Source organism: Mustelus asterias, chromosome 13 (assembly GCF_964213995.1).
Source record: "Mustelus asterias chromosome 13, sMusAst1.hap1.1, whole genome shotgun sequence".
Classification (NCBI taxonomy): Eukaryota; Metazoa; Chordata; class Chondrichthyes; order Carcharhiniformes; family Triakidae; genus Mustelus; species Mustelus asterias.
In genome coordinates, this window is record NC_135813.1 from 478,618 (window position 1) to 539,565 (window position 60,948).

The 60,948-nt window shown below is 45.6% G+C and overlaps 1 protein-coding gene across 1 annotated transcript; it reads right to left on the minus strand.

Annotated features, from left to right (window-relative positions):
- Nucleotides 1-5,651: 5,651 nt before the first annotated feature.
- Nucleotides 5,652-55,689, minus strand: mymk (myomaker, myoblast fusion factor). Its single transcript, XM_078226150.1, has 6 exons — nt 55,625-55,689; nt 55,401-55,535; nt 55,009-55,123; nt 29,321-29,469; nt 24,490-24,606; nt 5,652-6,341 (listed from the first exon to the last, which is right to left on the minus strand). Exons 2-6 carry the CDS (start codon nt 55,533-55,535, stop codon nt 6,198-6,200), a joined length of 660 nt encoding a protein of 219 aa, XP_078082276.1. The 5' UTR covers nt 55,625-55,689; the 3' UTR covers nt 5,652-6,197.
- Between the last annotated feature and the right edge of the window lie 5,259 nt (nt 55,690-60,948).

Genomic DNA, 60,948 nt, shown 5'->3' on the forward strand with positions numbered 1-60,948 from the left:
CGGCCCTTCCAGCCTGCTCCCCCATTCAGTATGATCTTGGCTGATCCTCGGTCTCAATGCCATATTCCCTTTCTCCCCATTGCCCATGATGTCATTAAAATCTTTTTTAAAAATCTCTTTCATGAGTACATTCAGTGACCCAGCCTCCACAGTTTCTGTGGTAGAGAATTCCTTGGAGGTGATTCTCTGACCTCACCACGCCTGATTGAGTTATAAGGAGAGGCTGAATAGACTGGGACTTTTCTCTCTGGAGCGTAGGAGGCTGAGGGGTGACCTTATAGAGGTCCATAAAATAATGAGGGGCATAGACAAGGTAGATAGTCAATATCGTTTTCCAAAGGTAGGGAAGTCTAAAACTAGAAGGCATAGGTTTAAGGTGAGAGGGGAGAGATACAAAAGTGTCCAGAGGGGCAATTTTTTCACACAGAGGGTGGTGAGTGTCTGAAACAAGCTGCCAGAGGTAGTAGTAGAGGCGGGTACAATTTTATCTTTTGAAAAGCATTTAGATAGCTCCATGGGTACGATGGGTATAGAGGGATATGGGCCAAATGCGGGCAATTGGGATTAGCTTAGGGGTTTTAAAAAAGGGCGGTATGGACAAGTTGGGCCGAAGGGCCTGTTTCCATGCTGTAAACCTCTATGACTCTATGAGATTGTGCCAATCCCAGTTTTGCACCTAGCTTCAAACAGTTTGCAATCGTCCCAGTCCCTTTCTAATGGCAGAAATGGAATCACACCCAGAAAGGGCACAAGGCTGATTGACAAATTTAAAGTAGTGTTTAAATATGTATAGTCCATTTGACGTTGGATTCTCCCAGCTCCTGGAATCTTCCAACCTTCAGGCACAGCATGGGAACGGCGCGAATCACTACTGGGCCGGAACTGTCTGGCTATTCACGACCCACCACCACTGCCAGTGAGGAAGGTTACTTGAATGCCTCAGACCTGGACTTCAGCAAGCAATGGATGTCCGGTTTCATCCATGGTTTCTGGTTGAGAAACACATGGATTTGCTTCTTTGGCACACAGTCTTCTACACAGTTACTAATGGAGCCTGTTACTGTAGTGGGGTACTCATTTAAGTTGGTTCCTGCATTTTTAAATATTGACCAGTCCACCAACTCAAAGCAGTCCTGTAGGAGATCATCTGGTTCCTCAGATTAATATTGCACAATTTTCTTTATCGGATTCTCCCACTTCAGTTTTTGCTGGTAAACTGGGAGCAGGAGCACAGCCTTCTGGTCTGATTTGCCAAAGTGTGGGCGAGTGATAGGCATCAAAAACAGAAAATGCTGGAAAATCTCAGCAGGTCTGACAGCATCTGTGAAGAAAGAATAGTCAACGTTTCGAGTCTAGATGACCCTTTGTCAGAGTCGAAACGTTGGCTCTATTCTCTCCTCACAGATGCTGTCAGACCTGCTGAGATTTTCCAGCATTTTCTGTTTTTCAGATTCCAGCATCTGGAGAATCTGGAGTATCAAGTTGCCACTCAAGTGGATAGAGCCGTGAAGAAGGCCTATAGTGTGTTAGCGTTTATTAACAGGGGGTTTGAGCTTAAGAGCCGTGGGGTTATGCTGCAACTGTAACGGACCTTGGTGAGACCACATTTGGAGTATTGTGTGCAGTTCTGGTCACCTCACTATAAGAAGGATGTGGAAGCACTGGAAAGAGTGCAGAGGAGATTTACCAGGATGCTGCCTGGTTTGGAGAGTAGGTCTTATGAGGAAAGGTTGAGGGAGCTAGGGCTGTTCTCTCTGGAGCGGAGGAGGTTGAGAGGCGACTTAATAGAGGTTTATAAGATGATGAGGGGAATAGATAGAGTGGACGTTCAGAGACTATTTCCTCGGGTGGATGTAGCTGTAACTAGGGGGCATAACTATAAGGTTCGTGGTGGAAGATATAGGAGGGATGTACAAGGTAGGTTCTTTATTCAGAGAGTGGTTGGGGTGTGGAACGGACTGCCTGCTGTGATAGTGGAGTTGGACACTTTAGGAACTTTCAAGCGGTTATTGGATAGGCACATGGAGCACACCAGAATGATAGGGAGTGGGATAGCTTGATCTTGGTTTCGGAAAAGGTTCGGCACAACATTGTGGGCCGAAGGGCCTGTACTGTGCTGTACTGTTCTATGTTCTATGCTTTTATCTTAGTGGTAGGCATTTTTGATGTTTGTATAGCAGTGGTTGAGGATGTTTGAGCTTCTGATGGGATAGAGACATGTTGGTGATATCTTGGTAGGACACTTGAGCTGTCGTAAATGTAGTAAAGAGTGAGCTGGACAATATCAAACCTAAGGAGCACATGGGCAGACCGGTGAAATGTTAAATGAAATGCACAAGTTAGCTGAAATTTGATAAAGGAAAATGTGAAGAGACGCATTTTGGAGGGAGAAATGTGGGAGTGAATATAAACAGAATGAAACAATTTTAGAAGTGGGTGTTGGAACAGAAAGACTTGGGGGATTGGTGGATAAAACTTCGAAGGTGGCAGGACAAGTTGAGAAGTTGTTAAAAAAGCATTAAAAATACATTTAAAAATGTATGAGTTATAAGGAGAGACTGGGTAGGCTGGGATTGTTTTCTCTAGAGCAGAGAAGGCAGGGGGGGACATGATTGAGGTGGATAAGATTCTGAGGGGTATGGACAGGGCGAATAGGAAGCAGCTGTTTCCCTTGGTTGAGGGGTCAATCACAAGGGGGTATAGCTTTAGGGGAAGGGGCAGAAGATTCAGAGGGGATTTGAGAAAAAAAGATTCACTCAGAAGGTGGTGGGAATCTGGAATGCACTGCCTGGGAAGGTAGTGGAGGCTGGAAACCTTACAACCTTTAAAAAGTATTTGGATGAGAACTTGAAATATAACATTCAAGGATATGGGACAAGTGCTGGAAAGGATATATAAATGATGTAGCATAGGAAGAGACTTGTGTGGAGCATAAATACCAGTATAAATTAACTGGGTCAATGGCTTGTTTCTGTGCTGTAAGTTCTGTGGAAAATTGCAACTTTCCCAAATGCCTTTTCTCCAAGTGGTTATCTGTGAGCTTTGAGAATGAGAGTCTGATTTTAACTCTGTGTAGGTGAATAGGTGAAATCACTGCACTGAAGTCCAATCATGTCTTCATAGTCATAGAATCCCTACAGTGCAGTGGCGGTCATTCGGCCCAATCAAGTCTGCACCGACCCACGTTTTTATCTTATCCAGGCCCTGTATAGGTTAGGGGGATTAGTGGGATAAATACGTGGATAGCTCCAGGTATTTATCCCACCAATCCCCCTAACCTACATATCTTGGGACACTAAGGGGCAACTTAGCATGGCCAATCCACTTAACCTGCACATCTGTGGGAGGAAACTGGAACACCTGAAGGAAACCTACTCAGACATGGGGAGAACGTGCAAACTCAAAACAGACAGTCACTCAAGGCCGGAACTGAACGCAGGTCCCTGGTGCTGTGAGGTAGCAGCGCTAACCACAGTGCCACCTTCATCCAATGTCTGCACCAAAGGGGTTCTGGCTCATTTTCCCCTCCCTAACATCAGAGCTCTGAAGTTAATTGTCTCACTCTTAACAGCCACACACAAATTAACTTTCCAGCAGTGAGTTAGAAAACTGTTGAGTGTGAACCCTGGCTGACTTCTCCTTCTCTAAATCAGGTGAATCTATTGTATTTTGTGTCGGTCTTCACAGTGGAAGACACAAATAACATGCCAAAAATTGATGACTAGAAGGTTATGGTGGGTGAGGGCCTAGAAACTATTATCACGAAATAAGTGTTGGGCAAGCTAATGGAACTAAAGGTAGACAAGTTTCCTGGCCCAGATGGAATGCATCCCAGGGGACGAAAAAAAGATGGGAGGGGAAATAGCAAATGCATTAGTGGTAATTTACCAAAATTCGCTGGAAGCTGGGGTGGTTCCCGCAGATTGGAAATCAGCAAATGTGACACCACAGTTTAAAAAAAGAGGTAGACAAAAGGCGGGTAACTATAGGCTGGTTAGCTTAACTTCTGTAGTAGGGAAAATGCTTGAATCTATCATCAAGAAATTGCGAGACATCTGGACATAATTTGTCCCATTGGTAAGACACAGTATGGGTTCATGAAAGGCAGGTCATGTTTAACTAATATGATGGGATTCTTTGAGGACATTACGAGCGTGGTGGACAACGGGGAACCTGTGGATGTAGTGCATCTGGATTTCCAGAAGGCATTTGACAAGGTGCCGCACCAAAGACTGCTACTTAAGATAAAGGTGCACGGTATTACGGGTAATGTATTAGCATGGATAGAGGGTTGGTTGACTAACAGAAGGCAAAGAGTGGGGGTAAATGGGTGTTTTCCTGGTTGGCGATCAGTGACTAGTGGTGTGCCTCAGGGATCAGTGTTGGGACCGCAATTGTTTACAATTTACACAGATGATTTGGAGTTGGGGACCAAGTGCAGTGTGTCAAAATTTGCAGATGACACTAAGATGAGTGGTAGAGCAAAGTGTGCAGAGGACATTGAAAGTCTGCAAAGGGAAATACATAGTTTAAGTGAGTGGGCAAGGGTCTGGCAGATGGAGTACAATGTTGGTAAATGGACTTTTATTTAAATGATAAAAAATTGCAGCATGCTGTTGTGCAGAGGAACCTGGGTGTCCTTGTGCATGAATCACAAAAGGTTGGTTTGCAGGTGCAGCAGGTAATTAAGAAGGCAAATGGAATTTTGTCCTTCATTGCTAGAGGGATGGAGTTTAAAAACAGAAGGTTATGGTGCAGCTGTATAAGGTGCTGGTGAGGCCACACCTGGAGTACTGTGTACAGTTTTGGTCTCCTTAATTGAGAAAGGATATACTGGCACTGGAGGGGGTGCAGAGGAGATTCACTAGGTTGATTCCGGAGTTGAGAGGATTGGCTTATGAGGAGAGACTGAGTAGACTGGGACTATACTCAATGGAATTCAGAAGAATGAGGGGAGATATTATAGAAATATATAAAATTATGAAGGGAATAAATAAGATAGAAGCAGAAAGGTTGTTTCCACTGGCAGGTGAAACTGGAACTAGGGGGCATGGCCTCAAAATAAGGGGAGCAGATTTAGGACTGAGTTGAGGAGTAACTTCTTCACCCAAAGGGTTATGAATCTGTGGAATTCCCAGCCCATTGAAGCAGTTGAGGCTACTTCGTTGAATGTTTTTAAGGCAAAGATAGATAGATATTTTAACAATAGGCAGCACAGTGGCACAGTGGTTAGCACTACTGCCTCACAGTGCCAGGGACCTGGGTTCGATTCCCAGTTTAGGTCACTGTCTGTGTGAAGTTTGCACATTCTCCCCATGTCTTTGTGGATTTCCTCCGGGTGCTCCAGTTTCCTACCATTGTCCAAAGATGTGCAGGTTACGTGGATTGGCCATGCTAAATTGCCCCTTAGTGTCAGGGGAACTAGCTAGGGTAAATGCATGGGGTTATGGGGATAGGGCCTGGTGGGATTGTAGTTGGTGCAGACCCGATGGGGACTGAATGGCCTCCTTCTGCACTGTAGGATTCTATGAATAAAGTAATTAAGGGTTATGGTGAGCAGGCGGTCCATGAAGTGGTCCATGAAAAGATCAGCCATGATTTTATTGAATGGCGGATCAGGCTCGAGGGGCCAGATGGCCTACTCCCGCTCCTAGTTCTTATGAATCACTCTCTCTGCTTTACAGAGACCAGGGTTTTAACTTGTTTGTGTAGCTGAGCTTGGCCAAATGGTGTATCTGTTTATCAGGTCAGTGGAGAGCTTTTTAATCTGCTTTAAGGTCTGCTCATAGTAACACAGCACTGTACTGGACACAGAAGACCAATGGTGTATCTAGCTTCCCTTTTTAAACATCCATCAGCTTCCTTGCCATGATTTCGGAAAGAGTGGCCTTGTATCCCCTTTCCCAATAAAGGTCACACAGTCTATTTTTAAAACGCGCCATAGTTTTTCTGTTTGTCTCTGTATTTTTATAATCTTTCATTTGAACCACACATTCAGCCACCAGCTGCGTTTTCGTTTCATGCAATTTATATTATCATCCAACAGCCAACATTTCAGGGGATATTTCTTAACATACCAAACTGGTTGGAGATATGATACACACCCCTTCTTTTTCATGTCATGGCAAAAGGAATGATCATTTCATTGATGCAATGCAGGATTATACTTCTAGGATTAAAGACAGACTCTGTCTCTTTCAGACGCAGCAGAGTGTGCAGCAACTTAGTTTTATTGGAGAACCTCCATTTCCTGCTTGCGAATTGATCTTTGGAAGAAGTAAGATAAAGGCAGCTGCCAGGCTGCAGTGGTAGAAGCTGTGTACATAACTGTAATCCCATTCCTACAAAGAGAGAAAAGTGAGCCTGTATCAATTGGCCCAATACTTATTTCTGAATATTACACACAATTTATAAATTAATAATTCATTTGCTCAGCATATGAACAACAGCTTGCATTTATATAGTGCGTTTCATGCAATTTATATTACAAGATCAAGATGTGAAATATTTTAAAAAATCATCAACTGCATTACTTTATGAAGTCTTTTTTGTGCATTTCAAAATGGATAATGGATAAGCAAAAACAAAACGGCTCCAGTTGCTCACCTGATGCCTTGCAGAATTTTTAAAGTTACAATGGCCACATGGACAGTGAGTCTGCTCCAGCCACATTCAACAAGCCTCTGCAGGTCTTAATCTCCCATAACAGCCTAAGTATTAGCTGTTCTAACACAATAGTTTCAATAAGAGGGCTTTGTTTAGTTACACCGAAAGCAGTGTCTTCTGAAAACTACAGGAACCTTGACTCCAATTAAATGCCTCAAGATTCCAACTATGGAAATATGCATCCAAAGGAGAAAACGCTGGAAAATCGCAGCAGGTCTGGCAGCATCTGTAAGGAGAGAGAAGAGCTGACGTTTCAAGTCAAAGCTTTTGACAAAGGGTCATTTGGACTCGAAACGTCAGCTCTTTTCTCTCCTTACAGATGCTGCCAGACTTGCTGAGATTCTCCAGCATTTTCTTTTTTGGTTTCAGATTCCAACATCCGCAGTAATTTGCTTTTATTTATGTGGGAATATGCATCCTTTGTCCAACATTGAGGAGGTATGTCACATGACTTCCTCTAAGCTGCATTGTAATATTATCTGGTGGAACTGAATTAACACAGTTACTGTTTGACCTCCAAATTGAGCAGAATTCTAGGCAACAGCCTGTGCTGTCTACATTCAACCTGGTGGCAGCAGAAAGAACTCTGGCCCTCATGAAGCCTACCAACTGCTGGAACCTTGTGCGCCCAGACTAACTCCCTCAATGTGCTTCTCCTTACGTGGAAGTCTTGCTCTGGAAAGACAGAGCATTCCACAATCAGTCAGCCTCCTCTTGGAAGGCACATTGCAGTTGACTTCTGCTTTTGGACTCTGGATGCATGTAAAACCCTTACTTGTATTTTATCGTGGTTGTGCCTTGAACCTTTTTTCTTATCCTCCATTTATTGTGTGAGCATAAGAGGGGTGGACACTGTGAAAGCCCTCTCGCACATGTGCGTGTGTAAAAATAAACCAACCCTTTTTATTTCATCTGACCTCGAGTTTGCTGTGCGAATTATTACTAGGTGATTGGAACATTCCAAATTTAAGGGTTGGGGAAAAAATGGCACCATTTATAAATGGGGAAATGGGAATAAAAAACCACCTTTCTGTTTATGGACGGGTAGAGAGGAAGGAAACCACAAAACCCCCCTCCTATCCATGATAAGGATCATGATACAACACAGGAGGCCTTTTGGTCTGTTGTGCCTGTCCAGTTCTTCAAAAGCGTAATCAAATTTAGTTTCATTTCCTGCTCTTTCTTCATTATTCTGTAACTATTTTTCATTCAAAATCAAAAATGGTTTTTGCAAAGTTAAAAAGGAGAAATAGTTTCCAGTGCCAGAAAAGTCTTTAACCAGAAGACACAGCCTTGGACTCAGATGACTGGCAAAATAAACAGTTTCTGTGGCATCTCTAAGTAACTGAAGTTCCTCAACACTGGTACCTTTCTCGCAAACCACTACCGCACCCTCTGTAAAACATTAAAATTGTTCTTAAGATGAGGTGACGCCAAAGCAGTGTTTTATAAAGATTGAGCATAACTTCCTTGCTGTTGAAGATGTGGCCATGATGATGCCGAGGAGGAGGAGGAAGAGCGCTGGGCAGTGGACAGGGCCAGAATTGACCATCAAACAAGGGATGCCCTGATCAGCTCTCGTTTCAGGGAGGAATGGGAGTAGCAGGTGGTGAGATCTCCCACAATGGGTGTAAGGTTAAGCTAATGATGTAGTCCCACCAAGATCTAACTGTTTGGTTGCACATGTTCAATGGCAGGAGGCTGAGGCCATTGACCTGACTGCAAGAGAATGATGATGATTTACAGCGAGGGCAAAGCGATGCTTCTCTCAGCCTCAGCGATATGTCTGACTCCTGCCTAACAGAGAGCTGCCATGCTAATAAATGGGCACATCATGGGTTTATCAAAGCTGGAGTAATAGTCTCAGGCACTACAGGCCCCTTTAAGTATGTGGCCAGGTTTTCGCTTTTTAGGGCAGCACGGTGGCACCGTGATTAGCACTGCTGCCTCACAGCGCCAGCGACCCAGGCTTGATTTCCGGCTTGGGTGACTGTGTGGAGTTTGAACATTCTCCCCATGTCTGCATGGGTTTCCTCCGGGCGCTCCGGTTTCCTCCCACAGTTCGAAAGAGGTGCTGATTAGGTGCAATGGCCATGCTAAATTCTCCCTCAATGTACCCGAACAGGCATTGGAGTGTGGCGACGAGGGGATTTTCACAGTAACTTTGTTGCAGTGTTAATGTAAGCCTACTTGTGACACTAATAAATAAACTTTAAAACTTTCATGTTACACCCGAGGTGGGCAGCCAATCAGCATCTCAACAGCACCTTGGCCTCTGCTGCTCAAGTGAAGAGATGTAAAATTGAACTGCTCTGGTCTGGATGGATGGGTGGAATGGGTTTGTTCCTTCCATGAACGGGGTCTTGGGAAGGGTGGCAGGGATTGGGGGAGATGGCGTTGCCTGCAGCAGGGCTTCTTTACTCTGTCCTCAGTGTGGGAGAGACACAGCACAGCCATCTCACAGTCCACAGGAATGAAGTGTTGGGTATGTGCCAGGTTCTGCCAAGCTTGGTAGCATGAAATGCCAGGGTGGAGGCTCTGTGAGTGATTTATCGCATTCTAGGTTCTTCCGCAGGATCCACAGCTGAGGTTGAGGAGGCCTGCTGACTTCCACGCCCTGTTGCCTGAGATGATCTTGGCTGGGGAGCCCTGAACCATGAGGGCTTTCAGGCAACATGGGTATTGCAGTTGGTGCGTGGGGCAGGAGGTGCTCCTCTCACAAGAAGGGGGGACTCAGATAGGCTGGACAGCCCCAGAGTCACTTGGGTGGATGGCCTTGCGCTGTGCACCAGACAATCCTCATCCCTTCTGGTGCCTGATGGACCTCCCTGGGAATAGAGGGGCACCTGGAGTGAGGTCCAGAAGCTCCACTGGCTCAGACACCCGTGTGTCATTCCCACCTGTGCCTGCATCATGCAGTTGAAGTCCTCAGGCATGGAGGCTATGAGCTGAACCAAGGTGTGCACATCTCCTGACATGGAGTGCACGTCCTACGCCAAGGTCTCCACTGAGGATGCCAATCTCACACCTTGGCCTCAGTGTGCTGCACTGACGGCACCATCTCTTTGGAAATAAGGCAATGGGACTCCTCCAGTCCAAGGAGGGATGTTGTCATCCCCTCCTGACGCTTGTGACTCTGTCTCTGCAGCTCTAGCAGCACTGGGATGACTGGAGCCAGGGAAACATCATCGTGCAGGAGCCCAGAGTCCTAGCCTCCAGCATCCTTCCGAGTGCCGGTTCCCTAAGGCATCCCTGCCTACACCTGCTGCAGATCTTCAGCTGTGAGGCGCTCAGCGATTGACCCAGAAGACTGTCTACTTAGTGATGCCACCGAGGTATGAGTATCTGCGCTGGGGTTCCCCCACTCCACTCACTGCTATTCTCCTCACAATCCAGCTCCACTCAAAATCCATGCATGCCACACTTCATCACCATCATAAGTGTCAATACTGTCATCTACACTCTATCTGCGCCATTGCAGGACAAACTCAACCACAAGCGTGTGCAAGTGTGCCCAGCCAGAGTAATGCTGGTGCTCAGAACTCTCACACCATTTGAGGAGAGGGCACTCGAGCTAGCTGGGGAGGAGGGGGACCGTGCGTGCGTTGATGGTGAAGTGGGGCAGCAGACAATCGTGAGAATCCTCAAGATATCTGTCATTCTTAAGTCTCAAGTGAGTAATCAATGTCTCTTCCTTTATCACCTGTAACGCATTAATGTCATCTCCCTTCTCTTGCAGGCAAAGCAGCCAAACAGGCCGGACCACCCTCATGCCCCCTGGACCCACCGGGTTCAAGCAGCTCCAAGGGAGACTTATCGGACCCCACCTTCTGAAGAGGTGTCGCAGCTGTCACCTACACCCGACACCAGCGCACTTCACCATCAACGCACGCACGGCCCCCTCCTCCCCGGCCAGCTCAAGTGCCCTCTCCTCAACTGGTGTGAGGGTTCTGAGCACCAGCATTACTCTGGCTGGGCACACTTGCTCATGCTTGTTGTGGTTGAGTTTGTCCTGCAAAGACACAGATAGAGTGTAGATGGGAGTGTGGACATTTAAGATGGTGATGAAGTGTGCATGTGTGGATTTTCAGTGGGAGCTGGACTGTGAGAAGGATGGCAGTGAGTGGGGCAAGGGGAGTATAAAACTGCATGAGGTAGTGGTCATTTGCCCCAATGCCACTGCCAGGCTACAGAAGGAGAGTCCATAGAGGGTTTTGAGGATTGGGTGGGCTTGAGCTAAGGGCTGGGGGCAAGAGTCTGGACTGCCCCTTTTAGCCCTGGCAGTCCTGAAGACCTTTTGCAAACCACTTTAAAACACAAACCGTCAATCAGGCTTAGACTCTGTCAACATTGCGCTCATTAGGGTACTTGAGGTGCATCCAACTGTGGAGGGAAATAAAAATAAATACAGGTGGCTGGAGATTGATAGAAATCCATTGTGCTGGCAGCTGTATGTGTTGTGAGGCACTGCATGTTGAATTTCATAGAATCCCTACACTGCAGAAGGAGGCCACTCAGCCCACTGAGTCTGCACCAGCTCTCTGAAAGAGCATTTTACCCAGGCCTCCCTCACGCCCCATCCCCATAACTCCTCACATCTACTCCACTAATCCTCGTAATCCCACACACTTACTCCACCAATCCACCTAACCATAAGACTATAAAACATAGGAGCAGAATTAGGCCACTTGGTTTATCGAGTCTGCTCCGTCATTCAATCATGGCTGATATTTTTCTCATCCCCATTCTCCTGCTTTTTCCCCGTAACCCGTGATCCCCTTACTAATCAAGAACCGATCTATCTCTGTCTTAAAGGCACTCAATGACCTGGCCTCCACAGCCTTCTGCGGCAAAGAGTTTCACAGATTCACCACTTTCTAGAAACATAGAACCATAGAAAAACTACAGCACAAAACAGGCCCTTCGGCCCCACAAGTTGTGCCGAACATATGCCTACCTTTTAGGCCTACCTATAACCCTCCATCCTATTAAGTCCCATATACTCATCCAGGAGTCTCTTAAAAGACCCTATTGAGTTTGCCTCCACCACCACTGACGGCAGCCGAGTCCACTCGCCCACCACCTTCTGTGTGAAAAACTTCCCCCCAACATTTCCCCTGTACCTACCCCCCAGCACCTTAAACCTGTGTCCTCTCGTAGCAGCCATTTCCACCCTGGGAAAAAGCCTCTGAGAGTCCACCCGATCTATGCCTCTCAACATCTTATACACCTCTATTAGGTCTCCTCTCATCCTACGTCTTTCCAAGGAGAAAAGACCGAGCTCCCTCAGCCTATCCTCATAAGGCATGCCACTCAATCCAGGCAACATCCTTGTAAATCGCCTCTGCACCCTTTCAATCAGTTCCACATCCTTCCTGTAATGAGGCGACCAGAACTGAGCACAATACTCCAAGTGGGGTCTGACGAGGGTCTTATATAGCTGCATCATTATACCCGGGCTCCGAAACTCAATCCCTCGATTGATAAAGGCCAGCACACCATACGTCTTCTTAACCACCTCCTCCACCTGCGGGGCCGATTTTAGAGTTCTATGGACCCGGACCCCAAGGTCCTTCTGATCCTCTACAGTACTAAGAGTCTTTCCTTTTATATTGTACTCCTTCATCCCATTTGACCTGCCTAAATGGACCACTACGCATTTATCTGGGTTGAAGTCCATCTGCCACTTCTCCGCCCAGTCTTGCATCCTACCTATGTTCCTCTGTAACTTTTGACATCCCTCCAGACTATCCACAACCGCACCAACCTTCGTGTCGTCGGCAAACTTACCAACCCATCCCTCCACTTCCTCATCCAGGTCATTTATGAAAATGATAAACAGCAAGGGTCCCAGAACAGATCCCTGGGGCACACCACTGGTGACCGACCTCCATTTAGAAAAAGACCCATCTATACTCACTCTCTACCTCCTTTGGGCAAGCCAGTTCTGGATCCACAGGGCCGCAGCCCCTTGGATCCCATGCCCTCTCACTTTTTCTAGAAACCTTGCATGGGGGACCTTATCGAACGCCTTGCTAAAATCCATATAAACCACATCTACCGCTTTCCCTTCGTCAATGTGTTTAGTCACATTTTCGAAGAACTCCACCAGGCTCGTAAGGCACGATCTGCCTTTGACAAAGCCATGCTGAGTATTCTTGAGCATACTAAACCTCTCTAAATGCTCATAAATCTTGTCCCTTAGGATCTACTCCATCAGCTTACCAACCACAGAGGTTAGACTCACCGGTCGGTAATTTTCTGGGCTATCCCTATTCCCCTTCTTGAAAATAGGAACCACATCCGCAATCCTCTGGCACCTCTCCCGTCTCCATCGACGACGCAAAGATCATCGCCAGAGGCTCTGCAATCTCTTCCCTCGCCTCCCACAGTAACCTGGGGTACATCCCATCCGGACCCGGCGACTTATCTATCTTGATGCCATTCAAAGATTCCAGCACAACCTCTTTCTTAAAGTCCACATACTCAATCTTTTCAGTCCACCGCAAGCCTGCAGTACATCCACCCAGGTCCTTCTCCTCTGTGAAGACCGAGGCAAAATACTCATTAAGCACCTCTGCCATTTCTACTGGTTCTATACAGACTTTCCCGCCTTCACCTTTTATAGGCCCTATTCCTTCACGTCTCATATTTTTACTCTTCACATATTTATAGATCGCCTTAGGGTTTTCCTTAATCCTACCTGCCAAGGCCTTCTCGTGACCCCTTCTGGCTCTCCTAATTTCCTTCTTTAGTCCCTTCCTACAAGCCGTATACTCATCTAGATCCCTATCTTCGCCAAGCTCTCTGAACCTTTTGTACGCTTTCCTTTTCTTCTCGACTAGGTCCCGCACAGCTTTCGTGCACCATCTTAGAATCTTAGAAACCCTACAGTACAGAAAGAGGCCATTTGGCCCATCGAGTCTGCACCAACCACAATCCCAGCCAGGCCCTACCCCCATATCCCTACATATTTACCCACTAATCCCTCTAACCTACGCATCCCAGGACACTAAGGGCAATTTTAGCATGGCCAATCAACCTAACCCGCACATCTTTGGACTGTGGGAGGAAACCAGAGCACCCAGAGGAAACCCACGCAGACACGAGGAGAATGTGCAAACTCCACACAGACAGTGACCCAAGCCGGGAATCGTACCCAGGTCCCTGGAGCTGTGAAGCAGCAGTGCTAACCACTGTGCTACCGTGCCGCCCTATGGTTCCTTTAACCTACCAACTCCTCCCTGTCTGCTCGGAACGTTGTCCTGTAGAACCCTAGACAGACATTCCTTGAAAAACTGCCACCTCTCTTCAGTAGATTTCCCCGAGAATACCTCCTTCCAATTTACTCCTCTAATTTGCTGCCTTACGTCTTCATATTTCCCCTTACTCCATATAAACGCTTTCGTAGTTTGCCTGATCCTCTCTTTTTCCAATGCAAGCATAAAGGAGATAGAGTTATGATCGCTATCCCCAAGATGCTCTCCCACTGAGAGATCTGACACCTGTCCAGGCTCATTGGTCAGTATCAGATCAAGTACAGCCTCTCCTCTTGTAGGCTTGTCCACATGCTGTGTTAGGAAACCCTCCTGAACACACCTAACAAACTCCTCCCCATCCAACCCCTTACCATAGGGATATTCCAATCTATGTTTGGGAAATTAAAGTCTCCCATCACAACAACTCTGCTATTATTGCATCTCTCCAGGACCTGTTTCCCTATCTGCTCCTCCACCTCCCTGTTACTATTGGGTGGCCTATAGAAAACTCCCAGCAAAGTGATCGACCCCTTCCCACTCCGAACTTCCACCCACAGAGACTCTGTAGATAATCCCTCCACAGCATACACCTTCTCTACAGCTGTGACACTATCCCTGATCAGCAGTGCCACTCCACCCCCTCTCTTGCCTCCCTTCCTGTCCTTCCTGAAACATCTGAATCCCGGCACCTGGAGTATCCAGTCCTGTCCCTGAGACATCCAAGTCTCCGTAATGGCCACCACATCACACTTCCAGGCATTGATCCACGCTCTGAGCTCATCCCCGTTATTCACTATACTCCTATATATTAGGGCTAGTCAGCATGGTTTTGTGAAGGGTAGGTCATGCCTCACAAACCTTATTGAGTTCTTTGAGAAGGTGACCAAAGAGGTGGATGAGGGTAAAGCGGTTGATGTGGTGTATATGGATTTCAGCAAATCATTTGATAAGGTTCCCCATGGTAAGGTTTTGCAGAAAATACGGACACATGGGATTGAGGGTGATTTCGTGGTTTGGATCAGGAATTGGCTAGCTGTAAGAAAACAGAGTGGTTGGTGGGAAATATTCATCCTGGAGTTCAGTTACTAGTGGTGTACCGCAAGGATCTGTTTTGGGGCCACTGCTGTTTGTCATTTTTATAAATGACCTGGATGAGGGCGTAGAAGGATGGATTAGTAAATTTGCAGATGACACTAATGTCGGTGGAGTTGTAGACAGTGCGGAGGGAAGTGGCAGGTTACAGAGGGACATAGATAAGCTGCAGAGCTGGGCTGAGAGGTGGCAAATGGAGTTTAATGCGGAAAAGTGTGAAGTGATTCACTTTGGAAGGAGTAACAGGAATACAGAGTACTGGGCTAATGGTAAGATACTTGGTAGTGTGGATGAACAGAGGGATCTGGGTGTCCATGTGCATAGATCCCTGAAAGTCGGCACCCAGGTTGATAGAGTTGTTAAGAAGGCGTACGGTGTGTTAGCTTTCATTGGTAGAGGGATTGAGTTTCGGAGCCAGGAGGTCATGCTGCAACTGTACAAAACTCTGGTGCGGCTGCACTTGGAGTATTGCGTACAGTTCTGGTCGCCGTATTATAGGAAAGATGTGGAAGTATTGGAAAGGGTGCAGAGGAGATTTACCAGGATGTTGCCTGGTATGGTGGGAAAATTGTATGAGGAAAGGCTGAGGGGCTTGAGGTTGTTTTTGTTAGAGAGAAGAAGGTTAAGAGGTGACTTAATAGAGGCATACAAGATGATCAGAGGATTAAATAGGGTGGATAGTGAGAGCCTTTTTCCTCGGATGGTGATGGCTAGCACGAGGGGACATAGCTTTAAATTGAGGGGTGAGAAATATAGGACAGATGTTAGAGGTAGGTTCTTTACTCAGAGAGTAGTAAGGGCGTGGAATGCCCTGCCTGCAGCAGTAGTGGACTCGCCAACATTAAGGACATTTAAAGGGTCATGGATAAACAGATGGATGATATTGGAATAGTGTAGGTTAGATGGGCTTTAGATTGGTTTCACAGGTCGGCGCAACATCGAGGGCCGAAGGGCCTGTACTGCGCTGTAATGTTCTATGTTCTATAAACACAGGCATGGACTAGTTGTGCCGAATGACCTGTTTCTGTGCTGTGTATCCTGTGTAATCTCACTCTCAATCCCTTCAGAATTCACTCAGAAGCATGGTGCTGAGCTTTTACATGTCAGCCATCTACCAGAAGTTTTTGGAAAGTGTTAAGAGCTTAGGGATTGTGAAACAAGAAAGATGAAACGTCAAAGATTATGGATTCTGAGCAGTTTGGTTACAGCATTTATTGACCCAGTGTAGGACTCCACCTTCGCTGGCCTGGCACCAGTTTAGTTTCTCGCTCAGCTGAGGAATGGTGCATGGTGACGAGAAAGGACATCTGCAAATAGTTGACTATTTTAATACCATTACTAGTGAGTTTGCGTACAACCAGTGGGAGAGAGACTTCATCCGGACTGAGACTCAGCCAGAGTGAGGGTATCGGAAATTTGCAGCTGATTAGGAATCTGGTGCTGAGAGGGAAAAGGTGCTTTCTGCCTTTTTCTTGCTTTCTAACTTCTACACCCGAGCTGTGGCCTTGCGCTGCTGCAGTAGCAGAGGACACAAGGGAAAGAGCTGATTGGTAAGTAGTAAGGTCGTGTAAATATTTAATTCTTCTATCACTTATAGTTTCAGAGATAATCTTTGTGTTTATAGTTTGTAAGGGTTATATTTGGAAAAGTGACACCTGTGCTAAATTTGAAAAAAACACTGCAAAACTGATTAATACATTGATTAACTAAGCAGAAATGGCTGGGCAGGTGATGGGCTGTAGCTGTATGATGTGGGAGCTGACAGATCCCATTGTGAGCTGCCAAGTGTTGGTTGTTTGAGGAACTTCGGCTCAGAATTGATGAATTTGAGCTTCAGACGCTGCGGCACATCCGGGAGGGGGAAAGTTACCTGGATGCTTTGTTTCAGGAGGTGGTCACCCCCCCCCCCCCCCCCCCCCCCCATTGATTAAGTACCTCTAATTCAATCAGTGGTCAGGGACAGCAGGGTCTCACTGCAATTGAGGAAGGTAGAGGGATTCTGAATTCAGGAACAGAGGAGCCTCAGCTCTTGACCTTGTCCAAAGGTACGAGGTACTTGCTCCCTGTGTGGATGAGGAAAAGCGTTGTAGGGAGAATGAAACCAAAAGAGAAAATGTTGGAAAATCTCAGCAGGTCTGGCAGCATCTGTAAGGAGAGAAAAGACCTGATGTTTCGAGTCCAGATGACCCTTTGTCAAAGATAAAAGGCATAGAAGGTGGGAGATATTTATACTGCAGAGTGAGGGAATGAAAGATGAGTCATAGCCACAGAAACCAGGGGAAAAGCTGCTAATGGCGGCCCATAGAGAGAAATAAAGGGTGTGAATGGCCAAACGGCAGAGAAGCTGAAATCAGAGGGTAAACTGTGACAGATGAAGATGTGGGGGGAGGGGAGGGGGGAATGGGTGGGAGAGAGGTAAAATTTAGAAAAAGGGGAAGCAAAGGGGGAGAAAAGGTAAGGAGAGGAGGGATAAAGTAGGGGGAAAGAGTGGGGTGGGGTCAAAAAAGAAGAAAGACAATAAGGAAATAAAAGATAGAGAACAGAAAAAAAAATGAAAACAAAGGGGTGGAGGTGGGGTAGAGCAAATCATCTGAAGTTGTTGAATTCGATGTTGAGACCGGAAGGCTGTAAAGTGTCCAGCTGGAAGATGAGATGCTGTTCCTCCAGTTTGTGTTGAGCTTCACTGGAACATTGCAGCAGGCCAAGGACAGACATGTGGGCATGGGAGCAGGATCGTGTGTTAAAATGGCAGCAACCGAAGGTCAGAGTCCCGATTGCGCAGAGACCGAAGGTGCTCAGCAAAGCGATCACCCAGTCTATGCTTAGTCTCTCCGATATAGAGGAGACCACATTGGGAGCAGCGAATGCAATAGACCAAATTGAAAGAGGTGCAAGTGAAACACTGCTTAACCTGGAATGAGTGTTTTGGACCTTGGATGGTGAGCATGGAAGAGGTAAAGGGACAGGTGTTACACCCTCTGCGATTGCATGGGAAGGTGCCGTGAGTGACAGGAGAGGTGTTGGGTATAGTGGAGGAGTGGACTAGCTTATCCTGGAGGGAATGGTCTCTGCAGAATGCTGACAGAGGGAGTGAAGGGAAGATGTGTTTGGTGGTGGCATCGCACTGGAGTTGGCGAAAATGGCGGAGGATTATGCTTTGCATGCGGAGGCCGATGGGGTGAAATGTGAGAACAAGGGGACTCTACCTTGTTCTAGGAGGGAGGGGAGGGGATGAGGGCTGTGGCGCGGGAGATGGACCGCACGCTGTTGAAGGCCCTGTCGACAACTGTAGATGGGAATCCACGGTTGAGGAAAAAGGAGCACATATTAAAAGCACCACTCTGGAAAGTGGCATCATTGGAACAAATGCGGTGGAGACGAAGGAGCTGAGAGAAAGGGATGGAGTCCTTATAGATAGATAGGCTGGACAATTGGGCGGAGAAATGGCAGATGGAATTTAATCCAGATAAATGCGAAGTGATGCATTTTGGTAGAACTAATGCAGGGGGGAGCTATACAATAAATGGCAGAACCATCAGGAGTATAGACACACAGAGGGATCTCGGTGTGCAAGTCCACAGATCCTGAAAGGTGGCAGCACAGGTGAAAAAGGTGGTGAAGAAGGCATATGGCATGCTTGCCTTTATTGGACAGGGCACAGAGTACAAAAGTTGGCATATGATGTTGCAGTTATATAGAACGTTGGTTAGGCCGCATTTGGAATACTGCGTCCAGTTCTGGTCACCACACTACCAGAAGGACGTGGAGGCTTTGGAGAGAGTGCAGAAAAGGTTTACCAGGATGTTGCCTCGTATGGAGGGTCTTAGCTATGAGGAGAGATTGAGTAAACTAGGGTTGTTCTCCCTGGAAAGACGGAGGTTGAGGGGCGACCTAATAGAAGTTTATAAAATTATGAAGGGCATAGATAGGGTGAACAGTTGGAAGCTTTTTCCCAGGTCAGAAATGACAAACACAAGGGGTCACAAGTTCAAGGTATGGGGGGCAAGGTTCAATACAGATATGCGGGGGACGTATTTTACACAGAGAGTGATGGGGGCCTGGAATGCACTACCAAGCAAGGTGGTTGAGGCAGACACGCTAGGATCATTTACAACTTATCTAGATAGCCACATGAACAGACTGGGAATAGAGGGATACAATGGATGGTCTAGTTAGGAACACATGATTGGTGCAGGCTTGGAGGGCTGAAGGGCCTGTTCCTGTGTTGTATTGTTCTTTGTTCTTTACAGGATGTAGGGTGCGAAGAGCTGTATTCCAGATAGCTGTGGGAGTCAGTGGGCTTGTAATGGATATTGGTAGATAGTCTATTGCCAGAAATAGAGACAGAAAGGTCAAGGAAGGGAAGAGAATTATCTGAGATGGAGGGGTGGAAACTGGAAGCAATTTTTCGAGGTCTGGAAGAGAGCATGAAGTGGCACCAAAATAGTCATCGATGTACCGGTAAAGGAGTTGTGGGAGGGGACCTGGGTAGGCCTGGAACAAGGAATGTTCCACATACTCCATAAAAAGACAAGTGTAGCAAGGACCCATGCGGGTACGCATTGCTACTCCTTTGATTTGGAGAAAGTGGTTTAAGTTAAAGGAGAAGTTGTTGAGAGATAGAACGAGTTCAGCCAGACGGAGGAGAGTGGTGATGGATGGGAATTGTTCAGGCCTCTTTTCAAGAAAGAAGCGAAGAGCTCTCAGGCTGACCTGGGGTGGGATGGAGGTGTAGACACCACACAACCCTGCCACAGCAACCTCTGCAAGACATGCCGGATCATCGACACAGATGCCATCATCATGAGAACACCATCCACCAGGTACATGGTACATACTCATGGAACTCGGCCAACGTTGTCTACCTGGTACACTGCAGGAAAGGATGTCCCGAGGAATGGTACATCGGCGAGACCATGCAGACGTTATGACAACGGATGAACAGACACCGCTTGATAAACACCAGGCAGAAGTGTTCCCTTCCTGTCAGGGAACACTTCAGCAGTCAAGGGCATTCAGCCTCTGATCTTCGGGTAAGCATTCTCCAAGGCGGCCTTCAAGACACAGGACAATGCAGAATCGCTGAATAGAAATTGATAGCCAAGTTCTGCACACGTGAGGATAGCCTCAACCGGAATCTTGGGTTCATGTCACACTACGTGTAACCCGCACCATTGCAAAATCCTACTAACTATCCTGTCTTGAGACAATTCACACCTCTTTAACCTGTCATTATCTCTCTCCACTCGCATTGTCTGTATCTGTAAAGACTTGATTACCTGAGAGGACTCGCATTCCAACCATTATCTTGCAATTGAGTCTGTGTCTATACACGCCCTGTTTGTGAACCCAACTCCCCACTCACCTGATGAAGGAACAGTGCTCCGAAAGCTCGTGCTACCAAATAAACCTGTTGGACTTTAACCTGGTGTTGTGAGACTACTTACTATTTTAGATTTAGTATTATGTAACGAAGAAGGGTCGATAGTCTTGTTAGAGATCCTCTTGGAAAGAGTGATCACAGCATGCTAGAATTTCAGGTTCAAATTGAGCGAGAGAAGACAGGGTGCCATACTAGAGTTTTAGCATTGGGCAGAGGTAATTGTACAGGCCTGAGGAAAGAGTTGGCCCAAGTAAACTGGGCACAAATAATTAAGGACAGGGCAGTTGAGGAACAATGGTGGATGTTCAGGGAGATAGTGAATACCTCTCAATTAAAGTATATTCCTGAGAAGAAGAAGAATTGTAAAAGGAAGAAAAGCATTCCATGGCTAGACAAAGAAGTGAAAGAGGACATGGGAAGCACGGTGGCACAGTGGTTAGCATTGTTACCTCACAGCACCAGGGACCCAGGTTCAATTCTGGCCTCGGGAGACTGTCTGTGTGGACAAAGAACAAAGAACAAAGAACAGTACAGCACAGGAAACAGGCCCTTCGGCCCTCCAAGCCTGTGCCGCTCCTTGGTCCAACTAGACCAATCGTTTGTATCCCTCCATTCCCAGGCTGCTCATGTGACTATCCAGGTAAGTCTTAAACGATGTCAGCGTGCCTGCCTCCACCACTCTACTTGGCAGCGCATTCCAGGCCCCCACCACCCTCTGTGTAAAAAACATCCCTCTGATATCTGAGTTATACTTCGCCCCTCTCACCTTGAGCCCGTGACCCCTCGTGATCGTCACCTCCGACCTGAGAAAAAGCTTCCCACTGTTCACACTATCTAACCCCTTCATAATCTTGTACACCTCTATTAGATCTCCCCTCATTCTCCGTCTTTCCAGGGAGAACAACCCCAGTTTACCCAATCTCTCCTCATAGCTAAGACCCTCCATACTAGGCAACATCCTGGTAAACCTTCTCTGCACTCTCTCTAACGCCTCCACGTCCTTCTGGTAGTGCGGCGACCAGAACTGGACGCAGTACTCCAAATGTGGCCTAACCAGCGTTCTATACAGCTACATCATCAGACTCCAGCTTTTATACTCTATACCCCGTCCTATAAAGGCAAGCATACCATATGCCTTCTTCACCACCTTCTCCACCTGTGTTGCCACCTTCAAGGATTTGTGGACTTGCACACCTAGGTCCCTCTGTGTTTCTATACTCCTGATGACTCTGCCATTTATTGTATAACTCCTCCCTACATTATTTCTTCCAAAATGCATCACTTCGCATTTATCCGGATTAAACTCCATCTGCCACCTCTCCGCCCAATTTTCCAGCCTATCTATATCCTGCTGTATTGCCCGACAATGCTCTTCGCTATCCGCAAGTCCAGTTTGCACGTTCTCCCAGTGACTGCGTGGGTTTCCTCTGGGTGCTCCGGTTTCCTCCCACAGTCCAAAGATGTGCGGGTTAAGTGGGTTGGCCATGCTAAATTGCCCCTTAGTGTCAGGGGCACTAGTTAGGGTAAATACATAGGGTTATAGGAATAGAGTCTGGGTGGGATTGTGGTCGGAACAGACTCGATCGGCCAAATGGCCTCCTTCTGCACTGTAGCATTCTATGATTCTATGACAAAGGCAGAAACTAGGACATACCAAACTGAAAAAGCTAGTGGCAAGCTGCAGGATTGGGAGATCTTTAAGGTTCAGCAAAAGGCTACTAAAAAAATCAAGAGCCAAGATGAACTACGTAAGGAAACTAGCAGAAAGCATAAGGACAGATTCTAAAAGTTTCTATAAGTACATAAAAAGGAAGAGAATATCTAAAGTAAATGTTTGCCCTTTAGAGGACAATACTGCTGAGGTATTAATGGGAAACACAGATGGTGGAGGCACTTTTGCCTCTGTCTTCACGGTACAGAATAATGAAGATTTTCCAAAAACTGTCATTAATGCAGAGGAACTTGGTGCAATAACCATCATTAGGGAGAAGGTATTGACTAAACTAATGAGTTTACAGGCAGATAAGTTTCCGGGACCTGATGGCCTGCACCCTAGTGTATTAAAGGAGGTAGCGGCAGAGAGAGTGGATGCATTGGTTGTGATATTTCAAAATTCCTTGAATTCTGGAAAGATCCCGGTGGATTGGAAACTCGTTAATGTGACGCCCCTATTCAAAAAGGGAGAGAGGCAAAAAGTAGAAAACTTTAGGCCGGTTAGCTTGTGGTGGGGAAGTTGCTGGAATTAATCATTAAGGAAGAGATGACTGAGCATTTGGAAAGAGAAGCTCAATCCACCATTGTCAGCATGGTTTTACGAAAGGTAATTCATGCTTGACAAACTTGCTTGAGTTCTTAGAGGACATAACCAGCAAGGTGGATAGTGGAGAACCTGTGGATGTGGTATATCTGGAGTTCCAGAAGGCGTTTGACAAGGTGCCGCATAAAAGACTGATCCAGAAGGTGAGATCACAGGAGATTGGGAGCAGAGTACTGGATTGGATTGAGGATTGGCTAACTGACAGAAAGCAGAGGGTCAGGATAAATGGGTCTTCCTCTGGCTGGTGAAATGTAAGTATCGGAGTGCTGCAGGGGTCAGTCCTCAGATCTCAACTGTTTACAATCTATATAATTGATCTGCAAGCAGGGACAGAGTGTAACATAGTACAATTTGTGGATGATACTAAAATAGGTGGGAAAGCAGGCAGTGAAGAGGATATAAAGATTTTACAGATAGATATAGATAGGCTAGGAGAATGGGCCAACATTTGGCAGATGGAGTTTAATGTGGATAAGTGTGAGAACAAAGAACAAAGAAAATTACAGCACAGGAACAGGCCCTTCGGCCCTCCGACCATGCTACCCAACTTAACTAAAATCCCCTATCCTTCTGGGGACCATATCCCTCTATTCCCATCCTATTCATGTATTTGTCAAGAAGCCCCCTAAAAGTCACTATCGTATCTGCTTCCATTACCTCCCCAGGCAATGAGTTCCAGGTACCCACTACTCTCTGTGTAAAAAATCTGCCTCGTACATCTCCTTTAAACCTTGCCCCTCGCACCTTAAACCTGTGCCCCCTAGTAATTGACTTTTCCACCCTGTGAAAAAGCTTCTGACTATCCAATTGAACATTTCGGCAGAAAAAGTAGAAAGGCAAAATATTACCTAAATGGAAAGCAGATTCAAAATGTTTCTGGGCAGAGGGATCTGGGTGTCTGTGTTCATGAATCGCAGAAAGTCGGTATGCAGGTGCAGCATGTAATAAAAAAGGCCATTGGGATGTAGGCATTTATTCCAAAGGGACTGGAATATAAAAGTAGAGAAGCGTTGTTGCAATTGTATAGGGTGTTGGTGAGACCACATCCGGACTATTGTGTCCAGTTTTGGTCTCCTTATTTGAGGAAGGATGTGGTGGCTTTGGAGGCAGTTCAGAGGAGGTTTACCAGATTGATTCTGGGGATGATGGGGTTGACATATAAGGAGAAATTAAACAGTTTGGGCTTAGATTCGCTGGAGTTTAGAAGGATGAGAGGGGATCTGATTGAGGTATATAAAATTTTAAAAGGGATTGATAAAGTAATTGTAGACCAAATGTTTCCTCTTATGGGGTAATCTCGAACAAGAGGTCACAGGGTATAGGTTGAGAGGCGGTAGATTTAAAACTGAGATGAGGAGGAACTACTTCTCGCAGAGGGTGGTGAATGTGTGGAACTCGCTGCCCCAGAGCGCGGTGGAATCTGAAGCATTGAATGGTTTCAAGAGGGAGTTAGAAATATTTCTAATAAAAAAGGGATAAGGGGATATGGGGAACAGGTGGGGAGGTGGATTTGAGACCAGGGAGCGATCAGCCATGATCTGATTGAATGGCGGAGCAGGCTCGAAGGGCTTGAAGGGAATTTGCTGACTTCTGCTCCTAACTCCTATGTTCCTAGTTTGATAGGAAGCTATGTTACATGAGACTTTGTGATACTCATTCTCTCGGAATGTGTCAATAATAAAAGGCAAAACATTAACCTGTAATATGAGTAAAGGTACATCTGAAATCTGTCAGAACTGTTAATTGTCAGAATGAAAATGATTCCACTATACCTCAAAGAAGAATCGTAGCATCAAGGCAAGTGCCCCGAAGCAGAAGCCTGGGCCAATCTGTTGTGTATAGATGCTCTTATCAGGGTAAAGGCCTTTTTTATCTTTCATCTTTTTTAACTGTGAAATTAAACGTAGCAGTTATTCAGCAATCTTCTCTATACTTATCCTTTACAGCAACAATTTTCTGCTAAAGAATTAAAATGTGTCTCCTTTTCTCGCATCAAAAATGTAATTTGTCCTGCTTAGTTGGGCACCATGAAACTATTGTGTTTATTATTGTAAAATCCCATCTAGTTCACTAATGCCCTTTAGGGAGGGAAATCTGCCGTCCTTGTCTGATCTGGCCTTCATGTGACTCCAGACCCAAAGCAATGTGGATGATTCGTAACTGCCCTCTGAAATGGCCTAGCAAGACATTCATCAATGGCAATTAGGGATGGGCAATAAATGCTGGCTTTGTCAGCAATTCTCACATCCCATGAAAGAATAAATTTAAAAAAAATACACAGTCCAAGTCTCACTGCATAGGAGTGTGGTGACAACAGCTGCTCTGTGCCCTCTGACCTCTGTTGACCTGTGGAGGTCTTTGTTGTAAAACACTTGCTGGTGTAGTTTGTAGAAGACTAAGCTGGCTGAACTGATTGGCTGTTGGATCTCCTTGTCAATGGTGACCTTTTGAGAGAGGGAACTGCCATGGTATGGGAAGCACTTGGAATAGTTTCCAGGGCCACTCCTTTAAGATATATGGGAGATGGGAAATTGAGCTGTTTGGGTGTGGGTTGATAAACACGTTCAGTTTCAGCAACATTTAAGGACAGGATGAATCTCTTGTATGCAGAATTAAAGAGATCAAAAGTGACTTGCAAATCTGGTGCAGAGTGGGCAACGACACTGTAATCATCTCCATACTGTAGATCATGTATGTCTATGGTGGGGAGTTTAGTTTTGGCACGGAGGGGACTGAGATTAAAGTGTTTTCCATACAGACGGTATTTATTACTCATACCAGTGGGCATTTGATCTTTGTGGAGGTGAATAGTCACTGTCAGGCAGACTTTAAAAAGTAAAGGAACTATCTCACTGCCTTTCTTGATGGAAGTATGGGTTTTGAAGGCATCTGTTTCAGATGTTCCAATGAGGACAGTTGCAATCATATCATCATGAAGCAATTGCAGGATTGTGGTGAAGTTCCTTGGACATCCAATTCAATCCATGGAGCCTTGTAATTTATTGAGTCAAATGCCAGGTCAGTAAATAAAATCACAATTTTATTTCTGCCTCACTTTTGATTTTTAAGTGAATCTTAATTGAATTTTACTTTGTAGACATAGATTCAAACCTCGATGTGATTGTGCTTTGATTAATTACTCAATGGGAGAATGCGAGTCTATTATAAAGGATGTGATAACAGGACATTTAGAAAATAACAACAGGATATCAGCATGGATTTATGAAATGGAAAATCATGTTTGACAAACCCACTGGAGTTTTTTGAGGTCCTAACTAGTAGAATAGATAAGGGAGAACCAGTGGATGTGGTGCATTTTGATTTTCAGAAAGCTTTTGATATAATCCCACATAAGAGGTTAGTGTGCAAAATTAAAGCGCATGTGATTGTGGGTATATACTGGCATGGATTGAGATTTGGTTGGCAAACAGGAAAACAGAGAATAGGAATAAATGGGTTTCTTCAGAATAGAAGGCGGTGACAAGTGAGTACTATAGGGATCAGTGCTTGGATCCCAGCTATTCACAATATATATCAATGATTTGGATGAGGGAATCAAATGTAATATTTCCAAGTTCGCTGATAAAACTAGGTGGAATTGAGTGGTGAGGCGAAAGTAAAGTGGCTTCAAGGCGATTTAGACAAGTTGAGTGAATGGGCAAATACATGGCAGCTTCAGTATGACGTTATAAGTGTGAAGTTATCCACTTTGGTAGGAAAAGCAGAATGGCAGATATTACTTAAATGGTGATATATTGGGAAATGTTGCTATCTAAACATATGGATTAAAAGCAGGGGTAGGCCACTCAGCCCCTAGAGCCTGCTTGTAACTTCAACCCCACATTCCTGCCTACCCCTGATAACCTTTCACCCTCTTGTTAATCAAGAATCTATCTAGCTCTGCCTTAAAAATATTGAAAGACTCTGCTTCCACTGCGTTTTGTGGAAGAGAGATCCAGACACTCATGGCCAGTTGAGAGAAAAACATTCTCCTCATCTCTGGACTGGAGAGTGGCGAATGTTGTTCCTCTGTTTAAGAAAGGGAATAGAAATGACCCTGGTAATTATAGACCGGTTAGTCTTACTTTGGTGGTTGGTAAATTGATTGAAAAGGTCCTTAGGGATGGGATTTATGACTATTTAGAAAGATGTGGATTAATCCGGGATAGTCAGCACGGATTCGTGAAGGGCAAGTCGTGCCTCACAAATTTGATTGAATTTTTTGAGGAGGTAACTAAGTGTGTTGATGAAGGTAGGGCAGTTGATGTCATATACATGGATTTTAGTAAGGCGCTTGATAAGGTCCCCCATGGTTGGCTTATGATGAAAGTAAGGAGGTGTGGGATAGAGGGAAAGTTGGCATATTGGATAGGTAACTGGCTATCTGATCGAAGACAAAGGGTGGTGGTGGATGGAAAATTTTATTGGAGAGTTTATTGCCCATCCCGGAGGGATTCTAAGAGTCAATAATGTTGCTTTGGATCTGGAGTCACATGTAGGCCAGACAGGGTAAGGACGGCAGATTTCCTTCCCTAAAGGATATTAGTGAACCAGATGCATTTTTACAACAATCAAAACTGGTTTTACGGTCATCATTAGACTTTTAATTCCAGATTTTTATTGAATTCAAATTTCACCATCTACCATTAAGGGATTCGAACCCAGGTCTCCAGAGAATTACCCTGGATCTTTGGATTACTAGTCTAGTGACAATAACACTAGGCCACCGACTCCCCCATTGCTCTCAGTCTCAGGTTTCTCACTGACCCTCACCCCCCACACACCAAAACATTCTCATAATCACTCACAGTGGGTAAGTGAATGAGCACTGAGACTGGGAGTGAGCCAGACACACACGCTCCGACCCTCTCATACTCTTAATGGTTATTTTTATGAATCCCTTTTTAATATCTTAATGATGTATTACTTTGACTTTGCTTTATTTTTGGTCAGCAACTTGTTTATTTTCTTTGTATCTCAACCTTTTTTTGAAATTTAGTTTAATGTTGTGCCAAACATTAGCTTTCTGAAATTTTCTCAGTGGCTTCTAAGTGAGAAAGAAATGGAGATGTGGTTCCCAAATGAAAAGGTTGGACAAGTCTGCTCTAAGCACAACACACTACTTAAACTAGAGAGAGGGGGGTCATAGCAGTATTCGCAGAGACTCAGGTAACTTTAAATTAATTAATAGTCACAATCCCTTTCAGTAAGTGAATATAAAGTCAGTAAGGCAAAGAAGTAAGGCATGCTTGGTTTCATCGGTCAGAACATTGAATACAGGAGTTGGGACGTCTTGTTGAAGTTGTACAAGACATTGGTAAGGCCACACTTGGAATACTGTGTGCAATTCTGGTCACCGTATTATAGATAGGATATTATTAAACTAGAAAAAGAGTGCAGAAAAGATTTACTAGGATACTACCGGGACTTGATGGTTTGGGTTATAAGGAAAGGCTGAATAGACTGGGACTTTTTTCTCTGGAGTGTAGGATGGCTGAGAGGTGACCTTATAGAGGTCTATAAAATAATGAGGGGCATAGATAAGGTAGATAGTCAATATTGTTTCCCAAAGGTAGCGGAGTCTAAAACTAGAGAGCATAGGTTTAAGGTGAGAGGGGAGAGATACAAAAGTGTCCAGAGGGGCAATTCTTTCACATAGAGGGTGGTGAGTGTCTGAAACAAGCTGCCAGAGGTAGCATTTGAGGCGGGTACAATTTTGTCTTTTAAAAAGCATTTAGATAGTTACATGGGTAAGAAGGGTATAGAGGGATATAGGCCAAATACGGGCAATTGGGATTAGTTTAGGGGTTTAAAAAAAATGGTGGCATGGACAAGTTGGGCTGAAGGGTCTGTTTCCATGCTGTAAACCTCTATGACTCTATGACTCTAAGTAAACCATTCAGCCTATGGAGTCCATGTTAGCTCATTTCCCCAGTCTATCCCCGTAACCCTGCAGCTTTATTTCCCTCAATTTTCATTTGAAATAGGCATATATTAAAATATTTATAAGGAGCAAAATCCTCAGAAGAAGCAGCCAAATTTACACAGAAAACAGCGTGATAGCAAAGTGATAAAAAGACTGGATTAACAGATACTTCTTTATTATGCTGCTTCTAAACTGCTTAGAAAGGGGGAGATGGTGGAGTCGTGGTAATGTTGCTGGATTAGTAATCCAGAGGCCCAGGCTCATGCTCTAATAGAATTTGAATTCAATTAATAATTCTGGAATATAAAATGAATCACCAATGATGGTGACCATGACTATTATTGATTGTTGTAAAAACCCATCTGATTCACTAATGTCCTTCAGGGAGGGAAATCTGTCACCCTTAGCTGGTCTGGCCCAGCTGGTGTGTGACTCTTGACACACAGCAATGTGGTTGACTCTTAACTGACTGAAATGACCAAGCAAGCCAAGCAATTAAGGATGGGCACCAAATCTGGCCTTGCCAGTGAAGCCGACATCCCGTGATGGAATAAAGGTGAAATACAAGAACAGGAGAGAAACAAGGACAGATGGACAGCCATAAAGACCTGTAAATAACAAACTGTAATAGTGATATAACACCAAGACAAGTGTAAATGCTTTAGTATTCTACATACAAATTTGACGGTTATTATGAAGACAGCGGTTCCAATTGGTCCGGAGTAAACACCATAGCCCCATCGATCTTGATAGATCCGCACACTCAGAGTCAGCACTCCAAATATAACCAAAGTAGATCTTTTTGGTTCCTCAAATTCTGCTAATGCTAAATAATAAATAAGCAAAAAAAATGCATTTATAAAGTTACTTATTATTTCATACAAATTGTGAAAGTATTTAGGAAAATGTTGTAGCTAGTTTATTTACAGGAATATCCTTCAAACAGCAATTAGATAAATAATTCACACATTAGACAGCTCACTTTCCTACATTACTCAGTGCCATTTTACGAGACACAATGTGTAAGCTTTGAGATTTTAACACCATATGAGCTGCTACTAGCCATGAAGAATCCAAATCAGAAATTTAATACAAAATATTGCTCAAAAAAAGAGACATGCCAGCTTTTTGCCTTATAGTTATCAATATAGATTCAAACATACAAATTAGGAGCAAGAGTAGGTCTCTCAGTTCCTCCAGCCATTCAATAAGATCATAGTTAGTCTGACTGTAACTTCAACTCTAAATTCCCATCTACTCCAAATAAACTTTCACCACCTTGCTTATCAAGAAATTATCTAGCCCTGCATTAAAAATATTCAAAGGCTCCATTAACACCACATTTTGAGGAAGGGTGTTCCAAAGACTTATGCGCCTCAGTGAAAAAATTAATCTCCTCATCTCTGTCTTGAATGGTTGAAGCTATGGGTGGGATTTTCTGGCCACACCGTAAATTACAGCCCGAGCTCAATGGACCTTTAAATCGTCCGCCAAATGTTTTGTCTAGCCCACTAATATTTTCAGCCTATGTCTGTCTGGCCCTCAAATAACAGAAGCTAATATAACAGTTTCGTAGAAACTGATACTTCGTTATCTCTGAAGAACCCTAACAACTCCCTGTGGGCTGTAGAGACCAATTGAAAGGGAACGATAGAAAGGCCATCTACATTTCATAAGCCAGACCTGGCCAACCAAAGCTGATTCATCTGCTAGGACAAAGGACCCCACAACCTCTCTTTACGACCTAATGGTTACAACATTAACAATCTCAGGGACCTAGACAAAAGGATGCACACTCTATGTCAATGCTAGAATAGAGAGGTGGCAGTCATGTAACATGACCCTCTAGCTAGTGGAACCAGTAATATTGCTTTGTGGTATTAAGAAAGCTTAGTTTGCCTGTATGATAGCTGGGGAGGGAGGCTGAGTCGAAGCTGACTGCAGCAGCAGAGGCCTGACAGGTCTCTCTCTTAGACCTGTTAGGCCTTTGTTGGTTGAGGTTTGTATATGCGCAACTGCGCCTTCTGCTGCTACATTAGGCTTGCTGGTAATTTAAGCCCACTCCCTTCCTTTATAGGCAAGGAATGGTTTAGCCCTTTTATTACTGCACTGGCTGGATAAGATACTGAATTTGAGCTCGCCCAAAAATGGGTGAGAAACTCTCCCGTTTTCACGCCCGTCCTGGACTTAGAATTTTTCGGTAAGATTCCTCCCATTAACTCTGTTCCTCTACCCTCAGATGCTGCCAGACTTGCTGAGATTATCCAGCAGTTTCTGTTTCTGTTTCATAATAGCACAAAAATTGTTTCTGTCCATGTTTAAACAGCCCTGATTTCTCCTCTCATCACCCATCCATAAAAAGACGTGCTTTTGACTTGCTTCCCCCTTTATAAGTGGTACCGTGTTACCCAATCTCTCAAATTCGGTGTGATCCAATTTTATATTATTAACCCCACAGCAGATTGGGCAGCAGAGTGGTACAGTGCTGCTTCATAGTGCCAGGGACCCGGATTCAATTCCGGCCTCAGGTGACTGCCTGTGTGGAGTTTGCACGTTCTCCCAGTGTCTGTGTGGGCTTCGTCTGGGTGCTCCGGTTTCTTCCCACACTCCAAAGTTGTGTTGGCCATGTTAAGTTGACCCTTAGTGTCAGGGGGATTAAACTAGAAAGAGTGCAGAAAAGATTTACTAGGATGCTACCAGGACTTGATAGTTTACGTTATAGGGAAAGGCTGGATAGACTGGGACTTTTTTCCCTGGAGTGTAGGAGGGTGAGGGGTGATCTTATAGAGGTCTATAAAACAATGAGGGGCATAGATCAGCTAGCTAGTCAACATTTTTCCCAAAGGTAGGGGAGTCTAAAACTAGATGGCATAGGTTTAAGGTGAAAGGGAGAGATACAAAAGTGTCCAGAGGGGCAATTTTTTCACACAGAAGATGGCGAGTGTCTGCAATGAGCTACCAACAGCAGTACTCGAGGCGGGTACAATTTCATCTTTTAAAAAGCATTTAAACAGTTACATGGGTAAGATAGGTACGGAGGGATATGGGCCAAATGCAGGCAATTGGGATTAGCTTAGTGGTAAAAACTGGGCGACATGGACAAGTTGGGCCGAAGGGCCTGTTTCTATGTTGTAAACCTCTTTGACTCTATTAGCAAGGTAAGTAGGGGATTGGGCATGTATGGGATTGTTGTCAGTGCAGGCTCAATGGGCCAAATGGCCTCCTTCGGCACTGTGGGGACCCAACTCTCTCAAACACATGATAGGTAAATTCAGGGTGAACGTCTGGCTCTCATCTACACTATTCTGACTGGAACTTCTGTACCATCATCTCCAAGACTGATTCAATTCTGCATACCTATCTCATCAGGGAAGTCAACCCTACTTGAAAAGTGAATTATCCAGCATCAGTTCAGCCTGTCGCCCTTGAGGATGGAATACATCATTGAATTTTGATTCTATACTCTGAACATACATGAAACAATAATTCTTTACTCTGTGGTCTTTGCCATGTAATTCTTTCTTTCTCTTTCGTCTTTTGCTGCATGAATGCACAGGTAGCTAAGGAGCATGCCCCTTCCCGTATTTGAGTATGTGTAAATAAATTAAACCTCTGACTGGAGGGTGAGAGGTGGGATTTTCTAGCCACACTCGCCCCAAAACCAGAAAATCCCACCCGATGTCAATGGATCTTTGCTTGGTCCGCCACCTGCCCACTATGATTCCCGTGGCGGGAGGGACAGGAAAATTCCCCCCAAGGTCTTTTCCTCAGGGAAGGGAGTCCAAAACCTGGGGGCATAGTTATAAAATGAGAGGAGAAAGATTTAAAACGGACCTGAGGGACACCTTTTTCAGAGGATGGTGTGTATATCGAATGAGCTGCCAGGGGTGATAGAGCCGGGTACAATTACAACATATAAAAGACATTTGGACAGATACATCGATAGGAAAGGTTTAGAGGGAAATGGGCCAAAAGCAGGGAAACGAGACTCGTTCAGTTTAGGAAACCTTGCCGGCACGGACACCTTGCCGAAGAGCCTGTTTCCGTGCTGTATATCTCTATGATTTCAGGGAACATTCCTCACATCGACACCCAGACTCTCCTCAGGAAACATTCCTCACATCTACGCTCAGACTCTCTTCAGGAAACATTCCTCACATCTACACACAGACTCTCCTCAGGAAACATTCCTCACATCTACGCTCAGACTCTCTTCAGGAAACAATCCTCACATCTACACACAGACTCTCCTCAGGAAACATTCCTCACATCTACACACAGACTCTCTTCAGGAAACATTCCTCACATCTACACACAGACTCTCTTCAGGAAACATTCCTCACATCTACACACAGACTCTCTTCAGGAAACATTCCTCACATCTACACCCAGGCTCTCTTCAGGAAACATTCCTCACATCTACACCCAGGCTCTCCTCAGGAAAATTTCCTCACATCTACACTTTGACTCTCTTCAGGGAACATTCGTCACATCTACGCTCACTCTCTTCAGGAAACATTCCTCAAATCTACACTCACTCTCTTCAGGAAACATTCCTCACCTCTACACTCACTCTAACATAGAACATAGAACAGTACAGCACAGTACAGGCCCTTCGACCCTCGATGTTGTGCCGAGCTTTGTCCGAAGCCAAGATCAAGCTATCCCACTCCCTATCATTCTGGTGGGCTGCATGTGCCTATCCAATAATCGCTTGAAAGTTCCTCAAGTGTCCGACTCCACTATCACAGTAGGCAGTCCATTCCACATCCCAACCACTCTCTGAGTAAAGAACCTACCTCGGACATCCCTCCTATATCTCCCACCATGAACCTTATAGTTATGCCCCCTAGTAACAGCTACATCCACCCGAGGAAATAGTCTCTGAACGTCCACTCTTTCTATGCCCCTCATCATCTTATAAACCTCTATTAAGTCGCCTCTCATCCTCCTCCGCTCGAAAGAGAAAAGCCCTAGCTCCCTCAACCTATACTCCTGATGGCAGAGCCATCAGGAGTATAGAAACACAGAGGGACCTAGGTGTGCAAGTCCACAAATCCTTGAAGGTAGCAACACAGGTGGAGAAGGTGGTGAAGAAGGCATATGGTATGCTTGCCTTTATAGGATGGGGTATAGAGTATAAAAGCTGGAGTCTGATGATGCAGCTGTATAGAACGCTGGTTATGCCACATTTGGAGAACTGTGTCCAGTTCTGGTCGCCGCACTACCAGAAGGACGTGGAGGCATTGGAGAGAGTGCAGAGAAGGTTTACCAGGATATTGCCTGGTATGGAGGGTCTTAGCTATGAGGAGAGATTGGGTAGACTGGGGTTGTTCTCCTTGGAAAGACGGAGAATGAGGGGAGATCTAATAGAGATATACAAGATTATGAAGGGTATAGATAGGGTGAACAGTGGGAAGCTTTTTCCCAGGTCGGAGGTGACGATCACGAGGGGTCACGGGCTCAAGCTGAGAGGGGCGAAGTATAACTCAGACATCAGAGGGACGTTTTTTACACAGAGGGTGGTGGGGGCCTGGAATGCGCTGCCAAGTAGGGTGGTGGAGGCAGGCACGCTGACATCGTTTAAGACTTACCTGGATAGTCACATGAGCATCCTGGGAATGGAGGGATACAAACGATTGGTCTAGTTGGACCAAGGAGCGGCACAGGCTTGGAGGGCCGAAGGGCCTGTTTCCTGTGCTGTACTGTTCTTTGTTCTTTCCTCATAAGACCTATCCTCCAAACCAGGCAGCATCCTGGTAAATCTCCTCTGCACTCCTTCCAATGCTTCCACATCCTTCTCATAGTGAGGTGACCAGAACTGCACACAATATTTCAAATGTCCAAGTGGTCTCACCAAGGTCCTGTACTGTTGCAGCATAACCCCACGGCTCTTAAAATCAAATCCCCTGTTAATAAACGCTAACACACTATAGGCCTTCTTCACGGCTCTATCACTTGAGTGGCAACCTTCAGAGATCTGTGGATATGAACCCCAAGATCTCTCTGTTCCTCCACATTCCTCAGAACCCTGCTGTTGACCCTGTAATCCGCATTCAAATTTGTCCTACCAAAATGAATCACCTTGCACTTATCAGGGTTAAACACCAACTGCCAATTTTTAGCCCAGCTCTAGAACATAGAACAGTACAGCACAGAACAGGCCCTTCGGCCCACGATGTTGTGCCGAGCTTTATCTGAAACCAAGATCAAGCTATCCCACTCCCTATCATCCTGGTGTGCTCCATGTGCCTATCCAATAACCGCTTAAATGTTCCTAAAGTGTCTGACTCCACTATCACTGCAGGCAGTCCATTCCACACCCCAACCACTCTCTGCGTAAAGAACCTACCTCTGATATCCTTCCTATATCTCCCACCATGAACCCTATAGTTATGCCCCCTTGTAATAGCTCCATCCACCCGAGGAAATAGTCTTTGAACGTTCACTCTATCCATCCCCTTCATCATTTTATAAACCTCTATTAAGTCTCCCCTCAGCCTCCTCCGCTCCAGAGAGAACAGCCCTAGCTCCCTCAACCTTTCCTCATAAGACCTACCCATCAAACCAGGCAGCATCCTGGTAAATCTCCTCTGCACTCTTTCCAGTGCTTCCACATCCTTCTTATAGTGAGGTGACCAGAACTGCACACAATATTCCAAATGTGGTCTCACCAAGGTCCTGTACAGTTGCAGCATAACCCCACGGCTCTTAAACTCCAACCCCCTGTTAATAAAAGCTAACACACTGTAGGCCTTCTGTGCAATGAGACAGGTAGGATTAAGGATCTTCTTGTGAAGGATCCTCTTGGGATGAGTGATCATAATATGGTGGAATTTCTGATACAGATGGAGGGTGAGAAAGTAGGGTCCCAAATCAGTGTCCTCTGCTTGAACAGAGGGGAGTACGATAGGATGAGGGTGGAATTGGCTAATGTAGACTGGGCGAGCAGACTGGTAGGTAGGACAGCTGAGGAACAGTGGAGGATTTTTAAGGAGATTTTTTTAAGTACTCAGCAAAAATATATTCCGGTGATAAAGAAGGACTGTAAGAAAAAGGATAACCGGAAGTGGATAACGAAGGAAATAAAGGAGAGTATTAAACTAAAATCAGATACGTACAGAGTGGCCAAAAATAGTGGAGAATTAGTGGATTGGGAAAGCTTTAAAGAAAAACAAAGAACGACTAAGAAAGCGATTAAGAAAGGAAAGATAGATTATGAAACTAAACTAGCTCAAAATATAAAAAATGATAGTAAAAGTTTTTACAAATATATAAAAAGGAATAGAGTGGCTAGAGTGAATGTTGGACCCTTGGAAGATGAGAGGGGGGATTTAATAGTGGAAAACGAGGAAATGGCTGAGACTTTAAATAAGTTATTTGTGTCGGTCTTCACGGTGGAAGACACAAATAGTTTGCCGAATATTAGAGATCGAGAGTTGGTGGGAGGGGAGGTCCTTAATACAATTACTGTTACTAAGGAGGTGGTGCTTGGTAGACTAATAGGACTGACGGTAGACAAGTCCCCGGGCCCGGATGGAATGCATCCCAGGGTACTGAAAGAAATGGCTGAGGTAATAGCAGATGCGTTAGTAGTAATTTATCAAAATTCGCTGGACTCTGGGGTAGTGCCGGCTGACTGGAAAACAGCTACTGTTACGCCGCTGTTTAAAAAAGGAAATAGACAAAAGGCGGGTAACTACAGGCCGGTTAGCTTAACGTCCGTAGTTGGGAAGATGCTAGAGTCCATTATTAAAGAGGAAATAACAGAGCACCTGAATAAGAATGGTTCAATCAAGCAGACGCAGCATGGATTCATGAAGGGAAAGTCGTGTTTGACGAATCTACTGGACTTTTATGAAGATGTCACTAGTGCGGTTGACAGAGGGGAACCGGTGTTAGATTTCCAGAAGGCGTTCGATAAGGTGCCTCACAAAAGGTTGCTGCAGAAGATTGGGGTACACGGAGTTAGGGGTAAGGTGTTGGCGTGGATTGGGGATTGGCTATCTAACAGGAAGCAGAGAGTTGGGATAAATGGGTGCTTTTCTGGTTGGCAGTTGGTGACCAGTGGCGTGCCGCAGGGATCGGTGCTGGGGCCTCAATTGTTTACCATTTACATAGATGATCTAGAGGAGGGGACTGAATGTAGGGTATTCAAGTTTGCTGATGACACGAAGGTGAGTGGGAAAGCGAATTGCGTGGAGGACGCGGAAAGTCTGCAGAGAGATTTGGATAGGCTGAGCGAGTGGGCGAGGATCTAGCAGATGGAATATAACGTTAGCAAATGTGAGGTTATCCACTTTGGAAGAAATAATAGTAAATTGGAATATTATTTAAATGGAGAAAAATTACATTGTGCGACTGTGCAGAGGGACCTGGGGGTCCTTGTGCACGAATCGCAAAAACTCAGTCTGCAGGTGCAGCAGGTGATCAAGAAGGCGAATGGAATGTTGGCCTTTATCGCGAGGGGGATAGAATATAAAAGCAGGGAGGTCTTGCTGCCACTGTACAAGGCACTGGTGAGGCCGCAACTGGAGTACTGTGTGCAGTTTTGGTCCCCTTATTTGCGAAAGGATATATTGGCCTTGGAGGGAGTGCAGAGAAGGTCCAGCAGGTTGATACCGGAGATGAGGGGTGTAGCTTATGAGGAGAGATTAAACAGATTGGGTCTGTACTCAGTGGAGTTTAGAAGGATGAGGGGTGATCTTATAGAGACATATAAGATAATGAAGGGGCTGGATAGGGTAGAGGTGGAGAGATTCTTTCCACTTAGAAGGGAAACCAGAACTAGAGGGCACAGCCTCAAAATAAGGGGGGGCCGGTTCAGAACAGAGTTGAGGGGGAACTTCTTCTCTCAGAGGGTAGTGAATCTCTGGAATTCTCTGCCCATTGAAGTGGTGGAGGCTTCCTCGTTGAATATGTTTAAATCACGGGTAGATAGTTTTCTGATCGATAAGGGAATTAGGGGATATGGGGAGCAGGCGGGTAAGTGGAACTGATTCGCTTCAGATCAGCCATGATCTTGTTGAATGGCGGGGCAGGCTCGAAGGGCGAGATGGCCTACTCCTGCTCCTATTTCTTATGTTCTTCACAGCTCTATCCACTTGAGTGGCAACCTTTAGAGATCTGTGGATATGGACCCCAAGATCTTTCTGTTCCTCCACAGTCTTCAGAACCCTACCTTTGACCCTGTAATCCACATTTAAATTTGTCCTACCAAAATTAATCACCTCACATTGATCAGGGTTAAACTCCATTTGCCATTTTTCAGCCCAGCTTTGCATCCTATCTATGTCTCTTTGCAGTCTACAACAGCCCTCCACCTCATCCACTACTCCACCAATTTTGGCGTCATCAGCAAATTTACTGATCCACCCTTCAGCCCCCTCCTCTAAGTCATTAATAAAAATCACAAAGAGCAGAGGATCAAGCACTGATCCCTGTGGCACTCCGCGAGCAACCTGCCTCCAGTCTGAAAATTTTCCATCCACCACCACCCTTTGTCTTCGATCAGATAGCCAGTTACCTATCCAATCGGCCAACTTTCCCTCTATCCCACACCTCCTTACTTTCATCATAAGCCGACCATGGGGGACCTTATCAAACACCTTACTAAAATCCATGTATATGACATCAACTGCCCTACCTTCATCAACACACTTAGTTACCTCCTCAAAAAATTCAATCAAATTTGTGAGGCACGACTTGCCCTTCACGAATCCGTGCTGACTATTCCGGATTAATCCGCATCTTTCTAAATGGTCGTAAATCCCATCCCTAAGGACCTTTTCCATTAATTTACCAACCACCGAAGTAAGACTCTGCATCCTATCAATGTCTCTTTGCAGCCCTCCACCTCATCCACTACTCCACCAAGCTTGGTGTCATCAGCAAATTTACTGACCCACCCTTCAGCCTCCTCCTCCAAGTCGTTGATAAAAATCACAAATAGCAGAGGATCCAGCACTGATCCCTGTGGTACACCACTGGTAACTGGTCTCCAGTCTGAAAATTTTCCATCCACCACCACCATAGTGGAGTCTTCTATGAGATATGATGTGGAGATGCCGGTGTTGGGCTGGGGTAAACACAGTAAGGAGTCGACAGTTACAGACATTGTCATTGTCTGTACCTTTAAGACTTGATTAGCTGTAAAGACTCGCATTCCAATCATTATTCATTATTCTGTAAATTGAGTTTGTGTCTTTATATGCCCTGTTTGCTGTTTGTGAGCAGATCTCCCACTCACATAGAACCATAGAACATTACAGCACAGAAACAGGTCTTTTGGCCCTTCTTGGCTGTGCCGAACCATTTTTCTGCCTAGTCCCACTGACCTGCACTTGGACCATATCCCTCCACACCCCTCTCATCCATGTACCTCTCCAAGTTTTTCTTAAATGTTAAAAGTGAGCCCACATTCACCACTTCATCTGGCAGCTCATTCCACACTCTCACCACTCTCTGTGTGAAGAAGCCCCCCCCTAATATTCCCTTTAAACTTTTCCCCCTTCACCCTTAACCCATGTCCTCTAGTTTTTTTCTCCCCTAGCCTCAGTGGGAAAAGCCTGCTTGCATTCACTCTATCTATACCCATCATAATTTTATTCACCTCTATCAAATCTCCCCTCATTCTTCTACGCTCCAGGGAATAAAGTCCTAACCTATTCAACCTTTCTCTGTAACTCAGTTTCTCAAGTCCCAGCAACATCCTTTGTAAACCTTCTCTGCACTCTTTCAACCTTATTAATATCCTTCCTGTAATTAGGTGACCAAAACTGCACACAATACTCTAAATTCGGCCTCACCAATGTCCGATACAACCTCACCATAACATTCCAACTCTTATACTCAATACTTTGATTTATAAAGGCCAATGTACCAAAAGCACTCTTTACGACCCTATCTACCTGTGACGCCACTTTTAGGGAATTATGGGCCCGATTTTACCAAAATTTCACGCCCATTTTCAGGTGCGAAATCGCGGTAAAGTTGGGCGTTGGGCCTAAAACGCGATCTGCACCCGACTCATGGCAGATCGCGTCTTTACCGAGCCCTGATCCGGGCGCGGGTCTGGCGCGCGCCCGAATCAGCCAGCGCGACGATTTAAATGCATTTGCATGCATTTAAATCGACTTAATGAAGCTCGCGCCCAACTTTACCGACGAATCCGACTTTACCAGGTTGCGGCCCATTTCGCGTCCGCGCATTAAACGACCTGCGAAATAAAAGTCCAAATGGGACTCCAAATCAGCAGGGGAACCGCCGAAGCCAATCCCCCCCGACCATGCTTTGCGGACCGCCCCCCCCCCCCCGCGAACCACCCCATCAGCGCCCCCCCCCCCCCCCCCAACCCGATCGGACCCCACTGGGAGGCACACTCCCAACCTAGCTTGATCGCTGGTCTCCCTCCACCATCCTTCCGATCTGCAGTTCGTCGACAGCCTCCTGCACGTTCCTGGCCTTGCTCTGCCTTTCCCTGGGGCGGGGGGATGGAGACGGGGAGTGACGTGTCTGCCCCTGCGGGTGGGGGGGGGGGGGGATGGAGAAGGGGGATGACGTGTCTGCCCTGGGGGGGGCGGGGGGCGCTGCCAGTCTGCGGCCGATCCCTCCTCCCCACCGGAGGAGGGATCGGAGGAGGGTTCCCCCCACCCCCCCCCTCCAGGGGCAGACACGTCACTCCCCTTCTCCATCCCACCCACCCACCCTCCCCCCCCCCCGCCCCCGGCCAGGGAAAGGCAAAGCAGCACAGACAGCAGAGAGGATGAAAGGAATTCCCTTTGGAGGATAATGTCCAAATCACAGGAACTAAAAACCTGACAGTCCAAAATCTGGGATAATATTTCAAAATGTATATCCCCCCCCATCCCTGTCCTGTAATATTATCCCAGATTTTGGACTGTCGGGTTTTTAGTTCCTGTGATTATAACGTGGACATTATCCTCCAAAGGGAATTCCTTTCACCCTCTCTGCTGTCTGAGCTGCTTTGCCTTTCGCGCCCGGGCGCGCTGCCTGCAGTCTGTTCTGAACTGCACATGTGCAGTTGGAGCTCCGGCCGCTCCAACAGCGCTAAGCCCCACCTAATAGACTGGCGCCGAAAAAAGGCGTATGGGCGCGCTGGAGCGCGGCTGCCGGGCGCGGATCCGTTTGACGACCGGACCCGGCACTTAGTCCCAATTTGGTAAAATCGGCCCCTATGTATCTGTATTCCCAGATAACCTCTGTTCTACTGCGCTCTTCAGAGTCCTACCATTTACCTTGTATGTTCTACCTTGGTTTGTCCTTCCAAAGTGCAAAACCTCACATTTGTCTGCATTAAACTCCATCTACCATTTTTCAGCCCATTTTTCTAGCTGGTCCAAATCCATCTGCAAGCTTTGAAAACCTTCCTCACTGTCCACTACACCTCCAATCTTTGTATCATCAGCAAATTTGCTGATCCAATTTACCACATTATCATTCAGATCATTGATATAGATGACAAACAACAATGGACCCAGCACTGATCCCTGTGGCACACCACTAGTCACAGGCCTCCACTCAGAGAAGCAATCCTCCACTACCACTCTCTCGCTTCTTCCTTTGAGCCAATGTCTAATCCAATTTACTACCTCTCCATGTATACCGAGCGACTGAACCTTCCTAACTAACCTCCCATGCGGGACCTCGTCAAAGACCTTACTGAAGTCCATGTAGACAACATCCACTGCCTTCCCTTCATCCACTTTCCTGGTAACCTCCTCGAAAAACTCTAATAGATTGGTTAAACATGACCTACCACGCACAAAGCCATGTTGACTCTCCCTAATAAGTCCCTGTCTATCCAAATATTTGTAGATCCTATCTCTTAGTACTCCTTCCAATAATTTACCTACTACTGACATCAAACTCACCAGCCTATAATTTCCCGCATTACTTTTTGAGCCTTTTTTAAACAACGGAACAACATGAGCTATCCTCCAATCATCCGGCACCTCACCCGTGGATACTGACATTTTAAATATATCTGCCAGGGCCCCTGCAATTTCAACACCAGTCTCCTTCAAGGTCCGAGGGAATACCCTGTCCGGTCCTGGGTATTTATCTACTCTGATTTGCCTCAAGACAGCAAGCACCTCCTCCCCTTTAATCTGTATAGGTTCCATGACCTTCCTACTTGTTTGCTTTATTTTCATAGACTCCATGCCAGTTTCCTTAGTAAATACGGATGCAAAAAACCCATTTAATATCTCCCCCATTTCTTTTGGTTCCATACATAGCCAACTACTCTGATCTTCAAGAGAATCAATTTTATCCCTTACTATCCTTTTGCTCTTAATGTACCTGTAGAAGCTCTTAGGATTATCCTTCACCTTGTCTGCCAAAGCAACCTCATGATCTGTAGGAGGGGACCGAGTGTAGGGTAACAAAGTTTGCGGATGATACAAAGATGAGTGAGAAAGCGAATTACGTGGAGGATGCGAAAAGTCTGCAGAGAGATTTGGATAGGCTAAGTGGATCTGGCAGATGGGGTATAATGTTGACAAGTGTGAGGTTATCCACTTTGGAAGGAATAATAGTAAGATGGACTATTATTTAAATGGTGAAAAATTACAACATGCTACTGTGCAGAGGGACCTGGGGGTCCTTGTGCATGAATCGCAAAAACTCAGTCTGCAGGTGCAGCAGGTGATCAAGAAGGCAAATGGAATGTTGGCCTTTATCGCGAAGGGGATGGAGTATAAAAGCAGGGAGGTCTTGCTGCAATTGTACAAGGTACTGGTGAGGCCGCAACTGGAGTACTGTGTGCAATTTTGGTCCCCTTATTTGCGGAAGGATGTATTGGCCTTGGAGGGAGTACAGAGAAGGTTCACCAGGTTGATACCGGAGATGAGGGGGTTAGCTTATGAGGAGAGATTGAGTAGATTGGGCCTGTACTCGTTGGAGTTTAGAAGGCTGAGGGGAGATCTTAGAGAGACATATAAGATAATGAAGGGGCTGGACAGGGTAGAGGCAGAGCGATTCTTTCCACTTAGAAAGGAAACAAGAACGAGAGGACACAGCCTCAAAATAAGGGGGAGTCAGTTTAGGACAGAGTTGAGGAGGAACTTCTCTCAGAGGGTAGTGAATCTCTAGAATTCTCTGCCCATTGAAGCAGTGGAGGCTACCTCGTTAAATATGTTTAAGTCACAGATAGATAGATTTCTGATCAATAAGGGAACTAAGGGTTATGGGGAGCGGGTGGGTAAGTGGAACTAAACCACTCTCAGATCAGCCATGATCTTATTGAATGGCGGGGCAAGCTCGAGGGGCTAGATGGCCTACTCCTGCTCCTATTTCTTATGTTCTTATGTCTTCTTTCAGCCCTCCTGATTTCTTTCTTAAGTAGTTTCTGGCACTTTTTATATTCCTCAAGCATCTTATTTGCTCCCTGTTGCCTATACATGTCATACATCTCTCTCCTCTTCTTTATCAGAGTTCCAATATCCCTCGAGAACCAAGGTTCCTTATTCTTATTCACTTGGCCTTTAATCCTGACAGGAACATACAAACTCTGCACTCTCAAAATTTCTCCTTTGAAGGCCTCCCACTTACTAATCACATCCTTGCCAGAGAACAGCCTGTCCCAATCCACGCTTTTTAGATCCTTTCTCATTTCTTCAAATTTGGCCTTTTTCCAGTTTAGAACCTGAACCCGAGGACCAGATCTATCTTTATCCATGATCAAGTTGAAACTGATGGCGTTATGATCACTGGAACCAAAGTGTTCCCGTACACACACTTCCGTCACTTGTCCTAACTCGTTTCCTAATAGGAGATCTAATATTGCATCCTCTCTCGTTGGTACCTCTATATATTGATTTAGAAAATTTTCCTGAACACATTTTACAAACTCTAACCCGTCTAGACCTTTAACAGTATGGGAGTCCCAATCTATATGTGGAAAATTAAAATTCCCTACTATCACAACTTTATGTTTCAAAGAACAAAGAACAGTACAGCACAGGAAACAGGCCCTTCGGCCCGCCAAGCCTGTGCCGCTCCTTGGTCCAACTAGACCATTCGTTTGTATCCCTCCATTCCCAGACTGCTCATGTGACTATCCAGGTAAGTCTTAAACGATGCCAGCGTGTCTGCCTCCACCACCCTACTTGGCAGCGCATTCCAGGCCCCCACCACTCTCTGTGTAAAAAAAGTCCCTCTGATATCTGAGTTATACCTCGCCCCTCTCACCTTGAGCCCATGACCCCTCGTGATCGTCACCTCCGACCTGGGAAAAAGCTTCCCACTGTTCACCCTATCTATACCCTTCATAATTTTGTACACCTCTATTAGGTCTCCCCTCATTCTCCGTCTTTCCAGGGGGAACAAGCCCAGTTTACCCAATCTCTCCTCATAGCTAAGACCCTCCATACCAGGCAACATCCTGGTAAACCTTCTCTGCACTCTCTCTAAAGTCTCCACATCCTTCTGGTAGTGCGGCAACCAGAACTGGACGCAGTACTCCAAATATGGCCTAACCAGCGTTCTATACAGCTGTAACATCAGACTCCAGCTTTTATACTCTATACCCCGTCCTATAAAGGCAAGTATACCATAAGCCTTCTTCACCACCTTCTCCACCTGTACTGCCACCTTCAAGGATTTGTGGACTTGCACACCTAGGTCCCTCTGTGTTTCTATACTCTTGATGGCTCTGCCATTTATTGTATAACTCCTCCCTACATTATTTCTTCCAAAATGCATCACTTCGCATTTATCTGGATTAAATTCCATCTGCCATTTCTCTGCCCAATTTTCCAGCCTATCTATATCCTGCTGTATTGTCCAACAATGTTCATCGCAATCCGCAAGTCCAGCCATCTTCATGTCATCCGCAAACTTGCTGATAACACCAGTTACACCTTCTTCCAAATCATTTATATATATCACAAATAGCAGAGGTCCCAGTACAGAGCCCTGCGGAACACCACTGGTCACAGACCTCCAGCCGGAAAAAGACCCTTCAACTGTTACCCTCTGTCTCCTGTGGCCAAGCCAGTTTTCTACCCATCTAGCCACCTCTCCTTGTATCCCATGAGCATTAATCTTCTTAACCAACCTGCCATGAAGGACTTTGTCAAATGCCTTACTGAAATCCATATAGACGACATCCACGGCCTTTCCTTCGTCAACCGTTTTTGTCACTTCCTCAAAAAACTCCACCAAATTTGTAAGACACGACCTCCCTCTTACAAAACCATGCTGTCTGTCACTAATGAGATTGTTCCGTTCTAAATGCGCATACATTCTGTCTCTAAGAATCCTGCAGTTGTCTGCTATCTCTCTGCAGATTTACTCCTCCAATTCTCGCTGACTATTGGGTGGTCTATAATACAACCCCATTAACGTAGTCATACCTTTCCTGTTTCTCAGCTCCACCCATATGGTCTCGGTTGACAAGCCCTCTAATCTGTCCTGCCTGAGCACTGCTGTAACATTTTCCCTGACTAGCAATGCCACCCCCCCCCACCCTTCATCCCACTGCCTCTATCCCATCTGAAACATCGGAACCCTGGAACATTGAGCTGCCAGTCCTTCCCCTCCTGTAGCCAAGTTTCACTAATGGCTATAATGTCATAATTCCATGTGTCAATCCACGCCCTCAGCTCGTCTGCCTTCCCCACAATACTCCTGGCATTGAAATAGACACACCTCAGAAGATTATTACCACCACACACAACCCTTCTATTTGTAATTTTGCATGAACTATTAACATAATTTATTTTCACCCCCGCTCCACTATCTGCTCTGGCACTCTGGTTCCCATCCCCCTGCAAATCTAGTTTAAACCCTCCCCAATAACACTAGCAAACCTCCCTGCAAGTATATTGGTCCCCTTGTAGTTCAGGTGTAACCCATCTCTCTTGTACAGATCCCACCTGCCCCAGAAGAGGTCCCAATGATCTAGAAATCTGAAACCCTGCCCCCTACACCAGTTCCTCAGCCACGTGTTCATCCGCCCGAGCATCCTACTCTTACCCTGACGAAGGAGCAGTGCTCCGAAAGCTAGTGGCGTTTTCTACCAAATAAACCTATTGGACTTTAACCTGGTGTTGTTAGACTCCTTACTGTGTTCTATGAGATAGCCAGTTTTTTATCCAATCGGCCAAATTTCCCTCTATCCCACACCTCCTTACTTTCTTCATGAGCCGACCATGGGAAACCTTATCAACGCCTTACTAAAATCCATGTATACGACATCAACTGCTCTATCTTCATCTACACACTTAGTTATCTCCTCAAAGAATTCAATCAAATTTGTGAGGCAAGACTTACCCTTCACGAATCTGTGTTGACTCTCCTGGATTAAGCTGCATCTTTCCAAATGGTCATAAATCCTGTCCCTCAGGACCTTTTCCATTAACTTACCGACCACCGAAGTAAGACTAACCAGCCTATAATTACCAGGGTCATTCCATTTCCTTTCTTGAACAGACGAACAACATTCGCCACTCTCCAGTGCTCTGGAACTATCCCCGTGGACAGTGAGGACCCAAAGATCAAAGCCAAAGGCTCTGCAATGTCATCCCTTGCCTCCCAAAGAATCCGAGGATATATCCCATCTGGCCCAGGGGACTTATCGACCCTCAGGTTTTTCAAAATTGCTGATACATCTTCCCTCAGAACATCTACCTCCTCCAGCCTATCAGCCTGTATCTCACACTCATCCTCAAAATCATGGCCCTTCTCCTTGGTGAACACTGAAGGAAAGTATTCATTCATCGCCTCTCCTATCTCTTCTGACTCCATGCACAAGTTCCCACTACTGTCCTTGACCGGCCCTAACCTCACCCTGGTCATTCTTTTATTTCTCACATAAGAGTAAAAAGCCTTGGGGATTTCCTTGATCCGACCCGCCAAGGACTTCTCATGCCCCCTCCTGGCTCACCTAAGCCCTTTTTTCAGATCATTCCTTGCTACCTTGTACCCCTCAATCGACCCAACTGAACCTTGTTTTCTCATCTTTACATACGCTTCCTCTTTCCCCATGACATTCAACCTCTTTTGTGAACCATGGTTCCCTCACTCGGCCATTTCCTCCCTGCCTGACAGGGACATACCTATCAAAGACACGCAGTATTTGTTCCTTGAACAAGCTCCACTTTTCATTTGTGCCTTTCCCTGACAGTTTCTGTTCCCATCTTATGCTCCCTAATTCCTCCCTAATCGCGTCATAATTGCCCCTCCCCCAATTATAAACCTTGCCCTGCCGTATGGCCCTATCACTCTCCATTGCAATAAGGAAAGACACCGAATTGTGGTCACTATCTCCAAAGTGCTCTCCCACAAACAAATCTAACACTTGGCCTTGTTCATTACCCAGCACCCAGTATGCTCTTCAGGAAACATTCCTCACATCTACGCCCAGACTCTCTTCAGGAAACATTCCTCACATCTACGCCCAGACTCTCCTCAGGAAACATTCCTCACATCTACGCCCAGACTCTCTTCAGGAAACATTCCTCACATCTACGCCCAGACTCTCTTCAGGAAACGTTCCTCACATCTACGCCCAGACTCTCTTCAGGAAACATTCCTCACATCTACGCCCAGACTCTCTTCAGGAAACATTCCTCACATCTACGCCCAGACTCTCTTCAGGAAACATTCCTCACATCTACGCCCAGACTCTCTTCAGGAAACGTTCCTCACGTCTACAGTCACGCTCTTCAGGAAACATTCCTCACATCTACACCCAGACTCGCTTCAGGGAACATTCTTCACATCGACACACAGACTCTCTTCACGAAACATTCCTCACATCCACACCCAGGCTCTCTTCAGGAAAATTTCCTCACATCGACACCCAGACTCTCTTCAGGAAAAATTCCTCACATCTACACTCAGACTCTCTTCAGGAAACGTTCCTCACATCTACACCCAGACTCTCTTCAGGAAACGTTCCTCACATCTACACTCAGACTCTCTTCAGGAAACGTTCCTCACATCTACACTCAGACTCTCTTCAGGAAACGTTCCTCACATCTACACCCAGACTCTCTTCAGGAAACATTCACCACATCTACACACAGACTCTCTTCAGGAAAAATTCCTCACATCTACACCCAGACTCTCTTCAGGAAACGTTCCTCACATCTACACCCAGACTCTCTTCAGGAAACATTCACCACATTTACACCCAGACTCTCTTCAGGAAAAATTCCTCACATCTACACCCAGACTGTCTTCAGGGAACGTTTCTCACATCGATACCCAGACTCTCTTCAGGGAAAATTCGTCACATCTACATTCACTCTCTTCAGGAAACATTCCTCACATCTACACCCAGGCGCTCTTCAGGAAACATTCGTCACATCTACATTCAGATGCTCTTCAGGAAACATTCCTCCGATCTACACCCAGACTCTCTTTAGGAAACATTCGCCACATCTACACCCAGACTCTCTTCAGGAAACGTTCCTCACATCTACACCCAGACTCTCTTCAGGAAACGTTCCTCACATCTACGCCCAGACTCTCTTCAGGAAAAATTCCTCACATCTACGCCCAGACTCTCTTCAGGAAAAATTCCTCACATCTACACCCAGACTCTCTTCAGGAAACATTCCTCACATCTACACCCAGACTCTCTTCTGGAAATATTCCTCACATCTACACCCAGATTCTCTTCAGGAAACATTCCTCCATTCACACCCAGACTCTCTTCAGGAAACATTCCTCCATTCACACCCAGACTCTCTTCAGGAAACATTCCTCACATCTACACCCAGACTGTCTTCAGGAAACATTTCTCACATCTACACCCAGACTCTCTTCTGGAAATATTCCTCACATCTACACCCAGATTCTCTTCAGGAAACATTCCTCCATTCACACCCAGACTCTCTTCAGGAAACATTCCTCCATTCACACCCAGACTCTCTTCAGGAAACATTCCTCACATCTACACCCAGACTGTCTTCAGGAAACATTTCTCACATCTGCACCGAGACTCTCTTCAAGAAATGTTCCTCACATCTACACCCAGACTCTGTTCAGGAAACATTCCTCACATCGATGCTCTCTCTCTTCAGGAAACATTATTCACGTCTACACCCAGTCTCTCTTCAGGAAACATTCCTCACATCTACACTCAGACTCTCTTCAGGGAACATTCCTCACGTCTACACCCAGACTCTCTTCAGGGAACATTCACCACATCTACACCCAGACTGTCTTCAGGAAATGTTCCTCACATCTACACCCAGACTGTCTTCAGGAAATGTTCCTCACATCTACACACAGACTCTCTTCAGGAAACATTCCTCACATCTGCACCCAGACTGTCTTCAGGAAATGTTCCTCACATCTACACCCAGACTGTCTTCAGGAAATGTTCCTCACATCTACACACAGACTCTCTTCAGGAAACATTCCTCACGTCTACACCCAGACTCTCTTCAGGGAACATTCACCACATCTACACCCAGACTCTCTTCAGGAAACATTCCTCACATCTGCACCCAGACTGTCTTCAGGAAATGTTCCTCACATCTACACCCAGACTCTCTTCAGGAAATGTTCCTCACATCTACACCGAGACTCTCTTCAGGGAACATTCCTCACATCTACACCCAGACTGTCTTCAGGAAACATTTCTCAAATCTGCACCGAGACTCTCCTCAGGAAATGTTCCTCACATCTACACCCAGACTCTGTTCAGGAAACATTCCTCACATCGATGCTCTCTCTCTTCAGGAAACATTCTTCACGTCTATACCCAGTCTCTCTTCAGGGAACATTCCTCACATCTACGCTTACCCTCTTCAGGAAACATTCTTCACATCTACACTCACTCTCCTGAGGAAACATTCCTCACATCTACACCCAGACTCTCTTCAGGAAACATTCCTCACATCTACACCCAGACTCTCTTCAGGAAACATTCCTCAAATCTGCACCGAGACTCTCTTTAGGAAACGTTTCTCACATCTTCGCTCATTCTGTTCAGGAAACAGAACCTACGAGGGAACGAGTTATCTTAGATCTGGTAATGTGTAGCGAGACAGGTAGAATTGAGGATCTTCTTGTGAAGGACCCTCTTAGGTCGAGTGATCACAATATGGTCGAATTTCTGGTGCAGATGGAGGGAGAGAAAGTAGGGTCCCAAACCAAAGTCCTCTGCTTGAACAGAGGGGGAGTACGATAGGATGAGGGCTGAATTGGCTAGGGTGGACTGGGAGAGCAGACTGATAGGTAGGACAGCTGAGGAACAATGGAGGATTTTTAAGGAGATCTTTTTCAGTACTTAGCAAAAATATATTCTGGTGATAAAGAAGGACTGTAAGAAAAGGGATAGCCAGCCGTGGATAACGAAGGAAATAAAGGAGAGTATTAAATTAAAAACTGATGCGTACAGAATGACCAAAAATAGTGGAGATGTAGAAGATTGGGAAAGCTTTAAAAAACAACAAAGAATGACTAAGAAAGCGATAAAGAAAGGAAAGATAGATTATGAAACTAAACTAGCTCTAAACATAAAAAATAATAGTAAAAGTTTTTACAAATATATAAAAAGGAATAGAGTGGCTCGAGTGAATGTTGGACCCTTGGAGGACGAGAGGGGGGATTTAATAGTGGGAAATTAGGAAATGACTGAGACTTTAAATTGGTTTTTTGTGTCGGTCTTCATGGTGGAAGACACAAATAGTTTACCGAATATTAACGATCGAGGGTTGGTAGGAGGAGAGGTACTCAATACATTTATTGTTACCAGGGAGGCAGTGCTTGGTAGACTAACGGGACTGAAGGTGGACAAGTCCCCGGGCCCGGATGGAATGCATCCCAGGGTACTGAAAGAAATGTCAGAGGTAATGGCGGATGCGTTAGTGGTTATTTATCAAAATTCACTGGACTCTGGGGTAGTGCCAGCTGATTGGAAAACGGCTACTGTTACGCCGCTGTTTAAAAAAGGAAGTAGACAAAAGGCGGGTAACTACAGGCCAGTTAGCTTAACGTCTGTAGTTGGGAAAATGCTGGAATCCATCAGTAAAGAAGAAATAGCGGGCCATCTGGATAAGAATGGTTCGATCAAGCAGACGCAGCATGGATTCATGAGAGGAAAGTCATGTTTGACGAACTTACTGGATTTTTATGAAGATGTGACTAGTGCGGTTGACAGAGGGGAACCGTTAGATGTGGTGTTTTTGGATTTCCAAAAGGCATTCGATAAGGTGCCTCACAAAAGGTTGCTGCAGAAGATTGGGGCACACGGAGTTGGGGGTAGGGTGTTAGCGTGGATTGAGAATTGGCTAAAAGTGACGTCACAGGTGGATAGGGTCGTAAAGAGTGCCTTTGGTACATTGGCCTTTATAAATCGGAGTATCGAGTATAAAAGTTGGAGTGTTATGGTAAGGTTATATAAGGCATTGGTGAGGCCGAATTTGGAGTATTGTGTACAGTTTTGGTCACCTAGTTACAGGAAGGATGTAAATAAGATTGAAAGAGTGCAGAGAAGGTTCACAAGAATGTTGCCGGGACTTGAGAAGCTGAGTTACAGAGAGAGATTGAATAGGTTGGGACTTTATTCCCTGAAGCGTAGAAGATTGAGGGGAGATTTGATAGAGGTGTATAAGATTTTGATGGGTATAGATAGAGTGAATGCAAGCAGGCTTTTTCCGCTGAGGCTAGGGGAGAAAAAAACCAGAGGGCATGGGTTAAGGGTGAAAGGAGAAAAGTTTAAAGGGAATATTAGGGGGGGCTTCTTCACGCAGAGAGTGGTGGGAGTGTGGAATGAGCTGCCGGATAAAGTGGTAAATGCGGGGTCACTTTTAACATGTAAGAAAAACTTGGACGGGTTCATGGATGAGAGGGGTGTGGAGGGATATGGTCCAAGTGCAGGTCAGTGGGACTAGGCATAAAATGGTTCGGCACAGACAAGAAGGGCCAAAAGGCCTGTTTCTGAGCTGTAATTTTCTATGGTTCTATGGCTATCCAACAGGAAGCAGAGAGTTGGAATAAATGGGTGCTTTTCTGGTTGGCAGATGGTGACTAGTGGCGTGCCGCAGGGATCGGTACTGGGGCCTCAACTGTTTACTATTTACCTAGATGATCTGGAGGAGGGGACTGAGTGTAGGGTAACAAAGTTTGCTGACGACACGAAGATAAGTGGGAAAGTGAATTGCGTGGAGGAAGCGGAAGGTCTGCAGAGAGATTTGAATAGGCTGAGTGAGTGGGCGACGATCTGGCAGATGGAGTATAACGTTGGCAAATGTGAGGTTATTCACTTTGGAAGAAATAATAGCAAATTGGATTATTATTTAAATGGAAAAAAATTACAACATGCTACTGTGCAAAGGGACCTGGGGGTCCTTGTGCATGAGTCACAAAAACTCAGTCTGCAAGTACAACAGGTGGTCAAGAAGGCAAATGGGATGTTGCCATTTATCGCGAGGGGGATAGAATATAAAAGCAGAGAAGTCTTGCTGCATCTGTACAAGGCATTGGTGAGGCCGCAGCTGGAATACTGTGTGCAGTTTTGGTCCCCTTACTTGCGAAAGGATATATTGGCCTTGGAGGGAGTGCAGAGAAGGTTCACCAGGTTGATACCGGAGATGAGGGTGTAGATTATGAGGAGAGATTGAGCAGATTAGGTTTGTACTCGTTGAAGTTTAGAAGGTGAGGGGTGATCTAATAGAGGTATATAAGATAATGAAGGGGCTGGATAGGGTAGAAGTGGAGAGATTCTTTCCACTTAGAAAGGAAACCAGAACTAGAGGGCACAGCCTCAAAATAAAGGGGGGTCAGTTTAGGACAGAGTTGAGGAGGAACTTCTTCTCTCAGAGGGTGGTGAATCTCTGGAATTCTCTGCCCAATGAAGTAGTGGAGGCTACCTCGTTGAATATGTTTAAGTCACGGATAGATGGATTTCTGATCAGTAGGGGAATTAAGAGTTATGGGGAGCAGGCGGGTAAGTGGAACTGATTCACTTCAGATCAGCCATGATCTTATTGAATGGCGGGGCAGGCTCGAGGGACTAGATGGCCTACTCCTGCTTATATTTCTTATGTTCTTATGTTTATGTTCTTATTCCTCACGTCTACACCCAGACTCTGTTCAGGAAACATTACCTCACATCTACACTAACTCTCTTCAGGAAACATTCCTCAAAACTGCACCTAGACTCTCTTCAGGAAACGTTTCTCACATCTTCGCTCATTCTCTTCAGGAAACATTCCTCATGTCTACGCCCAGACTCTCTTCAGGAAACTTTCCTCACATCTACACTCAGACTCTCCTCAGGAAACATTCCTCACATCTACGCTCATTCCCTTCGGGAAACATTCCTCACGTCTGCACTCACACTCTTCAGGAAACATTCCTCACGTCTACACCCAGACTCTCTTCAGGAAACATTCCTCACGTCTACACCCAGACTCTCTTCAGGAAACATTCTTCACATCTACACTCAGACTCTCTTCAGGAAACATTCTTCACATCTACACTCAGACTCTCTTCAGGAAACATTCCTCACATCTACACCCAGACTCTCCTCAGGAAACAATCCTCACATCTACACCCCTCATGAGGCGGCACGGTAGCACAGTGGTTAGCACTGCTGCTTCACAGCTTCAGGGACCTGGGTTCGATTCCCGCCTTGGGTCACTGTCTGTGTGGAGTTTGCACATTCTCCTCGTGTCTGCGTGGGTTTCCTCCGGGTGCTCCGGTTTCCTCCCACAGTCCAAAGATGTGCGGGTTAGTTTGATTGGCCATGCTAAAATTGCCCTTAGTGTCCTGGGATGCGTAGGTTAGAGGGATTAGTCGGTAAATATGTAGGGATATGGGGGTAGGGCCTGGGTGGGATTGTGGTCGGTGCAGACTCGATGGGCCGAATGGCCTCTTTCTGTGCTGTAAGGTTTCTAAGATCTACAGCCAGACTCTCTTCAGGAAACATTCCTTACCTCTATACCCAGACCATCCTCAGGAAACATTCCTCACATCTACACCCAGACTCTCTTCCGGAAACATTCCTCACATCTCCACCCAGACTTTCTTCAGGGAACATTCCTCACATCTCCACCCAGACTTTCTTCAGGGAACATTCCTCACATCGACACCCAGACGCTCTTCAGGGAACATCCCTCACATCCTCACCCAGATTCTCTTCAGGAAACATTCCTCACATCTACACCCAGATTCTCTTCAGGAAACATTCCTCACATCTACACCCAGACTCTCTTCAGGAAACATTCCTCACATCTACACCAGACTCTCCTCAGGAAACAATCCTCACATCTACACTCACTCTCTTCACAAAACATTCCTCACATCTACACCCAGACTCAAAGAAGAACAAAGAACAGTACAGCACAGGAAACAGGCCCTTCGGCCCTCCAAGCCTGTGCCGCTCCTTGGTCCAACTAGACCAATCGTTTGTATCGCTCCATTCCCAGGCTGCTCATGTGACTATCCAGGTAAGTCTTAAACGATGTCAGCGTGCCTGCCTCCACCACCCTACTTGGCAGCGCATTCCAGGCCCCCACCACCCTCTGTGTAAAAAACGTCCCTCTGATATCTGAGTTATACCTCGCCCCTCTCAGCTTGAGCCCGTGACCCCTCGTGATCGTCACCTCCGACCTGGGAAAAAGCTTCCCACTGTTCACCCTATCTATACCCTTCATAATCTTGTACACCTCTATTAGATCTCCCCTCATTCTCCGTCTTTCCAAGGAGAACAACCCCAGTCTACCCAATCTCTCCTCATAGCTAAGACCCTCCATACCAGGCAACATCCTGGTAAACCTTCTCTGCACTCTCTCTAACGCCTCTACGTCCTTCTGGTAGTGCGGCGACCAGAACTGGACGCAGTACTTCAAATGTGGCCTAACCAGTGTTCTATACAGCTGCATCATCAGACTCCAGCTTTTATACTCTATACCCCGTCCTATAAAGGCAAGCATACCATATGCCTTCTTCACCACCTTCTCCACCTGTGTTGCCACCTTCAAGGATTTGTGGACTTGCACACCTAGGTCCCTCTGTGTTTCTATACTCCTGATGACTCTGCCATTTATTGTATAACTCCTCCCTACATTATTTCTTCCAAAATGCATCACTTCGCATTTATCCGGATTAAACTCCATCTGCCACCTCTCCGCCCAATTTTCCAGCCTATTTATATCCTCGCTTCAGGAAACATTCCTCTTGTCTATATATGTGGGTTAGGATTTTCTTGTTTCAGTATTTGTTCAATATTAAGCTGCAGGAATGTTGGAATCTTGGTTCTGGCTTTCCTATAGCAACACTTCTCTAATTAGTTCTGTGATGCTGCTCTGATTCTGCTGCCATTAATACGACATGGGCCTCTAGGGAAAAAAACTGAGCAGATTAAACTGTTTTTTACCTATTAATGTGACCCACATGGATAGAGCAGTGCCATAAACACTGAAATACTGCAGAATGTCGTGGCGCATGATACATAAAACCGTCAGGCCAGGCCCTTCACAAGCGTGAAAAAACTGGAAAGGAAAGAAACAAAGTTTTAACAGATTTAACGCATTAAATAAATGGGTGAAATAGCTAAAACTTCTTAGGAGCGCATCGATCATTTTCATTTTTGGAAGAAGCAGTGCATGTAATGAGTGCTTGCTTGACCTCACCATTTTATTCGGTGCCAGGTTGCAGGAGTGGGATAACCCATTGATGCCACACGGCTTATGATGATAGCTGGCCTTCAGCACTTCATTATCTGATATCTTGACTGATAACTATAGAATGTTAAAAATATCCTCTCACCGCTATGAAAAACATTGTGAAGAAGTAGACCATAGCTTCCATGTGGAATCTCCGCTTGGCTGCAATGGTGATGGTAGGAAGGAATATCAGGCTGCTGAGTGTTGGAAGGAGAAGTTTAGCAATTGCAGCTCCCATCTAAACATCCCAGGAGAAACAGGAGTTAAAAACAAGTATACATCAGGAAATGAACTCAGACTCTTGAGCTGAAAGGGGTTGAAACGTACCGTATCCTGTTGGTTGCTGAATGTTGTAAAACAGCTGCTGAGAGGACTTTAAAGTTTAAAAGTCCAACACCCAACCCTTTCCAACACGTCATTGGAGACCAGCAGCTGCGGCTTCTCCAGGTCTATTGGGAAATGGACCAGTGGCCGATTTATAATAAACATCAAAACATTTGCTGTTGTTTCTAATCCTGCTGAGCAACTGCTAGATCCTTGTTGTAATTTGGCTTCTAATGTCACAGATTTTAAGAATCATATAATGATGCAGCGCAGGAAGCCATTTGGCCCATTTGGTAGAACTATCGAATTAACACAGTTCCCCCTGTTTTTCACCCTTGCATTTTTTCCCCATTCATGCAGTTATCCAGTTTCCTTTTCAAAGTTGTTCTTGAATCTGCTTCCATTGCTCTTTCAGGAAATGCATTCCAGATCACAACAATTTGTGTCAAGAAAATCTCTTCAATTGAACAAAGAACAAGGAATAATACAGCACAGGAACAGGCCCTTCGGCCCTCCAAGCCTGCGCCGCTCATGTGCCCACTAGACCATTCTTTTGTATCCCTCTATTCCAGTCTGTTCATGTGGCTATCTAGATAAGTCTTAAACGATCCCAGTGTGTCCGCCTCAATCACCTTGCTTGGCAGTGCATTCCAGGCCCCCACCACCCTCTGTGTAAAATACGTCCCCCTGACATCTGTGTTGAACCTTGCCCCCCTCACCTTGAACCCGTGACCCCTTGTGTTCGTCACCTTCGACCTGGGAAAAAGCTTCCCACTGTTCACTCTATCTATGCCCTTCATAATTTTATACACCTCTATTAGGTCCCCCCCTCATCCTCCGTCTTTCCAGGGAGAACAACCCCAGTTTACCCAATCTCTCCTCATAGCTAAGACCCTCCATACCAGGCAACATCCTGGTAAACCTTCTCTGTACTCTCTCCAAAGCCTCCAAAGCCTCCACAGCCTTCTGGACGCAGTATTCCAAATGTGGCCTAACCATCGTTCTGTACAGCTGCAACATCACATGCCAACTTTTATATTCTATGCCCCATTCAATCAAGGCAAGCATGCCATATGCCTTCTTCACCACCCTCTCCACCTGTGCTGCCACCTTTAAGGATCTGTGGACTTGTATACCCAGGTCCCTCTGTGTGTCTATACTCCTGATGGTTCTGCCATTTATTGTATAGCTCCCCCTTACATTAGATCTACCGAAATGCATCACTTCGCATTTATCTGGATTAAATTCCATCTGCCATTTCTCCGCCCAATGTTCCAGCCTATCTATATCCTGCTGTATTCTCTGACAATATTCATCACTATCCGCAACTCCAGCAATCTTCGTGTCGTCCGCAAACTTACTGATCACACCAGTTACATCTTCCTCCAAATCATTTATATATATCACAAACAGCAGAGGTCCCAGTACAGAGCCCTGCGGAACACCACTAGTCACAGACCGCCAAATGGAAAAAGACCCCTTCACTGATACCCTCTGTCTTCTCTGGCTAAGCCAGTTCTCCACCCATCCAGCTAGCTCACCTTTTATCCCGTGAGATTTAACCTTTTGCACCAGCCTGCCATGAGGGACCTTGTCAAACACTTCACTAAAATCCATATAGACGACATCCACGGCCCTTCCCTCGTCAATCGTTTTTGTCACCTCCTCAAAAAACTCAACCAAATTTGTGAGGCATGACCTCCCTCGTACAAAACCAAGCTGTCTATCGCTAATGAGATTATTCAGTTCTAAATGCGCATATATCCTATCTCTAAGAATCTTCTCCAACAACTTCCCTACCATGGACGTCAAGCTCACCGACCTATAATTACCCGGGTTATCCTTGCTACCCTTCTTGAATAACGGGACCACATTTGCTATCCTCCAATCCTCTGGAACCTCACCTGTGTCCAGTGAAGAGACATAGATTTCTGTTAGAGGCCAAGAAATTGCATCTCTCGCCTCCCTGAGGAGTCTAGGATAGATGCCATCTGGCCCTGGGGATTTGTCTGTCTTAATGTTTCCTAAAAAACCTAACACTTCCTCCCTGGTAATTGAGATTTTTTCTAACGGGTCAACACATCTCTCTGAGACACTCCCAGTCAACATGTCCCTCTCCTTTGTGAATACTGATGCAAAGTATTTGTTTAGGATCTCACCTACTTCCATTGGTTCTAAGCATAATTCCCCTCCTTTATCCCTGAGAGGTCCGATTCTTTTCCTAACAACCCTCTTGTTCCTAACGTATGTATAAAAATTGCTTTTGGTTGTTTTGCCAATAAACCCATAGTAGCTGCTTGACTTTCCATGTTAAAGGTCTGTGTGCCCCTTTCAGTTGATGAACATCTTGGACTTGAATGTTGAGAATGTGAATTTACTACCACAAGGAGTAGCTGAGACAAATAGTATAAATTCATTTAACATAAGTTTGAAAAACACATGAGGGAGAAAAGAATACCCTCTCCCAATTGCTGCCTCCCTCCTCTCAACTGCCCATTGCCAGCGGTCAGCTTCCCTATTGCCAGTTGGCCAGTAGCTGGCTCACCTTCTGCCCCTCACACAATGACTGGCATCCTTCATAACACTTTCCCAGTGGCTGGCACGCCTACTGCCTCTCTCTCAGTGGCTAGCAGCAGCAGTATGGAAGTGTCCATGGCAATTCTTTGCCTCTTGCCCAGCCTTCCTTTCCCTTAAAGACATTTCAAATATCAGCAGTTTATCCACTTGCTACATCGTGGCAGGAAATCCAGACTGCAAGACGCTGTCATAGACCCATCCAAAAAAGGTGATAGGCTCAAGGGGACAAGTCTGTCATCACCTGTTACATTAGAGAAAGAGACAAGTATTTTACATCGAAAGAGTAGGATTAAATGTCCAAGTCGATGATTTTCCAGCTAGGGTGTACACTAAAGAATAATCTTAAAATCATATAAATCTTTCTGTTTATACTGAAGTTTTCCAACCAGGGTAAATGATATTTGAAATAAACAACCACTGAATTGTGACAATGTTATTAGTGGTTTTATTTATGTAAAGACATACTAGCTCCAAAGCAACTTCTAGTAAAAAGATAGTTTCGTGAATAAGCTCCGATCGTACTTAATATCTAGCTTTAGCAATACTGCAATGAATTTCTAACTAGCACCTGTCTCTGACAGCAGCTGGTCACAGCTGTTTGCAGTTCAAATCCAATCACTATTCTCAAAAATAACTCCAACACCAACAATCCAATTTAAAGCCACTATTATATCAACCGCTCCCATTTTAACTCTTTCACAGCAATCTTTTTAATACCAACCCTTTCAATACTAGTCTAGTGAAGGTACATGACAGGAATACATGCATGCTAAACAGCAGAGGTAGCAAACTCAAAATGAATTGGTCCCACAACCAACAGCTCAAATCAAAGCTCTGCTACCCACTCATGAATGTGGTTGCAATTAAACTAATGGGAGGAAGAGGCAGCTCCTTCCACACCCCACACTTAGTGATCTTGGAGCACAGAGAGAAAAAAAGCAACACTGAAGTGTTTGCAATCATTTTTGACCAGAACTGCAAAATGGATGATTCATTTTGACCTTTTCTGAGGTCCCAAGCATTATAGATACTCTACAGGGAATGAAGCAGAGAACCAGAGGCCAAGGTTCAGAGACTGGGGGCAGAGGCAAAGGCCTGGAAACAGAGGTTTGAAGACAGAGACAAAACAGCAGAGGGTCAGACAGAGGTCTCAAAATCAGAGGGCAAAGGGTCCAAGGTGGAGGGTCGAAGATGAGGGGTCAGAGGGTCAAAGGTAGAGGTTAGAGATTGGCCACTTGTTATGATGGCTATGGAGAATTGTTAATAGATCTCTCTGTGGGCCTCATAGAATAGAAGCTTCCCTATTCGGCGAGTGGATGTTTGCCCAATAGGGAAGGAGCTGCGGTGGGTTTAAAACTAGCTGGCTCCACTCAGGCTGGCAGTCGATAGACTTTGGGACTGACTGTAAACTGTAGCCACCGAGCGGTACTTTGAGCACGTTGTAAATAAAGGGTGAATATGATGGCAGACTGGCCTCAGTAAGATTATTACAATGGCGATGAGGTATAAAGCAAATTTTCTCTTCCCTCCAACTTTACTGTTGAGACAAGTAATCCTCCAGGAAGAAATATGCCTCTTTTTGGTAATCTTGAAGCCTACGATGCAAGCATAGAGGACAGGGCCCAAAACATAAAGCGCATGCTTTATGTTTTTCGGGCCAACAATATTGAGGGGGACAAGATGCAGAAAGTGGTCATGGTGACAGCATGCGGGGTCCCGAATCATAGAATCATACAGCGCAGAAGAGGCCCTTTGACCCATCGAGTCCGCACTGACACATTAGAAACACCTGAACGCCCACCTAATCTCATCTGCACTTGGCCCATAGTCCTGAATGTTATGATGTGCCAAATGCTCATCTAGATACTGTTTAAAGGATGTGAGGCAACCCACCTCGACCACCCTCCCAGGCAGCGCATTCCAGACCATCACCACCCTCTGGGTAAAAATGTTTTTCCTCACATTTTCCCCCCCACCAAGTCTCCTACCCTTCACCTTCAACCTATGTCCCCTCATGACTGACCTTTCAACTAAGGGGAACAGCTGCTCCTTATCCACTCTGTCCATGTCACTCATAATCTTGTACACCTCAATCAGGTTGCCCCCTCAATCTTCTCTGCTCCAGAGAAAACAATCCAAGCCTATCCAACCTGTCTTCATAATTTAAATGTTCCATCCCAGGCAGCATCCTGGTGAATCTCCTCTGCACCCCCTCCAGTGCAATCACATCCTTCCTATAATGTGATGACCAGAATTGCACACAGTACTCCAGCTGTGGCCTCACCAAAGTTCCATACAACTGGGTTTCCTCCGGGTGCTCTGGTTTCCTCCCACAGTACAAAGATGTGCGGCTTAGGTCGATTGGCCATGCTAAATTGCCCCTTAGTGTCCCGGGATGCATAGGTTGGAGGAATTAGCAGGGTAAATGCGTGAGATTGTGAGGGTAGGGCTTGGGTGGGATTGTTGTCAGTGCAGACTCGATGGACCGAATGGTTTCCTTCTGCACTGCTTTTGTAATCTATGCCTCGATTGAAAAAGGCAAGTGTCCCATATGCCTTTTTCACCATCCTACTAACATGCCCGTCTGCTTTCAGAGATCTGTGGGCAAATACACCAAGGTCCCTCTGTTCCACAGAACTTCCTAATGTCCTGCCATTCATTGTCAAATTACTCCTTCCAAAGTGTATCACCTCACACTTTTCAGGGTTAAATTCCATCTGCCACTTATCTGCCCATTTGACCAATCCGTC

Excerpts from the sequence above, each read along its gene's own strand:
- mymk (XM_078226150.1), bottom strand. The coding sequence starts at position 55,535 with ATGGGAGCTGCAATTGCTAAACTTCTCCTTCCAACACTCAGCAGCCTG. Across the intron at positions 29,470-55,008 it reads CATGTGGGTCACATTAATAG|CATTAGCAGAATTTGAGGAA; the intron begins GTAAAAAACAGT and ends TTTATTATTTAG. Across the intron at positions 6,342-24,489 it reads TGCTACGATTCTTCTTTGAG|GAATGGGATTACAGTTATGT; the intron begins GTATAGTGGAAT and ends CTCTCTTTGTAG.